The 72,089-nt window shown below is 38.7% G+C and overlaps 1 protein-coding gene across 1 annotated transcript; it reads right to left on the minus strand.

Annotated features, from left to right (window-relative positions):
- Window positions 1-1,031: 1,031 nt before the first annotated feature.
- LOC139120317 (polycystin-1-like protein 2) lies at window positions 1,032-36,884 on the minus strand. Its single transcript, XM_070684646.1, has 29 exons — window positions 36,640-36,884; window positions 34,826-34,978; window positions 34,425-34,563; window positions 32,920-32,996; window positions 29,906-30,529; window positions 28,223-28,951; window positions 22,253-22,444; window positions 21,387-21,607; window positions 20,372-20,540; window positions 19,964-20,088; window positions 17,417-17,507; window positions 16,464-16,813; window positions 15,283-15,391; window positions 14,529-14,656; window positions 13,954-14,176; window positions 13,390-13,481; window positions 12,649-12,882; window positions 11,887-12,063; window positions 11,169-11,329; window positions 10,507-10,808; window positions 9,578-10,182; window positions 8,805-9,128; window positions 8,121-8,298; window positions 7,287-7,517; window positions 6,194-6,317; window positions 5,005-5,227; window positions 4,353-4,446; window positions 3,061-3,591; window positions 1,032-2,569 (listed from the first exon to the last, which is right to left on the minus strand). The coding sequence occupies exons 1-29, from the start codon at window positions 36,752-36,754 to the stop codon at window positions 2,439-2,441; spliced, it is 6,852 nt and encodes a 2,283-aa protein (XP_070540747.1). The 5' UTR covers window positions 36,755-36,884; the 3' UTR covers window positions 1,032-2,438.
- Window positions 36,885-72,089: the final 35,205 nt, after the last annotated feature.

Raw genomic sequence — 72,089 nt, forward strand, 5'->3', positions numbered from 1 at the left:
TTCATGCAGATAAAATGAATATGCAAATCGTCACTTTCGTTCAGCCAATCAAGAAAAAGAATGTGAACGAAAGGAACGAAAACTCTGTCGTCGTTTTCGTTCAGCCAATCAGAACAAAGGATTGCATACGAAAAGAACGAACATTGCAGCGTCTAGCCAATCATAGGGGTGTATCGTTCCTTTCGTTTTGTTTCGTCCGTGCATTCAGCAAGTTCGCTAATACCAGACCGGAAAGATTGCACGGTTTGTCTCGTCTAAGTATGCTAATACATGGAGAGTTTGAGATATTAATTTGCACCAATTTTAGTTATGACGACGTGTTGAACTACGGTTCATCCACAAATGCAGAGACCGCAGTTCAACGCACTAAATGAAATCCCGGCATGATGACAGTGAGAATCATCGGTATTTATTGCTAGTAATTTTTCGCACAGTTTACTGTCATCTTCCACTTATGCGGGCAAAATTATCACGGTTCATCCCATTAGCTTTCCTTTATCAGTAATTACTGCAGAGTAGATTTGCATACACTTCATCGACACACTTCCTCTCTTGTACTTGTTCAGTATGTGCAAGTACCGGCCAATCTCGCCGTTTCATCGACGTTTAAGTTACACGCCCTTGGTACAGCTTAGGCGTGCTAATGTCTATACCTTTCCTTGTGTACTTTTCCCAGCGTCTTGAAGTAGCAATTAGGTGTCAATGATGCAAATTCACTGTTTCCAACCTCGGAAATTAATTATCAGTGACACAAACACACTCAATGTCCCTGACTACGAAGTTTTTCCCAAGATGAAGGAAAATTATTAACGTTCAATAACCTTCATTCGTACCATGGGATTACAAGTTAATATTTAAGGCAAAGGAAGATTTTGGTCTGTAACACCGCAAAGAAACCGTGCTGGCTGAAGCAATTTGAATATGTCGTTATAGTGTCTTGTATTTGCTTTATAGTCATGTATAAGTTTTGGTTTTGACTGAATTTACAAACCATCAGTAACACTTGTACTATACATACAAAACATTCTTCAAAGCCCCAGGAACTGTCGCTTTCGATGCTTTTCTTCCACGACTGTAGCTTCATATTCTTGTCCACTAAAGCGTTCAAAAACAAGCACTATTCGACCAATCGACATAGTGGCAGGAGAGGTGCATTATTATTGATGTAAGTTAAATTAAGTTGAAAGAAAATTACGTTTGGAATGGCGTTTAATTACCGAACGCAATCTCGAAACCGCAAAACTTACGTTTGGAATGTAATGGCGTTTAATTATCGAACGCAATCTCGAAATGTTAAACGAAGAAACTTTATACAAACATGATGTATTTTCAATTTTGCCTTCAAAGATAACCAATATTACAGGTTCTTTAAATGGGTTTAACACTCAAGCTCGTCTAATAGTAGAATAAGCAAGCTCCATGAGAAATTAAATTGTTGGGTGTGTGACATCTTTCCTCATGTTTTATGTGAAAATATGGATCGAAAATAAAGTGCAAAGGAAAGTGAGTCGCTACCTTATATAGGATAGTATGCGCCTCGTAAGTGAAACACAAACTTTTGCTGAAACTTTCCCTCGGTGAACCTTCCAACTACTCTCTTTCAAAATTAACAATAAAAATCGGGCGTCAACGTGCAAATTTGACCCAAGATTCATACCGATACTTGAAATAAAAAATGACCGCCATCCCTGTGTTAACTCTATAGAGAAAAATAAAATTTCGAAAACTCGCACAGTGAATTTTTTTTCTTACACTATAAGGGCTTTAAAATGAACACCCACAAATGGTAGATCAGAAAAGAATTGTAAAAGTTTGAGAGTTTGAATACATGTATCTTCCCCGAGACGCATTCTACAGTAAATGTTCGTGTCAGATCGTTTGTAATACTGTTGCCAATTTTTAATAATTACCATCAACACAAACCATCAACGCAAAAACACTCCCTGAGCAGTTACGCTGTAAATGCTGTACAATGTTAAAAAGTACTCGTGAACGTACAATGCGTTCAAGTTAAATCAAGTTAAAATCGATCACAATCTTGTTCACACACGTGACCAAATTCGTTTATTATGTTTTAATCACATCCTCAGAAACCAAAATATATAATAAATTATTACATTAGAAAATCGCTTTCATTTCCATTTGTAGGATGTTTGCTAACATATATAGATTCATTAACATATATCTAAGCAAAGTGTAGCTTAGCCGCAAAACAATTTAAAACATCGACTTGAAAATAATGACATAGTCAACATTCGAAGCGAACAGGTAGCAACAAAATGTGCACTGTAGGCTGATATATATATATATATATATATATATATATATATATATATATATATATATATATATAATGCGGCCATTGATAAGAGTCAATAATGAACATTGAAGTTGAACGGCATCGGCGGAAATTTTGGATTCGTTGATTTCTTTAAGATCTATAAACTTTTGGCCAATTCTAGTATTCGATCTAACTTAATATCAATATCTTCAAGAAGATCACAGTACACCATGTCACTGTCGACGTTTTGATCTTTCCCTCTTCTGTCGGTGGCTACGTCTTCGGTATCTGCAAATTGACAAACCATCAACACACCATTTATCAGATGACGGAATGATCTAGCACAATAACGACGGCAACAAATCAATCGTGACCGGAATTACGGAGACACCTTCACAAAACAATACTATTTCATGTTAACAACAAATCAAATTATTTCTCCAAAGACATGAAATATTTCAAAAATATAACTCGTACATATGGACATTACAAAACAATATAAATTATAACGTACCCTGATACAGTATGATGAGCCTGATGAGAAATCGACGAATACATACATACATACATACATACATACATACATACATACACACCACACACACACACACACACACACACACACACACACACACATACATACATACATACATACATACATACATACATACATACATACATACATACATACATACATACTTGCATGCATACATACTTGCAACAAACTTGCAGTGAAGACATCACTTAATGAAGGTTGTTGTCGTGGTAACCTGACTTACCTGAACCGAATCCTAAAAGACGTTTAACATAAGACCATGTTAACTGTAAAAGGGCATATTCACTCGTCTTTTCGGGCATACTTTCCTCTGCTTCAGTGAATGAAGTTATTATGACAGACACGAAAACATTGATGGCCAAAGTGTACATGCTGATGAAGAAGGAGAAGAAGAACAGCGCCCCCAGCACCGGGTGGTCAGTAAGCACAAAATCCGCATAGTTCTTGTTATCGAGCCACAGCTTCAGTAATTTGTAAAGGAGTTCCAAAATGTCGGAGCAGATAAGTGACGTCAGACCAATGCTAGCGTAGATCAAAGCTGCGTGTGCAAACAGGGTAATGGCGAAGAAGATCGCAAAGTGGACGAGATTAGCAGCGCTGCGGAGAATGGTGGCGGTGAGCATCGACATCCTATGATGGAATTTGAACAAGTCAAGGAACTGTATCATAGCTATGAATACTGCTAAGCCGACTACCCTCCGATATGATTGGTTGATGTCAAGAAGATGAGATAACTGGACCATGTTTACAGAACCTGAAAGTCAATAGAAAAGGCAACAGCCAACTGTATCAAACTAATGAAGGTTACATGCACTCAAAGGCACAGCATCGAGTCTTGTAATAATATCAGTCTTCAGACAGACAGACAGACAGACAGACAGACAGACAGACAGAACATATCCTTAGGACGCTCTACACTCTCATTTGCATGGTTGGGACGTACCATTAAGTTGTGTCTTTCGGTGGCGTCGAAATTTGAAAAAAAAATTCTTTTGTTGGCCACATTTTGAAACAAACACAGCGCGTTTGTTTAACAACAGATTTATCAGCATCGATAATGTATACCTGTTCTGATATATACAAAGATTCCATCCCTTGCTTATGTTAGAGTAACTCGATGCTTTGTCAATGTATAATCGACCATGATATGTCAAAGACCTCAGAGAGAGAGAGAGAGAGAGAGAGAGAGAGAGAGAGAGAGAGAGAGAGGGAAGAGAGAGAGAGATTTGCACGAGTCAATAACTTTCGTAAAATTGTGTCTAAGCATTGTATCCTACCCTCTTTATCCCTCACTGTACAAGAAATGCTCAAACGCCTTTTCGTGTATCGTGTGTAAATTATCCTTTGGTTCGCCATGTTTACGTCTTAGCGCGCGATTGATTGGTTTTAACAATAAACAATAAATCAATTTACTCAAACTAATCTATTTAAGTGTGAAAGCTGGCGACATTTGCAACTCTTCATTTTTACCTCATTTACGAACCACTTCACACAGCAAGACACGGAATTTCATACCTAACTTGGTCACCTCGTCACTGACACTTCTCATCTTGAAAAATCGATACGTGTAAAATCCAGCACCAGACAAGCAGAGGGAAATTTTGATCGTCTGCGATATAGAATAAGCAAAAACAGATATATGAAAAATATTAGCATATTCTTCATACGTATGTATGGTATGTATGTATGTATGTATGTATGTATGTATGTATGTATGTATGTATGTATGTATGTATGTATGTATGTATGTATGTATGTATCGCCGTATGTATTGCCTTATGTATCGCCTTATGTCCCACCCGGGACGAAGAGGACTGAATGATGTATGTATGTATGTATGTATGTATGTATGTATGTATGTATGTATGTATGTATGTATGTATGTATCTATCTATCTATCTATCTATCTATCTATCTATCTATCTATCTATCTATCTATCTATCTATCTATCTATCTATGTGTGTGTGTCGTCAAATAGGTAGATTTTATCGTCTGAAATGTGCATCAAGCGCTAACATGTAAGTATCATGTTAAGTCAAACTATTTGTGGTGGTGGGTTGGATTGAAATTTGACATATGTATACATAGTACATATACACAATTATACAATGTTGTTACTTAAAGTTTAACTATTTAAAGGCTCAAAAATGGAAATGGACGACTTACCTCCATCCAGTTCCAAAATAAAGAGAAATGTTTCAATCTTTCTCGATAAATCATCTTGACCTTTTTAATAATATAATAGACCAGGAAACCGAGGAAAACAAGTTGTAAAGTGGCGAGGAATATCCAGTAGCTTCCAACATAATCATCAAAACGAAATATTTCTACCCTAGGCTTCACCCAAATTCCACTCGTGGTTGGAAATTCAAACGGCACGACAATAAGCCTAAAATAAAAGACATTCAAAGTGAAAAGTTACTGACATACGTGTAAAAAATGTTAGTTTCCTGTATATTCTTTTCAGTTTGTGGCCTAGAGTAATGATCCTTAGAATCTGCAAACTAAAATCCCGGTGTGTTGATTGGGTTGTACTAAATATTGGAACTTGGCTTTATATTTGACTGGACAGAGGTACATTCGGTGTTATTCCTATTGGCATCGAGTTATATCATTAATATGGAAAAATAAAAATAAAAACTATCCTAAAACTAACGAAACTTGTTCTCGTTATCATAAATTTCTTATTGAAGCTTTAAAAAATCACTTATCAAAGACAATCTACAAACAGCAGTCAATTGTTTTGCACATTGTGTGGTTTTCGTTATTTTTATTCTATAATTGTGGTCTTTCGTAAAGATAAGATTAGCTCTTGTCTTGCACCATCAATAAGTTTGACTTTTCAATTTGATTCTCTCTTTTTTTCCCCTCAAAGTCAAACCAGATCAATATATGTTCGAACACTGCGGTTTATGTTTAGTTTGTGTATTAGTCTGTCTTTTAGGTTATGTTTTTCAGGGTTTTTTAATCTCTTTTTAATAGATTCACAATATGCAACATACAATTTTGGACCAAATACTACCTTTTCCTGTTTGCTATTCGTATGCATTTTTTAAAATTATATTTGAAAGAATAATCGTTTCTTACACAAACGCTTGATACTTTTGCAACATATGGTAAGCCATTCAGTTCTCCACTGGGAAAATTCAATTTTCGACTTATGTGGAAACAAAACAGAGGCTTAAGTGAAAACATCACTGACTCAATATGTGCAAAATGAGTACACGCAAGCATTAGACTAGAAAAGTGTGCAAACGTTCACTGAATGTCGGAAATTGAGGAACTGTCTCCGAGGTACAGTCTACCTTATCTGGAAAAGATCGACAAGAACCAGAAGGAAAAGCACGGTACGTACCCATAGAGATTCAGATTGGCACAGTAAACAAGCCAATCGATGACGACTGCCCTGGTGGACCGATCCAACCACAGGTGCCTCCAGAGAGATTGCATTGTACTAACAGCATCGCCAAAATCTTCACCTGTCATAGAAAATCAATGTATTGTATTCGCAATGGGTTTGATGGTAGGAGGGCATTTATTTTGTTCTATCAGAGGGTGGGGAAGAGGGCTCTTCTTTAAAGTCAGAGGCGGGGAAATTTTATTTTAAACACTTTAAGTTGGATGGACAAAATCATGTGGTGCTCTTTGGGTTGATGGGCATTTTGTTGTAGAGCACTTAAGATTTCATGTGGTTGGGAGATGAGCTCTTGGGAGTTTTGAAAGCGGGAACGGAAGAGGGTAACATTTAGGGTAGGAGGGGAAGCTTTTCAAACCGTAATGGGAGGACAGTTGCAAAACGCGTTTCTCTTCCCTATCAAACCAATTATGTCGAAAATTCTATGAAATTCTATATTTACTCTTAAAACACTGTAAACAATTTTGGTTGCAAATTTCTTAAGTAGGCTTTTTGGCTGATCCTGAATAATTGAACATCGGGGTGTTAATCATGTATTGCCCTGCCAGTTGCAAGGGTTCAGCGGGTATAATTTTCTTATTCAGACTTTAATTAAAAAATTGGTCACTCAATATTTCAACTATTAAAACAAAACAATAAATAACGCTTTTTAAAACATTGTCTGTGATCTAAAGCCTTGGCAAAATATCCTGCAAGCATCATAGGCAGGCGATCAAGAAGTTCGAATACATGATATCTACAGTATACAGAATACATATATCTTGTAAATACCTTGACTGACTGAAAATAAATAACTTGACTAATTCCAAAGGATTCATTTGAAGATTATATTTTGATTAAAAAAGTGAACGAGCATCATGATTTATGAAAAGGTATCGTGTCAACATTAAAAGATAACAAACCAGTCATCTATAGCCTTTTGTAAAAATTGAGAAAAGTTTCTGTTTCTTTCGAATCCATTGATTTGATTGCATTATGAAGAAATACGGGTACTTCTGGAAAGATATGAATTTAATCTTATTTTCGCACTTACCCAGGTGTACGGTATAACCTCCATCGCCATACTGCGAAAATATCGTATCGTATCCCGTTAGCATTGAAGGAATATCACCTGCATATGTCCATGGCGACAGCTCGGGAATCTGTTCAGTTGTATTGACTCCCAGCCATCCAACGTCATACACCCCACGATCAGCCGAGCTCTCTGAGTATTCCACGCTACAGGCCACGGAGCCGTTGAAAATGGGAGGTGATTTGCAGAGATCTGTTGGTGAGAATGAATGCATCTCTCTGTACGTCATCATGAAGTTTTCTCGAATAGCAGTTTTGATAAATGATAAAGCTAATCATCGGATTATCTAGCGCCGAACCTATTGTTGAGTTCAAACATTGCCCGAAAAGATAACTTCCTGAGTTACATGTAACTGATGGAAACGCTAGGACTCGTGGAAAGCAACCTCCAGTGTGACGGTGACGGGTAATACGAAAATGAGCTTTAAAAGGATGAAAAATGACCATAACTTGAACATTACTAGCCTTCAATGATGATTATATTAAAATGCCATGTTTCTACACTGATTTCTCCGGCAATAAGGAGGAACGTGGTCAGCGTCCTAGATGCAGTTTGTTTCATTTCATAGAATTTAAGATCATTACGTCCCTAAAGATTGCATTGTGGATTGCGTTTATGATTTACAGTCTGCGGTTGGTCTAGCACAGCGCGAGTGACAAAAACAATATGAAATAAATGAAGCAAACTAGCAAACATACATGCCTTGTCATTGTGGTGGTTTGTTACATGAAACTAGCGTCTATAAAAAAACTTGGGAAACGAACAACTATAGAATTTACAAATAATGAAACTTACCCGGACGCACTCTGTACTGAAGAAGGCGAGGTGGCGAAACCCTAAACGAAGTCAAGTCAGCCGTTAGAGCAGACAGCTCGTTTGGTAGTGGCATTCCGTTGTAGAGATACGCAGGGTATATTGATGGCAAGAGAATGTCAAAAATCCATTCCCAAAATATAGTCGTCTCTCCGGTAATCTAAATAATTAAAATGAGTAGTAGCCCATTGATAAATATGGATTTTAAGGAAAAGAAGTTTTCTTTCATCAGTGCCGATCGAAACGTTGTTTTAAAGCTCCATAAGCTGTATCTTTAGGCTATGTTTTCAGGACTTATGTTTCGTGGTTTCCCTACACTTTCTGCATCGAATCCTTAAACTGTAATTTAATGCCAAGTATTTAGCATATCAAGACAGCCTATATGAGTATAATCCACATTGTTATTGTTGAAAATTGTATTCAAGTCAGGACTAGAATTTATTTGTAAACATTAAACAATGATCACTACACACACACAAGCTGTGTCGACGAAAAAAGTACTCAAAATTTCAGCATGACAAACGAATTAAGGTCTCGGACACGGTAGTTGATATACAGAAACAGAATACTGAAAAACTTGCCACATGTTACTGCTTATGTCCCTTTAAATTTACCTATGTAACCTTACTTTTTTGGGATAATATCATAAGAATGCAAAACACTTACCCTTTTGAAAATGCGATTGTTGAAATATAAGTTTTCAAGGGACGTCCTCATGTTGTAAGAATTAATGTCCCTGTCATTGTAGGCAATGATGAGCAGGCAGGACACAAACACAAAATAGAGAACTATTTCTCTCACAGCGCCTCCAATTACTGCTGTCTTCTCAATTTCTTCTCCATCGTTTTCAAGACTTCTTGTTGTTACGTCGTCGCTAGAGTACACGCCAGCCGGGGGCATAGCTTTTACATTGTCCATTTCTTCATGGTCTCTCGATTTTCTTCGTCTTATCAAGGAGACAAGTACTAAAATTACTGCAAATCCAATAACCTGGGGGGAGTGCCAAAAGTAGTTTTCAATTCAGAGCACAGTTGCAACTATTTAGATTCAGATTCAGATTCAAATTTAGAACACTACTGTGTCATATTCCTCTGACATATTGTGAACGAATGAACGTTATTTTCATCGGAATATCATAAGCCGACATTAAGTGCACTGGATGGGGAGAGAGCGACATGATTCTGTGAATTGTTAGTTTTAGTTTCTTATTAGACACCTGTATTATTTTTTTCCAAAAGGAAGGAAACATGATTTATCAGAATATTAAAGCGTTTGCCGAAATCTGCAATATTAGAGTTATAATAATTACACAAATTTGAAACCAACAACTATTCAATTAATATTGTGATTTAGGATCGTATTTCTTTTATTAATAATATGTTTGTCTCTATAGGACTACATATCTTGCTGATATCATTAGAAACTACAAAAGTAAATACCTTAACCGGCTGTAAAATTAGTATATCCTCTACCAAGGACACTGAAAGCGACTTCAAGAATGCAATGGACTTGTAGTTTCCCCATTGCATACTGTACAAGATGGTGAAGAACGCTGACACTATCGACACAGAAAACACGAGGAACCAAGCAACGTAAATAAAAGGATAGGGTAAGGTCAACTCCTTGTCGAACACACTCGTTTTCCTCGGCGTCTTCTCCTTCTTCTCCTTGGCAACCATGGTTTGGTGTTTCGCTTGTGTATTTACGAATCGGTCTTCCCGAACCCTGCCGACTTCGATGACGTGTCTCTCACGTTGTGAGGAGCGGTAATACGTGTCCGTCGCAGTTTCAAGCACGCTGTACTCCGACGACACGGTTGAACTGATGTAGATGCCTTCGCGTTGGTAACTTTGATGTTCTTTATCGGGCGATTTCTTAAAAAGGTGCCGCAGTTTCTGACACATAGTGTCGTTACTTCTCCGACCCGAATTCCGCCGCTTTTTTGATCTTCTAAAAAGTTCCACAACGAAGAAGTTGATAGGTGCAACGAGTAAGCCACTCATAATGCCGACAAATATCTGATGCCAGGTGAAAGTTAATGGACCTGTGGGAAAACATCCAAATATTACTGAATTTAGAAGTAAATGGAGCGAATATGTGTACATATTTATATGGACAGACAGACAGACAGACAGACGGAAAGACAGTCGAACAGATCAACACTATGGATCCTTTGAAGAATATACATGAAATGGAGTTCTACAAAGGCGGGAAATTCACGAGATTATTGCTGAAAACCTTTCCAATTTGTGGCGGAAAGATTCAAACAAAGTTAAAATTGTTTGAGTAAAGCGAGTACCAATGAAATGAAAACCGGCGCTAGATTTAAAGCACCTAAAATTCTATAACTTTGGATGAGAGTTTATACCGAGTCGTATGGTCTTTATTTTGGTGTCGTCATAGTCAGACCTGTACCACATACAGCTTACGACCATCGATGTCAGTAACAACATCAGACAACAAGATACACGCTGTACTCGGGTAAAATGTGTCCCATAAGGCTTTGCGATGACTGACACCCATAGGTGTTCATCGGTCAAGTCGCCCTTGGCCTTCCCGATCAAGGTCTCGCCTGGCTTCGGCCCCTGGCCATCCCATGGTGTCAGCACACGTTGAGTTTTACCGTCACCGTGGTCTCTTGAAAGCCACTGGAAACACGGGAAATCGTATCTATAGAGGAGAAAAATGAGTCATGTACGTCACTTCCTTTTGCCTTGTTCTGACTTTCTGTTAAAATGTTTCGTTCTCCGTCGCAAAAGTCTACATATATATAGTTTTAAGGTTGTAATGGAAGACAGCTATCCGAAAAGTAACGTTGACACAAGAAATCCGGTACTTGAACTTGAACTAGGAAATACGACGACGATGACAATAAATCAAACAAACAGTAATTAATATAGTGAGAAAATTCTTGTCTTTAATTGTTCGATAGAAGCATAATATTACCATTATAACACACAACGTTTAAAAAGGAAAAACTGGGATAATACTCAATGCTAATGCATTTTCCCCTGTGCAATTCATCCATACCTTTTCTGCGTCTTCAAGTCCTTGATAATTATCTCCGACAGAAACCAGGAAGCCTTTTTGCCTTGTCCGGAGTTGTCGTGTCGCACATGGAGGTACTTGATGTCTCCAAGAAACGACAGTGAAGTGAGTAAGAACGTGTGCTTGCTTCCCCGTTGAAACAACTGAAATGTATTGGGGCAATAAGAGGAAATCCATGATAACCTAACCATTGTATTATTGGTAGAATCAACTTTCAAGGAGGTTCGGGGAGGGATTTTCATTTTGCATAAGTCGTAGCGCCCTAACAGTGAATGATTGAGACAGATCAGAATCGGAGAAAATATGCACATTAATTGATTTTAATGTTGTAATTTTTCACATTTATTGGAATAGTTCTAACTAGCTATAAGGAAAATTATAGCGAGAAGTTCAACCCTTTATGTCGTTAAGTCTTACTTCTGTGTAAAAGGTATTGATGCCACTTACTCAAGACTATTGCTTTCAAAATATCGAGTTGTACCTCGAGCTCACGTAGCTTTGGTTACAGCAAGGTAACGACATTTTCAGGATGATTTTGCATGGTGTTAACATAGCTTCACACAAGAGCTACAGAAATATACACTGGATTTAGTTGAAATGTTTTCAAAACATACTGCAATGCCTTTTGTTTTGATTGCATCACTGACCTGGGATTCAATGTATATTAATGTTTAAAATAAAATATCACTTCTTCACCTACCTGACAGTCGCTACAAGTACTGTGTATTCGAGTTGCCCTGGTTCTGCTGGCGGTACCGTACAACTTTATGTACACACTGGATGTCGTTCCCGACCCTCTTTCCCGCCCCGTCATAATGCTGACTTCGTATGCATATCTATCATTCGGGCCGTTGCTTGGTAATGGTAAACCGTTAAACTGGATGCAAAAAAAGTTAACAGGTTTGGATGTGATGAAATACCGCTGGCAAATAACGGCTAAAATGTGTTAAAGGTACATGCCGAAAGATAAATCGCTATCTATTGATCCGAGATTCTGACTCAGTGTTTCATTACAAATTGTGTAATCTGCCATTTCGGTAATCATGCTAATAGAATTGGAATTCGCTATCTCAGTTTTTTAAAGTATCAAAGTCAAGTACAATATAATGAAGTAAGCGATTAACTGTACACCTAAAACGCTGTGTACTGAGCATGAAATTATCTGTCCTATTGTCATGACACCAACACCGACAACAGCATTCCTATTGTAATGCAACCCTGGAAGCTATGTAGATAGACCTCGAAAATAATATGCTACGATACACTGTTGAGCAAACCGTAAGTGAAGAATTTAGAAAAACAAAATAAAGTTCAACAAATGTTCACAAGCCAGAAGTATGACGCCATCGTAAGACGAATGGTATGAAGTTTCAAGACTTGTTTTTAAAACGTCTTTTAGATTAAAAAAACAAAAACAACATTCACAAAAAAGTGTGTAAACAACTATTGTTGCATGACTCACCACAACCTTTTCTCTTCTGTCTTTGCGTCTAGCCCAGATAACGATCAGCAAATACAATGCAAATATCACGATGACTGTGGAAAATACGGAAGGGTTGCTGTCCAGGTGAGCGAACTTGTCAAACACAGTGTCAAAATCGATTGGATTGGGTGGAACAACGTAAAAGGCTGCTCCAAATGACGTCAAGTGATTGCACAAACACACGGTGGTGTCCCTGTTTGACTCCAAAGAAACCTGAAAAGGAAAATTGAAGCGACTGTCATCAGTGTTATCATATTCTCAAACCTCGAGTGGTAATGCACTGATTTCACTTTGCTGTGATCTGAGTCTATATACATCGCTGTATGTTTCCTCAATGAATGCTGCCATCGTCTCCAGCCGGTGAAACTCATTAACACCCATGTACAAGTCCAGTAACAGACATACTATAGCAACTTTTATCTAACAGAGCTTGAACCGTCATTCATAGAACAAAAGGAAAATGCATCTCAAACTACAAGACCACAAGGGGGCGTTAGATGTTACGAAAGATAGTGGACATGTAGCAAATACTTACATGCCAACAGAAAAATAGCATTGACGCCACATGGGCCCTCCTTTCTGTCCTTTCTTTGTTGTTGAAGCCCCTTCAATTCCATGGTGACCAACGCCTCTTCCCCTGACAAATGTTTTGTTATCATTCATAACACGACACGGTTAATTTAAGCGTAAGAGGATGATGCAACAACATTATTGACTTACCATGCATCCGTCTCTTTTCCAGATTTCGTTGTCTTCATCCCAGTATCTGCATCCATGTTGGGTTACTGACATGGTTAAATTAAACATATCCACTGACAGAAAGAAACAAATGAAACCGTCAATACAGAATCTGGTCAAAGTACCATGACATTGTTTAAGAATTAAAATTAGACTTTTACGCATAGGTCAATGGCAAACATAACCTGAAAACTGTAGACCTCTTTCTCTAACAGGTATATTTCGTTTGGTGTAAAGTTTCACGATCTGTCCTTAAGGTTAGGCTTAATAACATACCCCTCTGCAGTTCGACACACTAAGGCTGTTACCATTCATTTTGTGAAATATTCATAGATTTACAAGCCAGGTAAGTGTGTTCAAGTTTCATTTCTTCTCCCATGGCAGGAGTTGGACGGTGAAAAGGTTCCTCAAAGCAAACGTTTTGAATATCAAGACATTTGTAGGGCATACTTAAGTGTCTGATCTAACTTCACACGACAATATTTCTCGCCTGCCATGGGTGATAGAAAGCATTTTTATTTGCGGGAGTATGAAAAACGGTTATACCTGTTGGGAGGAAAAGAGAAAATACGTAATTTCCGGCTTCTCCGACTTCGGTATCCGGGATGAAGATTTTCAAGACTCCCTCCGTTACAGTGATGTTAGCGTGGAAGTCAAAGCTGTTCCAAGTAGGGGTGTTGTTGTAAGACATGTAGACACGAACAGAGTTATTTAAGCTGATATCGCTAACGTTGACCTTCATTTGAAATGCCATGAAAGTGTCGACAGCCTAGGGAAGGAGAGCAAACAGTGTTAATTTGAAAAATGGATTAGTGGCTATTGTTTAAAAGACATACGATCGATAATATACGGAGTGTTACCGTTCTCTTTATTATGTTTTTGATTCTGTAACTTCACTAAAATTGAAGTTTCAATATCAATATTCAAAATAAATATGAGAGGGTATCGTTATTATCAACCGCACTGGGGGTCACTTCCGTGCTTGTTTTAAACCAGTAAACGATGACTGTCCACTTTTAAACAAATACAAATTGACAAATTATTTTCAGCCTCATTATTTTCACTTTGGAAATAACTTTGGAAGAATTAAATCTTGAAACTTTACTATATCTTGTCATTACCTCAAGACTCCAGGAATATCTAGATTCTCCTGTGTCTTCATAGATTGTCGGCAGTAACGTCGCTTCGTCCAAAAATTCAATGAGAGGGTTACTCAGCGAAAGGCTTATGTAAGATGTTATGCCATCCACTTGAAAGATAAGAGGATCAAATAAGATCAAGTTCATAAAGTTATCATGATTATTTAATTTAAAGTACGCTTCGTAATCCATGGTGTGTTATATCAAATTAATTCTTGAACTATGTGGGTACGATATTTCAAAGCTATCTTCATGATAAAATTGAAATACTAATTTTTTTTGAAGTCACGTTTCAGCACATTTCACTGTTAATGCCGAGTAAACGGAATTCTCGCCATTCGTATTTAAAGCCCACACTTATCGGATGGGTCTGAGGTACATAAGTACATGTATGGTTACGCGAAAAACGCGAAAACGCGAAAAAGAAACATTGGATCTATTCTCCTGAAAAGACGTTAGTGAGTTCATATCATCAGCAAGCTCTACGTTTCCATAACTGTTAGGTTCATAAGTTGCACACACGTTTCACCAAAATTTACGGGCTTTTCACATTTTCAACTCATCTGAATGCACTATTATTGCATAAGCGGCAGACCTGAATTTTAAACAATTGCAACCCCTCAGACCACATTTCCGTTTGGACATACCCTCAGATATGCTGATCCTTGTGTTAGGCCAACTGTCGAGCAAAAACGTGTATTGGCAAATTCTTTGAAGACATTAAAGATTTACTTACCACCTATCTTATCGCCTTCGGAATCTTCAAAGTAGAGCGTCATCATATCTGAACCTATGGTGTGTGAATTTTCTCCCCACGAAAACAAGTTTCCTTTTGTGCGAAAGGACTATCGAAACAAGAGAAAATGCTTTTAACTGCGAATCTGACTGAGATGGTGTATTAAAAATTTCAGACAGTTTGAATGTCATGATCTATTGGACCCACGTGACTGTTCGCTTACACAATTGTATACACTACTACTTGATATCTTGAAAATGGAGCCAGTTATTTTAATCAATTTCAATGGTTTTAGTGAAGTGGAGTTGGCAGTATCTAGGTGGTATATTGGCTGCTTGTACAAATGAAGACACAACTCTAGTGGACAAATTTTAATATAACCTAGTGTAATATTCACACACACCGAAAGTGAACAAACCTTGCTGTTCTTGTATATACATGTTTAACGTTTGTTTTTTCCGTGTTCTTGGGTATGTTTTGTCTATGTTCTTGGGTAAGCCGATCGATCTCTGGCACACAGTGACACGCTGACTGTTAACCTTCATTAATGGGCAAGAGCGAGAGGAAAGCCAAAAATCAACTGACGGGGCGGCGCGGAGCCGAGCAAGTGAAATTGGCTTTATGCTCTCGTCCGGTCATGTCGACCGCAACTCTCGAAATCAAATTGTATTTAAAACAAAATATATGTCTCCGTGGATCGAGATAACACGTATTAAGTTCAAAGGTGACAGCAAGATCCGTTTGCAGAGTCACTGTGTATCGTCGTTCGGTGCTCTTTGGAAAACACCCGTCGATTTTCAGTTATCCAACTGTAGTTCAGTTTATAAAGTTCAGTTGTGTGACATGTCGTCAGAGTGAAAGATTAAATTAATCCAAATTAGTGCTTCAGGTAGTATTTTGCAAGTTCAAATGCGTCCAATTTCATGAATTTATCAAGTATGACATGCACGGGGCTCTTATTGTTCGCTTGAATAATGCAGTCCCAAAATTGTTACCAGCCTTGCATGCTATCATACCAAAGGTATGGTTGGTGAATTGGTAATGATAGTTTTGCAATACATTCAATGAAGATACGGAATCACATTATCTTGTTTGAGAATTTGTTTAAATAATGCAAACAGCAAAATAGTTTTTTAGTAAAATCAACGATAAATGTTTAATAATAATTTTATCCAACCTACCGTGAGGAAAATCGAATCATTTAGATTTTGTTCGGGCAGTAAATCTGCCATGGACGGCAGCTTGACCCCAAATGAACTTTCGAATACAGCTGAGGTCTTTTCGAAATTGTCAGCAGACGTCGCTTCAAAGTAAACCGAGACAGTTGGTAGGTGTTGAATGACAGCCTCGTCCCCAGGTTCCAGAGCATCCGACATCATGCCTGATAGAGTGTCCATCGTACTTAGTAGGGTATTTGTGACTTGTCTCTCTTCTTCCATGGACGAGGCTGTCACGTTTGGCAACATCGATTCATTCTTCACGGCGTCGTGTAGCACCACAGACATGATCTGGTCGACGAAAAACGTGATTTCTGTCGAAAATTGAAAAATAAAGATTTAAATCTTGGACCAGCCATTCTGGATGTGACCAAAGAGGCTCTACCTTTTTCAAATCGTTTTTATGTACCGGCCTTGTAATTACAAATTATTTATTATAATTGATCATTCTGCAACGCAGAGTTTTATCAAAACTATTGAACTCGTGCATGCCATGTAATTGGAAAAGTGTCGTACAGTGATCCGTGAGAACTGGTCAACGCAACGATAGAGTTCCTTGTTTTGCAAGGTCACTTCAAATAAGGTTTTCAGGAAATCGTTGTTAGATTTTGACAGTCCTGTACTGAATATGAGACTATTACGCTTCTTCTGTTGTCTTTCAACTCGACAGAGGGGGCGAAGAACTTATCCAATCGTTCTGAACCTTGGTTACTTTTACTACATCCGGGAGCTACGTGTATAAGCATGAATTCTCAGGTACAGTCTCCGCTCTCTGCACCTCTGCCAGTATCTGTTTTCTACATTTCTTGCAAATATCACTGGGACACCACAGTGAACACAAAAGATAATTGTCAGATCGCAATTTTCTGGATGACATCAATTCTGGTCACAGACTGGAGCAGGACGTCGAAACTCACCTCCGACCATCGCTATAGTTTCATTGACACTCAAATCAAGCTTAGCAAGTCTGCCTGTGATATTTTGCAGGCCTTCGGCGACGTCTATCAACTGTAAATAGAACAAAGTCATTACTAAGGGAGCTGTCATTATTTACGGCCTGGGGTCGAAGGAATTTCATCGGAAACTCCAAAATTTCGAGTAACACCCCCCCCCTTCCAACCATAATGAATATGAGTAACCCCCTCTCTAACTCGGAAATTCTTACAGACCTCCCCCTGCTTAGAAAAGTTAAATACCAATACATGTATTTGTAAAATTTACAAAGATACAGCAATAGTAAAGACCTTTCAAATCCTGATGTACCTTGCTAGGTTATCATCATGACAGTTAAAAAGGGTGAAACTAACAAAATGAAATTCAAAGGGACAACAAAATACAGATATAAAAGCTCACGCTATAACAAGTATCAAACCATATTATATTGCTTAATTTTGATGGGTATTATGACAAGGTTTTCACTAGGATATCTGACTGGACAGAATTTGAAAGTACAGGGGCGAGAACAAGCGACAGGCTGAGGGTGAAAACGCCATAGGGGCTGTCCATATCTTGCATGGAAATCTTAACTAAGTAAAACTGTCAGAACACCCCAAGAGGGAGAGCATGAGAGGAGGGGTCATCTCTCTCGTATTAAAAATTTTGATAAATTGATGTGTGTAATGGTGCAATCTTTAAAATTATTTTACACTCGGTAAAAGTATTTAAAATTGACATTGAACACTGATATTTTTATTACATTTTTTGCATGATCAGTGTTTGAGTCACAATAGTCAACAACCAAACAATGACAATACATTTTGTGACAAACAGTTCTCAGTTTGCCAGAGATGTAGACCAAAGAATATGCAGGAATGGAAAATCAGTGACCTTGTATCATTTCTCCAGCTGCCAGCTTCTAATGAAAAGCCTGAATCCAGTATGGTTAGTTGTCCAAACGGTAATGAAAGTGAAGTCAATGAAAATATGTTTCGGTGATAATAAAGGATGAATTTACTACAGTTCAATTTTGTCCTAGATCCTGTGAAAAATTTGAGAAATTGATGTGTGCAATAGTGCAGTCTGGTGCAATCTGGGAGGTGTTTTCAATTTGTCTTTTACTAGTAATACTATTAGAACACCTCAACGGGGAGAGCACGAGAGGAGGGTGTGCCCCCTCGTATCGAAAATCTTGAGAAACTGATGAGTGCAATGATGAAATCTGAGAGGTGTCTCAATTTATTTTGCAAGAAACGTTGAGTAACCTCCTCCTTCTTCCTCTCCACATTTTGAGCAACCCGAACAACTTGAAGTTTTCAATTTTTGAGTGACCCCCTCACATTCTTCCGACCCCCAGGTCGTAAATAATGATGGTTCCCTAAGACTATCTGTGTTTCTATTACATAATTCTATATTATACAGTATAATCTGAACATTAACTGTAGGGCCACTGCCACAGCTCGACCCTTGAACTCGGTAAGATGCAGACATGAACAGCCGTGCCCTTCGAGTAACGGGTTTCCAGGGAAAAGGCAGGTGCGGCCAACTAATCTGTTCGTGCAAAAAGGTGTTCGTGCGCAGTTTTTCAGCAGGCGGGCAAATTTCAAAACTAATCAGTGGGCGGGAAAAAGTCGATCTTTACTGTGGGCGGGGAAGAAATTTCATTATTTTTAGTGGGCGAGGAGAAAATGTTTGACTGTGGGTACCGGAAAATACGTAGAGGGAGGGGAAAGCCGTGGTTGACAATAGAACTTGAGGGGAGATTAAGCGCTTAACTTGGAGGGGAGCAATGTTCCAAGGTATACTGCTTACTGCTGGCACGGTTTATGTTGATCTTGGTTGCCTAGTGGGCATCTAGTTGGCAATGGTGAATTTCAGTAGTGGGCAGAGGGCAGTTGGGAGCTTGAATTGTTGTGGGAAGAGGGGAGCTGGCAGGGCATAGATACTAGAGGGCAGTGGGCATCAAAATTCAGTGGGAGGGCACATTTTCGTGTATGCCAGACGAAGGGCAGTTATGTACAGACCTACTTGCCCCTCCAAATTTTAGGTTAAGGTCCAAAATAAGTAAAATTGGTATATCACCCTTCAAAACATGTTTTCTGATGATTTTGCGAAATTGATGAAATTTACCAGTTTGCGTTGCCTGAAGAGGGATTCATGTTAACAAATTACCCTTGGAGGCGGCTTTTCTACAAGTCAAACGTTATCAGCGCAGATACACGCAAAAAGAATTTCTTAACACGATCGCACTACAAGACAAGTTATCATAAAAATGAAAGCAGAAGTCTAAAAATACTCTACCTTCAAACCAATCTTAAAATTAAAATCACATTCACTTGAAGCGTCACTTTTGCCTAGACTGGGAATCATTTTATTGTCAGCAAATGCACAATTCTGCATCCTGCTATAGGTGTTGAAAGCTGACCTTCTTTTACTTTCAATAGTTACAAGTTTGAGAGCTTTGACGTCACATGACCACTTCAAAATTTCAAAAGCTTAGGTTAGAGCACTGGGTTAGCGAAGCTTACCATTATATCAGAATTGGACGAGTTTGCCGTGGAGTTGCTAACAGATGGTATAAAATCAGATAAATCCTCAGCGACGTCGACCAGTACAGATTCGGTGGGAACCGGCATTGGCGTGGGAAGAGTACCTGGAATAATATCACCAAAGTTATCATGTTTTGCTGATTGGCTAAAATATTAAGTAGCGCCTAAAAGGAAAGCAGATTTTAAATTGACTTTTGCCCTTCTTCGTTTGTTTTCCGTATTTCTTTGTGCCATCTTAAGCTTATGTTCGATCTTCGATCTTCTATTATTGTCTGTTTTGGTAAATACCAACACCATGATGAATTCGAAGCATTTATTACGCTCACTTGACAGCTTGTATCGCGTTTACATGGTAGGTTATCTCGTTAAAAACATTGACTTCCTCACCGTTCATCTCGCAAGTGTACCTCGCAAGATTTTCACAATTCTCGGTGTACCATTTCCCATTGGTAGCTGAGATCGAGACGCACTCCGGCGGGTTCAAAGGTTGTCCTTGTGCCCAATCCGTGTATTCCGCTTCGTTTCCACTTATCCATCGGTATCCGTTGTTTGCAGACTATTAACATCAGAGTGAAAAATGAAGCCCGTGTTAATAACAACTTTTCTCCAAAACTTAAAACACTGAGTGAGAAGACTGTAACAGTTATTGAAAGGTGTGATACATTAAAATCTGAAATTCTGAGATTTATCTTTTCAAAATAATTGTACATCATTCATTAGCTGTAGAACTCATATACAGACGATAATATAATGTGACCTAATCGGTAAAAAGGGTGGATATTCCCTTTAGTTTTTTACTTTGTGAATAGATCCTACTGGTAATTGTGAATCTTCCATGTGCAAACCATAACTTTCGGCAGTATAACAAGTCTGTTAGTTACAAGAATTAGGCTACATGATTAAAATGAAATCCACAAAGCGTTTAAAATTCACAGAATACTGTTACTGATACAACCAGAACTGATAATCTTGACAATGTGTATGTATGGCAGCCTATGTCTGTGACATGTACATGTAATTAAGGTAGTAGGCGCCTCGAAAATGAAAGACTCAAGCTTTTGCTCAAACTTTCCTCCAGGAATCTTTCAACCATTCTCTTTTTCAAAATCAAGAATAATAATCGGGCGTCACAATGCTAATTTTGGTATAAGAGAAACAAATTACCAAACATTTACCGAAATTAAAAATGGTCGCCATCCCTGTGTTAATTCTATGGGAGAAAAAATAACATCTTCGATTTTTGAAGACGGTCACGGTGACAAGTTTTCCTACACAAAAAGCTTTAAATGAACCTCTACAAGTAGTAGATCAGAAAATAGTTGTAAAAGTTTGAGAGTCCGAATATCTGTCGCCGCGGCACATTCTACCTGACGAAATTTTGACCAGACGTCATATGGATTACCTGGAGTCCTATCCACGAATTACAGCTTGAGGGCGGTACACATGATTCAGTCCTTAACATCGTCTGTTCTTCCAGAAAGTTTTGCTCACTGGCAGTTTCGATGATGACTAGATAACCTCCTATCAACTGGCAGGCGTCTTTGGCATCTTGCCAAGTTTTCAAATTGGAGCTGAAGTGGTAACAAGAGCCACCATCGGAACGCCAACCAGGAGAACAGCTGCCTGTGTGTTCAAATATTATTATATGTTGAGTGCATTTCACGTACCGTCACTAAGCAAGATTCAGTAAGATCCTTCTCTAATCAATGTATGAACAACTTGTATCTGTCTATCGAAGAATATATTCCAGTAGCGATGTACGCGAATTTGTAGAGTAAATCAAAATTACAACAGATTTAGACCACATGCAAAGTGAATATGCGACTTAGATGGTATGACAGTGGAATGTTTCAAAAATAACTTGACTCAAAAAAATACCAGAAACGTATTGGGAGGGATGGAAAATTCCACGGACAGCTGGAGTGGCACTGAGAAAAATAGATCACTCCACTAAAGAAGTTTAAAGCTGTTTATGTCTATGATTCGATCTGATATCATATGCTATGGTACGGTATGGCACGATGGGATAACAATCTCACCGATTTACTCCTGCTCTTTTTCCTCACTGACTCTCAGACGAAAAACTTTAGTTTCTTTCATCATTTATCTCGGAAACCTCCAAAGTCACTGTCATTAACAATTCCGCCGATGAGAAATCTACTCAAACTCAAGTCCATCCTTCCACTCATCCACTGACAATTCCAACATCTACAAACTCCTCGCAGTTCTTTTTTTGTGTGTGAAGTTCACTCTCACTTACTCACTTACCAAACAGCGATCTGTAATCTGAGCAAGAGGTACAAGAGCAATAGCTGGCACCCACACCGCACCAATCATAGGATGAGCAACAATGGCCGTTGTCTCCATCTGGATTGCAGATGCTAGGTTTGCCATTTGGCATCGGATATAAGAAACCACATCTGGATCCATCATGCCAAAGTTTTGGTCCAAAATAGTTACCTGGTGTTAGAAAGAAACAGAGTTGATAATAGTGTGACTACTATTAAATAATACAAAATGTATATAGCGTGCAGGAAAGATTTACAGCCTGGCAACTAATGATATAACAGGTATAACCCTTTCACCACCGTAGTTTGAACCATCCCATTGTTTTCTACGGTAAAGTCGGACTTCTGGAGAGGGAATTGGATGAAAGGGTTAACCCGAGAGCAAGCGCAGCGTACCATATTGACGAGAAAGATAATCATGTGTTTAAATATAGCGTATTAGAGCAGCATTTGTCGAGTTTCGGGACGTTTTTCCAAGATACCGTGAGTTGTCTGCACTGGTCCTGAGCAAAGGATACAATAACTGTTGTTTTATGCCGCCAAACAACGTGAATTTAAGGGGTTTACACGTTTCAATGGCTGAATTACTTTTACATAAGTCTGAGTTCATCCGAGGACATCAAGAAATCTGGGGAATTTTGTTTCTTTAGCCGCCATCTCTGTTGGGCTTCTGCTTAAGTTAGTTCGAGATCTGTTAATTCATGCGTGAGTTGGGGTGTGTTTCAAGATGGCAATCATATCTGGAGTAACCGATTTCTGCTGCTTAAAGAGTTTTAATATATATATATATATATATATATATATATATATATATATATATATATATATACATCCATAAGGAGATTTGCCAAACGTGGAAAACTAGTCAAATTGGCGGTGCCCAAGTATACTACCGCAAGTACAAAAGTATACAACCGGGAGTACCCAAGTAAACAACCGGAATTGCACTCTCTTCAAGTTCTTTGATATACAGAGATTGCATATCACACTCTCCTAATTATACGCGTTATCTGTTGAGCTTGTCTTGCAAGTGGTTCGATCGCTTTCTATTGTTATATTATTGCATCTAGAATACAATACCTAGTTGCCTCGACAAGTTTATTACTAAATGTTTGTTTGGTTTCCTGGCATGTCTTGCTCAAAATATGTCTAGAAAGCACAATTGTACAACGATGGATCAAATAGAAGTGTGCAGAAAAAGTCCCATTCTCCATATAGTTAAAGTGATTTGTGTTTTAGTTATACTATCCTTTACGTCAATGAAAACAAAAATAATGTTGCTGCACGAAACAGAAGGACACAAAGAGTCCAAATGACGCCAAAATTTTGTCCTGGCCAAACTTTTGATGCCATGAACCCTGGTTTAGGAATATACAGTGTTCAATGAAAAAAGGTGAACTTGTAGGCAGACCATGGCGGAAGGTGTCTCTTTTATCTCAAATTAATAAATGTCTGCATACATGCAAAACTGCTTAAATGGCACAGATTTCAGAGAAAATGGCACATAAAGGCTGTTATTAAAACCTGCTATACTTTATGCCTACTCACTGCAGTATAAGATGCATGATCTTTTCTCTGAAGCATCGTGTAAATGACACTTTCAATAATAAAAAATTCATTTAAACAAGTCATCGTTGATGAAACTGTCCCCACTTTTAATGGGTACTTTAATTACAAGTCCTCGGAGAGAATAGAATCCTGTTCATTAATTAGGTCTGTGATTAAAAATACTGCGATACAGATGGAGCTTTATGGCCGAGAATGATCGAGTTCTATGGTGGTGAAAACATAAAACCAATGTAGGCCGCCATCCTAATTACAAAAGGTCATTAAATGAGGCATTTAGTAATTAATCGACAGGATGTTGCAAAAATTTTTGCATTCTATCATAACACTGACAGATTATCGCCGGTACCATAGTTCATAAAGTTTGATTCAGTGCTTCTTGACATTCAGCCTAAAAACAAAAATTCATCATTTAAATGCAAATTAGCAATTAATTGAAACGATACTGCTGAGTGTCATTGAGATCAACATCTATACCAAGTTTCATCAAATTTGATGCAGTATTTGTGGACATATCACTCTAATTAAGAAAATTAATAATACATATGCAATTACAAATTAATTACCGTGACACTGATAAATGTCTTTATTCACTGTTAAAGCAATGTGACCCTAACATCTGTACCAAGTTTCATGAAATTTGATGCAGTATTTCTTGACATATCAGCCTAATTACGAACATTCAATGATTGACATGATACGATTATATGTCATGAAACAAATTGATGTGCATATGTATGACGTTTGTCAATGTCCTTGTACCAACTTTTAATTATATTGGTGGAAATATGTCTGAGTTATGGCTCTGTACATGAAAAAACGTAACTTAATGGCCACCATGCACCAACATTGCATCGGATTGTGAAACCAATTGACATGCATATCTATTACCTAATATGACAACACGTCAACGTCCTTGTATCAACTTTGAATAAAATAAGTTGATACATGTCTGAATTTTGGCTGTGGACATAAAAACTCGTAACATAATGGCCGCCACGCAGCTATCGTATTTGATCTCACGGTAAAAAAATTGAAGTGCATATATATGACATAAGTCAATGTCCTTGTACCACTTTGAATAAAATTGGTTGATATGTGCCTGAGTTATGGCTCTGGACATGAAAAAAACGATAAAACTGGCCGCCACACAGCCATATTTAATCATATTGTGAAACAAATTCACGTGCATATGTATGACATAGATCAATGTCCTTGTACCAACTTTGAATAAAATCGATTGAGACGTACCTGAGTTATGGTTCTTGACAAAATAGCCGCCATGCGGCCATATTGGATCATATCATAAAACGAATTGACTTACATATGTATGATAATAGTCAATGTCCTTGTACCAACTTTGAATAAAATCGGTTGATACATGTCTGAGTTATGGTTCGTGACAAGAAAAAATCATAACAAAATGGACACCACGCAACCTTATCGTAAAACAAATCGACATGCATATATATGTATGACACAGGTCAATGTCCTTGTACCAACTTTGAATAATATCAGTTGAGACGTGCCTAGGTTATAGCTCAGGACATGAAAAAATTGTAACAAAATAGCCGCCATGTGGCCATATTGGATCGTATCGTGAAACAAATTGATGTGCATATGTATGACGTTGGTCAATGTCCTTGTACCAACTTTGAATAAAATTGGTTGATACATGTCTAAGTTACAGTTCGGGACATGAAAAAATCGTAACAAAATGGCCGCCACGCAGCCATATTGAATCGTATTGTGAAACAAATTGACGTGCATCAGTATGACAAAGGTTGATGTCCTTGTACCAACTTACAATAAAATCGGTTGAGATGTGCCTGAGTTATGGCTCCGTACATGAAACCAGATATGCACTGAATGTGCTCACGTGTTGATATCCAGTGAATAGACTAGAAAATTTTAGCATTTACTCAACAGAACAACGTGTGCCAATGTGACCCGTGAATTGAAAGAATGACGTGTGATATGAATGACTTGTACAGATTTTGAGTTTGATAAAATTACATACTTAGTTATCATGCATTGAAATTGACTGCTGATGACACGACATGCATTGACATTTATCAGACGCTAATGGACGCATGAAATAATACAGTATGACACGAATTACTGCATACTTTTTGACTGTTATGAAGTTGTGTAAATAATTGTACCTTTGACCTGTCCCAAACGATGACGAGCAAAAACAATTGTACCTTTGACCTGTCTCAAACGACGACGAGCAAGGAGATGTAATGCAACATTTGCAGACCTGAGATTAATCACTAACCAAAACACAAAAACAAATAAGACAGACATTGTATATTCTGACAGCAGTTCAATTGAGCACACCACGCAGAGTGGAAGACAGACTCCTGATAAGACTATACGTGTATACGGTCTACTGCCAGAATAACTATTTCTGACGAGGATTTATTGTATGATGTTTTTCAATATTTCTGTCAATAAACCTAATTCATACCAATATAATCGACACCCGTGTGAGGCGTGTAATAAGAACAATCAGATATCTGTTATATCATTATATGTAGCAGGTTTCATCAACTTTCGCACAGTACTCTCAGAGTTAAATCACTAATTACAAAACTTTATTTATTATGTAAATGAGCTAATTATTAAATTGACACGCCCAATGCTGCTCAGTACAATTAAATATTTATCAGATCAATATCTGTAGCAAGTTTCATCAAATTTAATGCCGTAATTTTGGAGTAATATCACTAATTGCAAAGTTCGTTAAATATGCAAATGAACCCTTAATTAACTCCACACAACTAAATGCCTTACACCACAATTAGATATCTGTCGGATTAGTATCTGCAGCAGATTTCATCAAATTTGGTGCACTTATTTTGGAGTAATATGACTAATAACAAAACTTCATAAAATATGCAAATGAGCTATTTTGTTAACTTGACACTGCCAAATGCTTGTCAGTACAATTAGATATTTATCAGATCAATATCTGTACAAGATTTCACTGACTTGGGTGCCGTAATTTCAGAGTTATATACCTAATTACAAACTTCATTAAATATGTAAATGAACCCTTAATTAACTTGACACTACCAAGTGCTTTACACTACAGTTAGATAGCAGTCAGATCAGTATCTGCAGCAGAATTCATCAAATTTAGTGCAGTTATATCAGAGTTATATGACTAATTATAAAACTTCATAAAATATGCAAATGAGCTATTTAATAACTTGACACTGCCCAATGCTTCTAAGTATCATGAGATATATATCAGATCAATATTTGTTGCACGTATCATCAAGTTTGATGATTGTCACTAATAACAAAAGTTCATTAAATATGCAAATGAGCAGATAATTGACATGACACTCACAGTATCATCATTACGTTCTGAGATTGTCATCTGTGAAAAGTTTCATGAAATTTTGTGCAGTATTTCTTGTTATATGTCTATACTGTCATTACCGTCTCCATACGGAAACTATTGTATGGAAAAAAATGATATTGCATAACTTCATTAATATGCAAGCAACACTAACCAAAATCTAATCAGTCCTTGCAAGTAGCATATGGTACCCGTGTACCAAATATGACTTGAATCTGTTCAGGCGTTTTTGAGTTATCGTGTAAATAGACAGACAGACAGACAGACACACACACACACACGGACAGACAGACAGACATCGCTATGACATTAGCCCACTTGTGAATACGTGAGCTAAAAATCGTAACAAACTGGCTGCCACGCGGCCATGTTGAATCGTATCACAAAATAAATTGACGTGCATATGTATGGCATAGGGGGTAATCCTTGTGCAAAGTTTGGATGAAATTGCTCCAGGCATCTCTGAGATATCTGCGTGAACGGACGCACGTACGCACATGACCAAACTTATAAGTCCCCTGGACAGTGTCCGTGGGGACTAAAAAGGGTAGAGATAAAAAGCGTGCACTACCAGTGTCAATAGGCCAGTCTTTCTCCAGTTGACTACACAATGCAGATTTGTACATTGAAAAACATACGTTGGCAGCATCTTGGCTAGCGGGTTTAATGTAGCAACATCTAACTGACATTATTAGACAAGCTCATTTAATTTCTATCAAGAGAGTATGTATTCTTGCTCTAGTTATCATATCTAGCAGCAATTTTAGACTGCCGGGCCTCCCCTGAACTACAGTTTTGGATTATGAAGGAATTTGTGATTAGAGCTCTCCCACACCTATTGTGTAACAATGGCACACAGTTTTTGCAACTTTGAGCTGACAGTGAGCGAAACAAAGCGTATCCAGGTGCTGGTGACGCAATGAGTTTTATTTGTCATGCGCAGCCCCATAGCCATTCGAATGCAATCTTGTAAGACATAAAACGGATACGAAAATTGTGCCTTTTACTTACGATTTGTATACGCGGCGTATTTCGAGGAAATCTTTTCAGCACTCAGCTCCGAAAAGTAGATCTTGAGGTCGCTAAAAGAACCCGAGATGTAGTGTTTGTCATCCGCCAAATCGTCATTCTTAGTTCCGAGAACCAGAAGAGAACTGTTGTCACCATGAACTATCGATATTTGCTTTAGTGTATCATGGGCAATCTGGTCACCATTGGCGTATATCTTAACACCATTTTCCTCTTTGAAGGTGAACACACTGAAGAACCAGTGATCATCGTACGGAAGGTTTACCCGTGTCCTCCATCTTTTGACACCATTGCGTACATCGAAGTACAGTTGACACGATCCGCTACCGCTGCGGCCTAACCAGATCGTCATACCGCGCGTCTGGTCAGTGTCCCCTCCTGACGAAAGAATATGCCCTTTACAGTCACTTTCGGTGACGCTTACTCGCATCCAAATTGAAACGGTTATCCCGAGGGTACAGAGTCCTATATCGGACACACAGGTGCCGGAATAGTTGCCAAAGTTGATGAAGTTTTTCTGAAGATTGATGGCGCAGCTGGGATACGGTGCGATGGGGGAGTCTGTTAGGCTGGCTGCTGAATACAGTACGCCATCATTGCCGTTCAGGTTAGAAAGAATCTTGTCATCAGTGCATGAGTCAATCTGTACACATTCATCGGAGGGCGTTGTGAAGTCACAGCTTCCACTCAGATCCCAGTGGTCCACTGGTTCTGAAGTAAACATTAAAAATTAGAGAGTGCGATTAAAATATGAGAAATGAAATAATTAATAAGGTATTAAGGTAGAACGCGCGTCGGGGACAGCTACATGTTTGCAGACTCAAACTTCTACGATTCTTTTCTGATCTACCACTTGTAGTGGGCTCATTGCAAAGCCCCTAAGGTAAGAAACATTTTGACTGGCTTAGTTTTTCGAGCATAAGCATGTTATTTTTCTCCATACAGTCATCCAACGATTGGGGCCATTTTGAATTTCTAATATCAGTAAATCTGGAGTAATTTGTTTCTCTAGAACCAAAACATGCACAGTGACACCCCCCCCCGCCCCAATCGATGTTTATTATTGATTTTTAAAGAGAATGGTTGAAAGATTCCTTGAGGAAAGTTTGAGCAAAAGTTTAAGTCTTTCACTTTCAAAGCGCGTGCTACCTGAAAACACAAGTGCGGCTGAGACTTGACGGGACACATGATGCCATCCGGGTGACTGTGTCTCAATGACACAGTGCAGTCCAGCTTCTCTTTGGGCTCGAATGATAAAACATAAGGCAGGATTTTTTACTCATGATTTCGTAGATATGTATCCATGTAGAAACTAGGTATATGTTTCTGGGATTTTCTTGATGTTCCAATGGTTACAGAACTGTTATCAACTATCATATCTGATGATTCAAACCAAATCAATATTAATTGATGATTTCTCTCGGGTGAGTACGATTTTTCCTTCCACAGTATTCTGATGATGTTCTGCGTTGGGATCGACTTATTCATGCGATTCTACCGTCTCAACTAAAAGTATAGTATTTGCAGGATTTCTTTCTCACGTTTTCTGTTAGTATCGTAAGTAGGAGTTTATTTCAGTTAAGCATCAGAATGTCTTCATCCTCGTTATATTTTTCAAAATAAACTTAGTATAATTATATTGAACTATGAGAATTCTATTCTTACCTGAGGGCACGGGACAACGGCTGTGAGCTGTTTGTATTTCACTTTGCGACAAAGCTTGATCGTACACCTGGAGACATGTCACATAGCCCTGGAAAGCAGCGCCCCCAGCGGTGGCACTGTAACCTATATACAGTGCATCAGTGATGTTCAGTTCGGTCTGCCCAATGTTGAGACAATCGACCAATCCGCCGTCGTGCCATAGTTTGAGCTCGCCGCTGTCGTAATCATAGGATATCGCCAGTGAATTCCAGTCATTGCTGGTGAGCGAGGTCATTGACATGGAATATCTGGTCCCCGAATAGCTGACGACACTGGCGGTAACTGTGTTCGAACTTTCCTGAAAAATGCTACAGCCGTGATTATTCCCGCCATCGAGAATTGACCCACTGCTGGATGTTGGGTACACCTCCAGCATTATCGTCACAGAGAAACTCAGTATACTTTCATCGTTGATGGGAAATTTGAGATAGGAATCAGATTGACCAGGGAGAAAGTACGATTCGACGGCGTCTGCCTGTGCTGCAGTGACAGAACCCCGATGTATGACGTCATTTCCGTTACCAGTAGCATCTGTCAAGTTGTACTCCTTATTCAGAGGCCACAACACAACAGGTCGTCGTGGAACTGGATTGGAAAAGAAAAGGAAACAATGATTAATGGAAACTCGCGAAAGGTGTAGAAAAATGACTAGAAATTGAAATAAAGGGGAATTTGGCTTATTCTCTCGTGGACCCCATCTTTATGTACTTTCGGTATGCGCCTCGAAAGTGGAAGACTTAAATTTTTGCTCAAACTTTCCTGAATGAAACTTTCACCCATTCTCGTAACAAATCAACAGCAAACAATCGGGGGGGGTCACCGTGCAAAGTTTGGAACTGGCGAAACAAATTACCCAACATTTGCGATATTTAAAATTCAATATGGCCAATATGGGGGAAAATTAAATTTTCAATTTTAGAAAAATTAAGACGGTGAAAGTTTTTCTTTCTCCCAGAGCTTTAAAATGAGCCCAAACAGGTGGTAAATCAGAAAAGAATTATAGAAATTTGACAGTGCAACTATCCGTCCCCGAGGCGCGTTCTACCTTAAAAACTCATTGTAGTGTTTTAACGCCGAAATATGACATTACTTCCTTTTACGACAGATCAATATTCCAATACAGACAGTGAAGTGGAGAACAAAAATGCGTAAAAATTTAAAGTTTCAAACAGTCGGACAGAAAATGTTCCTATTTGTGGCTTTTTTATTTACAACAATAGATTTTGAATCCTTTGATACGGGGCGAGTAAGTTAAAATTGTTTGAAGGTTGTATTTCAATAATAATCATGTCTTTAAGGTCTTAGCAACTTACAAGCTTCATTGATGACTTTGAATTCTCCAAACTCAAAATCAGATTAACCTAATATGCAATATCCGAAATCTCGCAAAATAATGTATTGATATGTCATTGCCAAATACAATGTGTAATTAGATCTGAGTCTCAATTTGGACATTGTGATCACATACTTCACTTTGCAACCCATTACACGGTTGGAGGTATACTGTTAATTTGACAGCCAGTTTAAATTCAAAGCACTCGCAACACAAACTACACAACATTTTTATCAGTTGCACTCCATTTATTTATTTTTTTTTATTTTTTTTTTTGATCGGTTACTTCAAAGAAATTGTCGGCGAAAAACAGTAACTTGGACCACGCCTAAAATCAACAGCGGCAAAACAGAAGAGATATCAAGATTTACTTTCCACTTGTCGTTTCAACCATTTTGTCTAGTCACGCATACATTGAAACATTGAAATATTGAAATGAATTTGAAAAATTCCAAGTAATTAAAATAGAAGTTAGCATTATTGTGAAACTTGTATTTGACATTGATGTGATTTCAATATCTTCATGGAAGTTTTCACACTCCCGGCCGCACAAAGTACTTAACAAGATTTTAAATAATAGTATGTTGTCCGTCCATGGTTCTAAATGGACGACATATTCAGAAGGACGTTTGAAAATCACGCCACACTCCTTTACTACCCCAGCCTGTTGTTATTTGTTTCCTTGGGCTAATTACAAAGAAACGCGAAGTGGGCCTATACAGGCTTATGTCCTATTTGGTTCAAGGCGCCCCAATAAGAATAGTAAAAAATGCAAGGCTTTACTTTAATTTCGAGCCGCTTTTCGTCTCGAACAATTCATCCACTCTTTGGCGTAGATCAACAGAGTAAACCCGTGCAATTGTTGTCTTTTTTATCGTTTCAAATTAAAATATATCAAGAATTTCATTGCAAATATGGAATGACTATCATTGCGGGATAAGACTTTTAACATATTCATCTCCCCTACCACCCCCCCCCCCACAAATCAATTTTGAAGCAGGGGCAACAAATTCGTGCGATTTGTCATAAACTGAACAAAAATATTGCACAAGTATTACTCTCTGTAGCTATTCGTACATATACGAAATTTATAGAAACGAAGCTGTTTTTTTTTAAATGACAACATTATTGCAATGTGACTCGAGGATATCTAACATGCGTACATCGTGGAGATGACATCACTAGCCATGATCGATGGCGAACGATGTCACACTTCTCTTGCCTCAGTCAGAGGGACAACTTGCTATTTGGCCTAAATTCCCCGTAAAAAGGTCCAAACTCGCAAAGATGACAATCGGTTCAGCCAAACCACGGACTGAAGAGGTTTAAGGGCATAAGTCCTCTGTTACCCCATTTTTCGGTTCACAAACTTTCTCTGCATCTTCAACTATAGGCATCGACTTTTTCAACATTTCAACATACCTCGCTCTCACCGACCTGAAGTCGCGATATGCAGAATTTGTATGCCAGACCCTTTCCCTGACTAGGGTTTATTTTTAAAAGAGCAAGTCCATGTGTTAGCCACGTCAGGATTTAACACAAGGTAGCGATTTACAGAATCCCCGACTTAAAATTCATTACATTTACCCCTCCCCTCCTTCACTCGGTCAATGTCAAATGAGTTTGTAGATTTACAACTTACCGATCGGTACGTCGTCATACTGACATACGTAATTTATTTCATCCAAGCAAGACCTGTCGTTCCAGGTGAAACCGGCACTAAATGGAGAAAAGAATGCGTATTACAGGAAGCTCGTATCTTAAAAAGTCACGCTCCAAGAAGACAGAGAGAATTCGAGAAATTAAACGTACAAAATACCAAGTTAAAAAACATTTTGCCGAGTACATACCATTTCAGGCAAAACTTGTGAACCTATTTTTCTGAGGTAAGTGCATCTCGATTGTAATTCGGTCGTAGGAGGCAATGCATGTCATTGGAACGGCAAATGTCTGTCATAAAATTGTCTATTTCTTTACTCGTGTCCGACCCAATGTAAGAGTGTACCCAAGATATGTGCAGCATGTTTCCGAAAGAGTTGAAGACATGCCATAATTATTTCATTTACTTCACCTGCCAGACTGACTGATAATGTGACGATACCAACATTCATGCAGTTTTGCTGCGCTTATTTACAACTGGCAAAGGCATGATAGTATTTCCCAGAGCGACACCGTGCCATCGCTGAAGGTGTGGTGCCAGGTTACACATCAGAATCGAGTCCATAACATATTTACAGCGCAGCCAAAAGTCCCCATGAAGTGAACCTGGGCTATTAATTAGTTCAATAGAGCTGAGTCGTAATGAGGACAGAGTTCCATTATTTGGCCGAGAGTTGACGAGACTTTCGGAAATTTTAGAATACGGGAATGTTGGTGAATTTTGTAGTTTGATATCACCGATGCTCTAATTGAAACTGTGAAAACCGCATGTAAGATTATATCTGACAAGTTTGTGGTGATAAAAGACATTTGCACAAAAACAAACTTTCTGAATTTCTGTTTGGAGAATCAAATCTGGCGTAAGTGAACTTTGATATTTTAGTGACGACAATCATGAATCGTATTCTGTGTTATGCCCTTGTTAACCAAATAAATGTGAATAATGTTCAAGAAGCAAATAAAGGTGAAGAATGTTCATCTCCGGAGTTCCAAGCTGCAAAGATTTTTTTTCTGAAATCAAAGTTCGATAGAACGGAAGGATTCGTGTGGGGCGATTGGGTCTGATGACCTGCAGTAGTTTTGATATAATGTACTGAATATAGTATTGTCAGTTTGCGTGAATTCAACACGAGCTAATGGCTTATGAACAGAGTTGAGTGTGTCTCAGTCCTGCGGGGTTGTTATTATTTTTGATTTTGAGAGTATTTAAGAGGACAGTGTCTATATGTGACGCTTGTGCTATGCTCAAATACAGTCGACAAATAACACTGAAGTCGAATGTGGAAAAGCATTGCTGGAACATGTTATATGACTGTAAAAATGTATCCTGGAACGATAGAAAATTATAATAGTGTGTATATATCTAACAACATAGTATACCCTACAGTACGGGTCTATGACACAACCGCACAATTACTTACACGCATGCGTGCTTTTATATACATGCAAACAGAATATTGTGAGTACGCAACAAAACTAGAAGAATACCTTTTACGCAATAAGTGCACACATCTCTCATCGGCTGAGTTCGGCTCTCCGGATTTCCAGTTTGTATAAGATGATTGTGGGCAGTTATCAGGATAAAACTGGGTTTCTTCGTCAGCGAGTCCAAACCAAACTAATTTGCCTGAAAGAGAAAGATGGACCGGTAACATGTACAGAGTGTTTTTACATTCATCGAGATTAAATTCAAGAGCGAAGAATAATCCTCCATTTGAGAGAAGATGCGTTTGTTTTTTATTATAAAATATTCCTGGACATTCCATCAGTACTGTATGACACCAGCGAGGTAGTCCGTTCAGTTGCTGGTAAATTTTGCCAGGCTTGTTCGAAGAAAGTGTTACTCAAATTGCGAGCCTTCTAGCTAAAAAGTGCATATTGATTTGTACCCGACAGGCCGGCAGCTGTGATAAGATATCCCAGAGTGTCCAGTGTATTTTGGTTCAGGATCTTGGCCAACATCCCACCCTGTGCCTGGCAGTCAGACGAAGCATCTGTCCAGTTCTTTGGTACGGTACTGATTTCATATCGGTAACTCACCGCTGAAAATATAAACGCAAAAAGAAATAATTAAAACAAAAATTTGCAAACTAGAGATAACCCTTAACGAAACTTTTCACTATTCTCTGAAAGAGCAAAAATAAAAAGCAGGGGTTAGCGCGCAAATCTCGATACAAGAGAAACAAACTACCTAACACCTAACGATATTTGAAATTCAAGGTAGCCGCCATTGGGAAAATTTAAGCTTTGAGTTCTCCACAAAGATAGTGCAAACTTTACTCACTCCACGAACTTCAAAATGAGTTCCCAAAAGTGAAAGACCAGATAACAATTAAAAAAATTATGAGTCCAAAAAGTCAGTCCTTGAAGTACATTCTAACTTAATTTTGGCCTGTGAAATCTCGTCATCCAACCGTCCGATCTCTCTGTGTGCACACTGTATGCCGTGTGTACCCGCATTATGCACATGTATTGCTACAGCACAACAGTTACACAATGTAATTGGTATGGCGACCTTTCAATGGGTCGCTTTATTGTCGTCTCGTCCGGGTTAGAACGAATGAAAGCCATCATTTTGCCGAAGAAAGTATCAAGGGGTTAGGTATTCGATTTTCCAAACGATTTACTTTCAGACTGGTGTACAGGTTTACGCTATTCGATATGTCACCAAATAGTGCGACGACTTTCTCGTCGCTTTGGAGCATCGCAGTTTAAAGCGTTCCTTGCAGCATCCCAAATCATTCACATCTTACAATGCTGAACAGGAATAAAAGATATGTGCATCTTTGCACCACGGAATATAAGTCTATGCGCAGGACTATTTCGTTCATGCACCAAAAATGACGCCCAAGGAAACCCCATGATGCAACACAACGAGGAAATATTGTCACTATTTATTTGTATATCCACATTAAGAAAGTGGTTCAGTTTAAATAAATACTTGAGCGACTTTGTGCCTTTAAATGTTAGTCATAAAAATAAGGGCTTATGTGAACGACATACATGAAATATGGTGTATTTGAATTCTAATAGGAGACAAGTGAAAAATGAGATTGAGATTTCGATAATACGATTTTCCTTTTTCTGTTTTCTGTTAAGACTGTATATTTTTGATATTGTTATATGACCCTAATATTACAGCCTGTTTACATTCTTACTGATATGACGACCGTGTAAGTAAATAAACATAATGAGTACAGTAGTGCGTTGAGCTACTTTGAAATCAACCTAGCTGCGACAGAATCACCAACAGTTGAACAATATTTAAACCGGCTAATGTACTTTGGGTTTCGCTCATTAGGTTTCGCTGAGTCATTTAACATTTTGATTAAAAACAAAAAATTATGTAAAAATGCTTTAATGGTATATTTGCTTGACTTACTGGTTGGCGTAACGTGCTACAATATCTTCTCTACTAGTCGAATTTTGACTGTGATGACTCAGCAAAAACTAAATGAGCGAAACCCAAAATACACGAGTGGGTATTATTTGCTTAAAATTGTCTTGACAACAATTTTTAAAACCATGTGACTGATTTTGATTCTGTAGAAAAATACAAGAAATTGCCAATAACTAATGTCTGGATGAGATCAGCTGTCGTTTCAAAATTTGCGAGAATGTTCCGCATGTTAGCGTTTGTTGTCTGGCTAGTTCCATTGTTTTTAGTCCCCCAAAAATGCTTGACTTTAAAATGCGTACTCACCGCGTACTTGAACGACAACTGTTGCCATGATGACTATCGTAAGATAAGTCGGAGTGTACATTGCCATCGTGTCGCCGGCAATGGCCTGCTGGCTCAAGTAAATTCTACATGACATGAAAAAATGTAAACGTGCAATTAACAGGACACAGCCAACCCCGGTGAGGCGGCGACGCGGGACCTCATCTGTATACGTAAGATCTCACAAAACACGGAGTGAGGTACCACCATCATTGATACACTAATACGGTTTCGCAAGGAGAAATTAATTATTTAAATGTGATTCGCTGTTAATGTCTATTCAATTAGTCGCGAGGTTGGCATATATTAAAGCAAAGCGATAAACATTGCAAATACATTGTCTGTGTTTGTATGTGTCAGTGTGACGTACATGTAGCTATAGACCCGTAGGAGGTGTCAATGAGCATTTGGGACTGGAATAAGCAAAAGTTATTCTTCAACGCAACATGGAACCTCGCAACCATGATCTACTAATTAGAACTTTCGAGCTTTTTTTTGCATTTTCTTTTTTTTTTCTTAATTGTAGATGAATTCCCATAATGATGAACAATCGAGTCTGTTTAAATTTAATTATTGTATGCAAAGCAATAACAGGTTATCTCTGCATATGATTTATCGTCATTTTATGAGTCATTCATGAAAAATAGTATTTGCAGAAGGGAAGAAAAATGAAATTTTCGATTTTCAAAAAAAACGAAGACGATGAAAAATTTTCTCACACAAAGAGCTTTAAAATGAACCCCCACAAGTGGTAGCTGAGGAAAACGTTGTAAAAGTTAGAGCCAAAATATCTGTCCCCGAGAATTCAGGCGGAAAAACTGTGAGGCATGTGTAGTGATCGTTTGCAGAATATATATTGACGCAAAAATTAATAACGTCATCAAGAACATGGCCTAACGTGGCCTAAATTCAAGTGACCCAGTAACTCATCTTTCTCGTATGCGTATTCTGTCTGCCTCCTACGTGATTTTTCGTGGCGCCAGCATTGTGCAGTCCAAATCGAGCGCAATTGGGCGGGGTTTATCGCGTCCAAGTATGCTAATGTATGGAGAGTGCGAGATATTAATTTTTGCACCAATTTTTGAGGATTATGACGACGTGTTCAACTACGGTCCCTCCACAAATGGAGGGACCGTTGTTCAACGCACTAAACGAAACCCCAGTATGATGACAGTGAGAATCAGCGCTATTTATTGCTAGTAATTTTCACGGTTTACTGTCATCTTCCACTTATGCAGAAAAAAATATCACGGTTCATCCCATTAGCTTTCCTTTATCAGTATTTACTGCAGAGTACATTTGCAGGACTTGTCAAGTATGCTGCCACAGAAGTACCAAGCGGACTATACTATTATTTTTAGGGGTGTCCGAAAGGATATGAGGGGCTGAATATGCGTGATAATGGAAGGGGGTGGCAGTCGTGCTCTTGTGGCAGTATATCTCTATAGAACGGCTTGTTTCTTCCCATTTACTGCAAGTAACCACCTATTGAGAAATTTGCCATATTTATTTCTGAAGATGTGAAAAGCATATTCAATCCATGCAAATTTCATTGTCCTGTGATGTCGTTGGCCATTTGGCACCCCACTTCACACATTCTACAACAACCTTTTCAGTCGAGCAAAACCCCTTTTTGCCAATTCATTTTGGCACCTTTCTTCACACATTCTATTACAGCAGCACTTATTGATGTACTTGAACTTTAGTTGAGTCATGGAGCTTAGTACACCACATTAAGTAGTAAAACTTAGGCAAACACATTTATTGAAACAGACTTTTTTGAACTCAGTGAAGAGCGTTGAGAAGACAAAACATATGACTTTAATATTGAACTAGTACATAGTTTAACTTTGGCAAACGTGCTGTCTGTCGGCTATATTCAGCCCTTTACACCCGTCGGAAACCCCTAAAAATAATGGTACAGTCCGCTAGGTACTTCCGTGGCAGCATACTTGACAAGGTCCCAAGAAAGTCCAAACGACTTTGAATTGTTGAACTTAGTTGAGAGCGTTGTCACATGAACCAGGCAAATGCGTTGTCTGACGGCTGTATTCAGTCCCTTACACCCTTTCGGGCACCCCTAAAAAATAATGGTACAGTCCGCTAGGTACTTCCGTGGCAGCATACTTGACAAGGTCTGATTTGCATAAACTTTATCGACACGCTTTCTCTCTTGTAGAGATTCAGTACGTGCAAGTACCGGTCAATTTCGCCGTTTCATCGACGTCTATTAAAGTTACACGCCTTTGTTGTCACTGGTAGAGCTAAGGCGTAGCAATGTCTAGGGTAAATCCGTGTTTTCTTTTGCCATTCGTTGAGAAATCTATCAATCCAAGGCAGCACTTCCATTGATTTACTTATTTCCCATTGTCTAAAGCTGACAATGGAAGTTCAAGTAACGCACCCCTATGCTCTCTAGTTGTGCACTGCTTGACCGTAAAGGTTCCTACCTCCATAGCTAAGCATTGTCAACATTTGGAATTCTCACGTGTCTCCAAAGGTCAGACTTTCGACAACTTTCTCAACTCTAAGATTTGCTCAGAGAGGAGTGTGGTTTTCATATATATTTTTTCTTCTGAAACAAGACTCTGCATTATGTATTTGAAGTACCTTTCTAGTGGTAAAAAGCAACGGCTACGCTTACTCTGTATTCATTCCAACTCCAGAAAGTTGCAGAGTCACTGTGCCAGTGTGCCGCCAGGACGCGCCCTTGCGACAATGTCCCCTAAACGAGACCCGTTGCCCCGCATTCTTGCCTCCTGCGGGTCACCTCGGGCGCACTTTTGAGCCACTGTGTGACGGTGTCGTCTGCAAGTAATATCTGACACTGACGGCGACCTTTATTTTGCATGTTTCTTTTGAGGCTTTATTTACGTACTTTCAGAGCTAATTAAAACCGTCACTTGATATTACAATTTGCTTTGATTTGTAGTCCGACAGAGCGCTGATTGGCGGCAGATACCGCATACTGCTACAACTACTTCCGCAAAATTCAATAGTAGTCCGTTTTTTTGTTTTGTAAAACAAATAAGTCGCAAAATGATACAAAGTTGATTGACGACTGATGCATTTTCTTTTCGTTCGCGGAAAATTCCATTCTATTGCCATGCATCGACAGTTGAACGGCATTTCGGTAGGCAAGTTCAATATGGCAGGAAGTCAAAAGCGAATTACATCATTTTTCACGAGTCCAACTCGGAGTTTGTCAACCGATCGCGATCGCAATGACGATCAAACACCGTCTGTTGCCCTGGGTGATGACTCACACTCGACGCGATCTGATTGTAACACATGACACAGTGCGATCCACCAGATTCGAAGAAAAAGAAAACCACGGAACGAAAGTTTCAACAGAGTTGGAGGAAAAATGAAAAGTATTCTAACTGGTTGGAATACAACAGTGAAAAGAAACATATACATTGCAAGATTTGTCGTGAAACTGGCAAGCAAAATACGTTTACTGAACAGTCTGGATATGAAAATTTCCGTACATTAACATAGACCGCCATATGCGCTGTGTAGTGATCACTTGCAAGCAATTGAAGAAGTCGCCTTGCGTAGAGGTTTCGACACCGCCGTCAATCGAGCTCTGTCAGAAAACGATCAAGAGATTATATCGGCAATGCAGTCGGTTTATTGGTTGGCAAAGGAGGACATTGCCACACGAAAATATGAATCACTTCTTGAAATTCCTGAAATTGCAAGGCGTTCAAACCGTGGATAAGTTGCGGATCGGACAGAATGCAAGTTACACCTCCCGACAAACTGCCCAAGAGGTGCAGGATGCCATCGGAAAAGTGATTGCTAATGTTTATGTTGTCCCCAAAATATACAAAATGTCCCCAAAAATAGACAGTAGCGGGACACAGTGTCCCCTGGTTTAAAAATCCTGGCTGCAACACTGCTGTGCCTTTCTGAATGAATTGAAAAACTAGACGACGAACATTGTTCTTACACCTAGAGCTTTAAAAAGTGTGCAAACTCTGTCTCCCACCATAACCTGTTCACACCTAATTCTCTGTAAACCGGTCCAAAGTCGCCACTGATAACAATAGCTTAGGGCCAGACCATACTGGTGAAAGGGTTAAAGAGAGGGAATCTCTCTTTTGAGCATGCGTAAAAATTTAGTTTGAATGGGGCTTTAGGCCTATAACATGGCATTTACTGGCATTACGCATGTGGCGGTGTTGTTATAAACTGTGCCCTTACGTCTAGTAATATTTTTAAACCCGATGTATCGATTACAAAGGATTAACTCAAGCGTTGTCCTTGCGTATATGAATGTTAACTTTGTCTGATCAATTTGGGCGGGAATATTACAACATATCTGGACAGAGTTCTAAAAAAACGCTCTTTCAGTTCATTAATTTCTTTAGAGTTGCAAATGAAGTGAACAGTTTATTTATTTGTTTGTTGGGTTTTTTTTAATATATGCTGAGGCTAACAACTGAAGACGGTTAGAAAAGAATTGAAAATATGTCTACGATCGCAAGCTCTTTTTATAGCATACAAGAATTTCATACAATTATGCAGTTACGGTGGGTATTCGTGCTCGTATAGTTCTCGTTAACATATTTGTCCTTATATCGACGCCTGTCAGTACAAATACTAGACTTTTCCCTTTTTATTGCGATCTCGGTCATTTTTGTGAACGTTTCGTGTAATTGGTATTGTAAGATCAAAAGTTATCATTTATGCATGCATGACATTGTTTTTACCACATACCCTTATATGTATGTTTGTATGCAAATATGGCGTTACATAGCTTCATTTTACTGACCACCATGTTATACCCGCAACCTGTTGAGTCAACGCTAATGAACGTATATACACTGTATGTGAGCTGTATGTAAAGTGTGTATGGCTGGGCTGGTAAGGAATAGCGACAAAAGGTCTCCTTTCACGTTTTTTTTCCGACAATCCGGTGACACCGGAAAATGTATCATAAATTACTTTTAAGCATATTTGTATTTAATATGTCTTCATTTGCATGTTATTTGTGTGAAAGTAAATTGTGTATTAAAAATTATCCACCATTGGTTATGTTTAAAAGCTTACATTGACTGCAATCTTGTAATCACTCCAAATCGTAAAATGTTCTTTCTTATGCGGAAATTGTCGATATAAGATTAGGATGTACAATTTTCGCAGGATTTTGTTTTGCTTATGCATTGCCTTGACACGCAGAAAAACGCAGGTCATTTGTTGGCCTAAGTCGCGTCGATTCGGGTGGTATATTGCGTAACGCGAACGAATATGTATGACGATGTCAAACCGCTTTAATTAAGCGAGTCGGGATGGAATAATCATTGTGTAGGCTACTGTCTGCATTCTTCCTGAGGGGACTGGAAGTGGCACCAACCAAAACTGTGGAATCCAGTTGAAAAATTCCAATTCCTTTGTTTTCACTTTCTCGTGCAGGATTTATGTCGTGGCAAACGTCGGTTGGCGGTAAATGCTTTTATGACCAACGGTAAGATCATAAAATTTAAGAGGCGCGATAAAAACGGCGCGTTAGGCATTAAGGTAGATAAATACCTTTTAAAACACTTTCAGATGTTATTTTTTTTTCTCAATTGAAGAAGTCCCAAACCCCAATAAAGTATACATTTTCTGAAAGCCCTAATATAGAGCTATCCGACGAAGCACAGTACACGGTCATTATTTGCATAAGAGTCACGTGAAAAGCGTTGTGCTGAACCTTCCAAAAGGCGGTTTTCCCTCCCTTTAGCGAGCACGCTGCGAGATTTCCAATTGAAATTTCTTCATTGACAAGCCTAGACAATATCCTTCAAATCAGTGTCTGCGATATTTTCACGGTGTTCCCATTCAAATTATATGGCGTGACAATTACAATTCCTTGAAAAGGGTGGAGGGACGGTGGTCTGGGATTTCCTTTATATGCTTTTGTTTTTTGTTATGCGCTCTTGAAGGTGTTAGACTAAAGTGCTTTTCAAGGAATTGTAATTGTCACGCCATGGAAACATAATGAACTCAGAAACAGATTTTGAGTTCATTATGTTCCCAATGGACTGTGTGAATTGCAAGCAGCTGATAATTGTGAGCGCGAATTGACGAAGTGCCAAAGAAGGCTACCTCATTCACAAGAAAAACGCAAAAAAAACCTGTTTTGTTCCTTCGACGCCATGGCATTTATTAATTAAACGTGCATTAACCTAAATGCTGGCATATTTTGTTACCTAGTGATAATGTCGATCGGGAATGACAGTTGTTCACAGAAAACTTCCGAGGAAAATAAAATAAATCGCAGAAAACTACCGATTTTGTGGAGGGACCGTAATTTTGACAAGTAGCACAGCAACTTTATCGTTCCCAACAAACAGCTTATTATAAATCTCTATTAACATGTATATTTAAATTATGTAGCGATAGCTGTCCCAGCTACACGATCTAACTTTTCAGCCGTGTAATTTCCAGGCTGTAGACAGGCCAAAAATTTGTCTCACCAGAGGTGTCATTTATTCATGCATGTAAATCTCTACGCACCTTCGCATCAAAGAAAAGCTTGTGACCCACTTTTTCGAAGGGTCACATCTCCAAACCACTTTCAAGCAAACAGTCTGAACTTAATGGTGCCGTTAAAAAACGAGTCTGGCTTTGTAAGTGTGTTCTGAGCCAGACAACGATCACTGACCGTGGCCTTGTCTGGAGCGGCAGGATGAAAGCCATTTTGTTGTGTGGCTCGCGTAAATTTATTTATCTGTCTGTTTTTGGCTCGTACATGTAACATTTATTCGCCGACATTTCGCATTTGGTCAAACAACAATCTGATCACGAGTCTCGGAAAGTTACGAAGGCAACTTTTCTGAAAGTTGATTGGGAATCTGTGACCACAGGGATATTAACAGAATGCGTATTCTTAAACACCCACAACGTTAGTTTTTGTACAGATAATGAAATACGGGTCGTGTACTTCGATTAACACTAAATAAAATATCGCCTTCTTTGACATATTAAAACAAAAAATGGCAACGTTCGTTCGTGACTGCTGCCCGCTGCGTTGAGGTACGGAATAACGAGAGCAGTGGATAAGCCAGCGTCACTTCTCAGCGTGGTTGAGATCATCTACGCGATAAACCAGTTGTCGATTCGAAATGGCAAGTTCGGCGATGATGCTTCGAGTTAATGTAATTATTTTTGTATTTTTGTTGTGGTTTATGTTACTATAAAAGTCTTGCCAAAATTTAAAATTGCGCCAAACAAAATTTTGAAATATTTAAAAAGGTCATATGGACACGAATTTGTACTGTAAATTATTGCATACTTGTGTTACCCTGGCAACGTTTGCCGATCTGGTCCGAGGAGAGGTCGGCATATTTTTCGCGTCCAATTCGGGTGAATTCAAAAGAGTTCGTGGGGGATGTCGCCTGATATACTGTCAAATTGTATGACATTGCAACCATTTCCAAAATAAAACGACACTGAAACCCTTGGTGAGGTACTTGGATGTAATCTTTATTCACTGTGATTACGTTCAGATGCATTGAGGAAGGTGCATGATAAGCTCACAACGCGAACTTTACCGAGTTTGTACCATGGCTGACCGATGCATAAAACACAATCACTGCATCAGAAAAAAGATGTTCGGTTTTTTCGGCTCCAATTAGTTCAGAGGTGGTACAATTTTGGATGTCGGACTTTAGCAGGTATGCAAAATATAATCAGAAACGGACACAATAATTTGGTGTTCAGCATCATAGGTTGGGATTCTGGGAACAGTTTTTGAATGTCAGACATTGTATTGACCGACATTATATACCAGAAAAGTCGTGGTTTTTGGTTGTTTTTTTCGGCCCTAATTTCATTCAGAACAGGAAGAATTTGAGTGTGGAACTTTGTGACGTGACGACTCACATGTAAAATGTTAACAGAATTGGACGTATTTTTGGGGGTTTGAGGTCGTAATAGTAAGTTGGATGGAGAACAGTTTTGATTGTCTTACTTCTATCGGGTATGGATAAGCTTAGACGTGAAACATACTGGTAAAACACATAGGTTTTGGCCGCAATGCGTTTTGAGCGGAAACACTTCTGTATGTCGAAAACTGACTTATTGGACTAGGCTTCAACAAACATTATTGTTACGGTTTATTGTTGACAGGCGGGAGTAATCCTGGTTTTTGGAGAAGCCCAACAACGTCACTATGTAAATTACGCAACGCTGTGTCACTCAAGGGGAATTATGCAAATAGCAATGCAAATGTGTCCACAATGTTTACAAAAGCTCCCCGATTTGACCGGGATAGCCACGTGCATTTGTTTTGATTTTTAAAAATCGTGAATTACACGGAAACCATTACTTATTATGAATTAGCGACACATCTCAATGATGGGCCTGATTTCAAGGCGTATTCTCAGAGAATTTTGAAAATTTGACAGAAAAATGACCAATTTGGTATTTATCTACCTTAAGCTTTTATAGGTCACACTCTTCTTATTCATCTCAGATAAAGCAGATTGATGAGATTTTGATTTCAGATTTCTCACCTCGTCAACTGTTTGTTCTGTTTTTGTATCTTCTATATTTCATGTACAATGCGCAATCATTCCTTTCCAGGACCATCGAATGGTCAATCAAGCATAGAGGGCGCTGTCATGAAGAGCCCAGATTTTTGCAACTATGTTTGTTGGTAAAACTGCCATCCTAACATATTATCTGAAGCACGCATACGTAGTCTTTTGCAAACAAGGGTAAAAAGCATGACGAACGATGAAGGTGTTGTGATATTCAAATACTGTAAGGAAAGTCTATCAACCCGTTAAGCAGCACCTTAACTTTCGGTAAAGTTTTCATTATTTTTGTTGAATGGAACATAATTCTTCCTCCTCTTCCGAAGATACATCGAGGTGTAAATAATTTGTCTTGCGAACAGCACATTCTGCACAGTATGCAATGTTGTTGTAGACGAATGAGTAACAGTCTGAACAAAAATCCTGGAAAATGATCGGGAGTTACAACAAACAAATTGTGAACAAATATAGAACACACAGTATTTTGATCAATATAGTTTTGGTAGTGGAAGAATAAACTACATACATGAAGTACAGATCAGTGAAGAGAGCAGCGCCCTCTTTATATTCAAAGTTCATCGGAAGAGGTCGCACATTCAAAGTACCTGGCTTAAAAGCGCATCGTCGGCAAACTGTTGAGGAAACCTACACACCTAGTATCGTGTTAAACCTCAAAGTGAGCTGACTAGTGTGAATTGAGAAATATGTAATTACGGGTACCAAGTTTTTTTTCCCTCGATGCACGCTAATTCACGTTTAGGATGCAAGGCGACGCAAGTGTGCTTCATAAAAAAAGGACAGAGATTTTAGCAATGATTTATTGATTTATCTTGTCGGTGTATAGATGATACTGCAAGAATGAGCAGGGGGCTACGAAAGGGGGAGGTCGATCAGTAAAATGGGAGTATGAGGTTAATTAAAAAGAGTAATGTATCTGTGATAATTGTAGGCCTCGGGGAAAGCTCTTACTGGCGGCAGTGACGTCTTGAGACAGTTCCAAGAATCATTGCTTGAAGGTACGACGGCTCTTAAAAAAGCGCTGTTAATATGAGAATTGATGTCCTTAAAAAGACGGGTTCAAATAACGAGCATCATGCTACCAAGACGTCTTCGATTACCACCGATGATTACTCTTTTTAAGGTGGCGATCGGAGTTATCATCCAAGACTTGACGTCACCGGTAATCTTGGTTTGGGGAAAACACAGAGAACGCTTTTGCTGAAATTGATTCTACGGGGTTCATTACCGCCATCTCCTGGGTGTCGTCTCCAACCGAACAGCTCTAATCTATTTCATTCGACGAAAGTCGAGCGCTATCTCCGAGGATGCATTAGACTGATCTCGGCTTTACAAACAAGTTGATTGATACAGTCCTGATTTGTGGAAATTGACTTAATACGAGGCATCAAGGCTCTATCTTATCACGCGTCTTTCCTTTCATTGGCTATCCGTGACATATCGGAGGAGAACTAATCGTACCTCTGTGCCTTTTGAAAACTTAAAGGTAATAAATTTTCGGCGAGGAAGTTATCGGCAGTCTAGTCAGGGATTTTTTTTTTACTTCCTTAAGTTGTTCCGTTTCTGGCAAAGAGTGTCAATTATTGCTTCAGTCAGATAGATCATACGGAATGCACAGCCACGAGGACTGAGAGATTAAAAGCTTTCTTCAGTGGAGCGTGGAGTTGGAAGCGACAAATGGTTTCTTAAACACCTTGGTCTGTCTCGAAATTAAAAACAAAAGGTGCTAAGTAAGTTGCTGCATACCCAACTCAAGAAGTGATCGGGCTGATCAGAACGAGCCAACTTTACACAGAACAATCTGAGAGCGTGACCGTTGATAGCAAAATATTGTGATTTAAACTCGGAGATGTCAGTGATGTGCTGCTCGCTGAAACATAATAACATGATGGGTCGCGTCGCGCCACAAGGGGGCGCTCTCTGCAGAAGCACTGCCTGCTGCTTGACAGGCCACTCTGAATTATATGGGCCTGAAATGCCATCTGTTATTATCTTTTAAAGCTCCATTCGCTGTCACCTCAGTATTTTTGTTCTGTCCGTAAAATGCAGTTTCTTGTTCGTACTCCCAAGATAAGTCGAAATATCTAGCATTCAACTTGTTAACATGGCTGGCCCGTTTTCTTTTTTTTCCTTTACATTTTGTACATTATAAAAATGCTTTTATTTTCCGTACATTACAGCCTGTAATAACCAATCTTAAGCTTATTGTCGACACCTGAATTTAAGTCCGGAATAGAATTCATTTATCAACAGTGACATCTCATATCGTACACAATTCATTGTGTTTGCGAGGATAATGCAATGTATTGCAACATATACAGAAGTCGCAGATATTCAACATCATGCACTCTTTGTGTTCAATGGGAAATGATTAGCAAAGATAAGTTGCAAATTTACCAACAAAGTCCATCGTGTCTTTCGATTCACGACCATATAGGCTATTCTCTAACGGTGATTTTTTTCCACAAATAAAAACAGCCTCTGTGTGACCGTCATACATTTGAACATTATGATAGCAGAACCCGAATTGCATTATATTTACATACAATGGAAAGTTTTAGTTTTACCTGACTGTATGACTCTCTTTTCGTCAAGGATACGGAGCAAATGTCATTGGGTTTTATTCTGCATTGCATGAAAAGATCATTTGTGTTCCTACAATCAAAAATGAACTAAAATGCAAATCGATAAGCTTATATGATGAGTTTGGCTAAGGTTCAAGTTCAAGTTTAGAGTGATTAGCCCATCAACATGCCTTTCTGATAAGTACTTGAAATCCTGTCATCGCGTGTTTAAAACTTATATCTCAAGGCATATTTCGTGGACTTCTCTTTACCATGATTTTCAGATGCCAGTAATTGAGATAGATCTGTAAAAGAATCAGACAAAAGTGACGCAACCGATGACTAATGACACCGACTGCATCCTCTTAAAGCTCCTCACGACTTTTGATGTATTTTCCAGTAGTTTTGCTCTGGCTTCAAAGCAATGTCTCTTGTTCTACTCCAAATATCTTATCGAAATGCTCCGTTCCAAAACGCAGTCTGTATGTGTGATAAGAATAAGAGATTGTATTTGTTACGTGGAGCAAAAGTTATTAAAATGTTATCAACGGTAAATTTGTAAGCATCACCCGCATAAAATTGGTTTCTGTAACAGATTATCACTACGTGTCTTCACGATATGAAATTGTGGATGGCAAATACATCACCTTAAACCAGAGACTGTCATCGAAGTGAAATAAATAAAATTATTTTCCTCGACTATATTTTCACCGCTGAAAATTCTGAGAAACGGTTTTGGGGAGTCTGACGTCGATCGAGAATATTTGAACACAGTTTATTTTCGGACATGCTTTCGCGGAAAGCTTCTCTTAATCGTTGGCGATAGTAACAGGATGTTGCGACGTGAGGCGTTGCGGATTTGACAGAGTACGAGCGCGCCGTAGACCCGTCGATCACGACAGCAATGTTTCTCGCTGTCTCCGTGAGCTTGCCCATCTGATCGACAATACAATCATCTTGAAAGAAATTCGCCATGTTTGCTTTATGATATGTTGTAATAAAAGATTGATGGCGGCGTTGAATTCGTTTAGTCAGCTTTTCGCTCAATCCGTTTTGCATCGTTTCATCCCGTCGTTGTTTCAGAGAAATTAATTTAAGTTATGACACGCGCCCGGGGCGGACTTGAGATAGCGTCTAAATTTTAAAGCAACTGCCCTTGGCCCGAATTCGCATTCCTTAATTCCTGCTTTCCGAAAGTTCAAAGGTGGGATATGCAGCACTAAAACCACCGCTTTCCGAGTCTTGCCACTTGAAGAGATCGGGCAGACATATCGCTGCGTTCTTCCCTCGGTACGCGCTGGCGGTGAACTTTAAACTTTAAAATGGCGACCAGCAGCTGTGGCAAATTTCGTGATTAATTTTGAATTGGCCGTTCCTCATTCCGGCTTCAGACAGTCTGAAATTTTCCACTGCAACATATCACGCCATCAAAAATAATTTACTCTCGTCTGCTATTATACTCATAAAGGTAATATACTTTAATAGTTTAGTTAATAACAACATTAGGCGGACGCAGAGACGGTTCGTCTAGGGTATTGACTTAACAAAACGACGGCAAACAGTTAATATTTTTAGGGTCAGAAATATCACCTGAGGGCTTTCAGCCGATGAGTATTTACAGATCGAGTCAACCTCATAAAATGATTTAATAATCATCGGTCTCTCGTCCTCGGCGCGCAGTTGTCAATCGCTTGTACACATTTTACCAGAAACGCACAAACGGGACGTGTTCGCGCATTGTCCGGAAGTTGTCACGTGACCGGCCGTGTTTGCGACATGTCGGCGTTGTTTGTTATTGTTGTCGATGGACATCGTCAATTAAGAAGTTTTTTAATAAAAAGTTTGGTGATTTCGCGAGCAATACGTGTCCAGTTTGCAGCTGGAGCTAACCATACAAACTGCAACACGAAACAGCACTTCGCGACTGGAAACGTATTGCCTAAAAATGTGATGTGACATTTTAGCTCTACGATGCCTTGGTCACTGCACCGCAAAGTCGAGCACTATATTAACACAACATGGTTAAATCAACATATGTACAGAACAATTGTCTGTGCGTATATGCATGCAGTGCCAGCGACACCTATCTAAATTCTCGTCACGATGAAAAATAATACAACGCAAAATTTGTGCTCTCCGGCATCAGTCTGTTCGAGCTGTCTTCTCAACTTACGATATTGAGTGTAACAGAATGCGCATCATGGTCGATTTCAAGATTATTTTGTTTTCAATGTTGATTGATGGAACATGCGACAAGACTGCCACGGCTTGTATTCTATCGTCGTTATCCTACTTGACATCACGCGTGTCACTCTCAGGCATTAAAATTGAAATTGAATTTCAGACTTGCTTTATCGTCAGGTCACGACATTACTAAAGGTTTCTGGATAAGTTGTGCGTCATCTATTGCAATGTTACGCTATCATCGCTACCGGCTCATTGTTTACATGTTTTTTGTCGCAAACGTGTGGTCAAATTTACTCCAAGCCTCTGGCGCCATTCAAACTTTAAACACGTCGTTCGATCACACTGTCATATAATCCAATGCATTACAAAATACCGGCATTCAGGTTTTGAACACCACATTTGGAATCTCCGATCCCCAGTCGAAGGGGAAGCCCATCTGTTGTAGAGGTAGACTTTCAAATACAGGCTCGAGGTGAGCGACATAAAAGAACACAATTAAAGTTCATCCTTCTCAGCGCAATACTTTTCTAAGCCGATATGATAGAACTAATCATCCGGCGAACAGCTTTCCCCAATCATACAATCACATAATTGGCCTGGCATTTTTGGAAACAGGCTGTATTATTCGAAAGAGGTTTTTCCGAACTTGGTAGTAATTTCTGAACACCTCTTGCGACTCTTCGGTGAGTATATGCGTACCTTTCTCAAGACGATGCACGTCGCAACGTCACAAAATATAGTTCAAAGTAAATGACATTCTTGACGATTAATCGGGCGCTGTCATCACAATGAAATGCAAGATCTATATGAGATAAAACACTTTTGCGCTAATTCAGCTCAGAAGTATCGTGTTTTCATACGAAATGAGAAATAAATATCAAGAAAGTTTTCGACACTATTATTATGAAATCGATTCGTCAATTGTTGAGTTTGGATCAAGTATAAGGTGCAGTATGATTGTTCAGATTCTTTTCAAAATAAACGTTCCCGTCCGACAACGCTAGTGTAGACGATAAACCCCACTTTTAGATCATGCTTTTGTCATGGCAGCACTGATGGTGACGATTCCACCTCGAACTCCCCCTACGGGTGGGGGCGGACATGAAATCAGTTTAGCGATGAAATTGCGATGTAAACGGTAGCAGAATAGCCTTAGTGATAACACTGCTGCAGTCGGATTAGAGTTGCACGCCGTCCAAAAGTCATCACGGCGCGCACAAAGTAGTGTCTCGGTAAACTACTCCCAATCACAACAATTTGAGTCTGATCACATTTTAATACCCGCCGTTTTCCACTCATGGTCGTGTTTTCTTTAACGATATAAGCACCTCCTGATGACGCCTGTGATACGGAAATAAAGACGAAATCCGCTATCAGAAAGAACTGGCGCGTTCTTCGGCTTTGTGATTGGCAATTTTATTAGCCAGAGAGAGAGAGAGAGAGAGTGAGTAACGCCATGGAAAGTCTGCTTCACCCTACAGACATTGCAAAGACACGTAATAACGCTTTTCAATGAAGCTTTTAGTGGAAGCAGCTTATAATCAATCCTACATAGTGGCCATTATCTATTAAGTACCTCCATTTGACTGGTGTCCTTAAATTCGCGATGACAAAACCTTGCGAAAATTAGCTTCCTAAAAACTTCATGATTCCCTCTTCAAAGAGAGTTCATATCCCGTATTAACCTCAAACATTACTGGTAATTGTTTTGAAGAAAGCCTTGACAATCCCCCGTGTATAAGTATTTATTTTGCCAAATAAAGCCACCAGTCGCAATGCTAACTGTATAAGTTGTATTACCAGCAAGAATGGCCGTGGTGTTATACAATTATTAAATCATCAAAAATTTAGAACCATTTTAGCATCAAAAGAGTCCCGTCTCTAGCCGTCTTTATGACGTGACTTAATCCGTTCGGGAGTCACGGCAGTGTTAATATTTGCCGTGATCCCTCAGTACTAAAGCCATTAACAGCCACATTCAAATTGTTATGATTTGCAGTGACCCGTTTGTGCCTCCTAGACAAATCATTCCCAAAGCCTCTGCCTTTCCCCTTATCGCCGAGATGATTGTCTCCGAATTAAACTCTAGTGTTCTAGCCCCGTCTCCCGCCGCCATATACTTGTTCGAGCGACATGGTATTAAAAGCTAATAAGTTAAGGTAGGCCCCACCTTTAGTTTGGAGGCAATTATTTAATTTGCATGTTAAACAAAGCAGCGTTGTCCCTTTTTTGGCAGCCGGTTACCATGGAGAATGGGAGAGACGCAGAGGTGCAGAGAGCACGAACTTTGAGTAAACGACGATGGCATTCCGATGTGAAATTAAAAATTAGAAATGTAATCTTGTCCACTTTCATTCCATTAACGAAATGCTGACCTTCTTGCTACCAAAAGTTAAACAGAACATCGAGATCAAATGTCCTATAAACATTTAAACGATTATCTGACATTTCGCCAAAATAAATATTGTAATTATTCTTCGTCAAATGACACTTCTGTTTTGAAAGAATGATTCGATTTCTGCTTCAAAAAATAAAGTGAAACAAGTATCTTTGCAAACATGGAACTGGTGGACAGTTGAAGGTGGTAAACGATAATTTTTGGACGGCGAAAAAAGGCGGGAAAAGAATCTACATCAGGGGTTTGCTGAGGAAATGGAAAAAGCCACAGTGTTTGCGCGGTATTCGGAACTGTGTCGTTGCGATTACAAAACCAGCTTCCAGTAGGTGATGGTAATTGGCGGGCTCTGGGCGGCTAATCGTCATTTTATGCCTATCCCAGTGTGGTGGAAAAGCCTAATCGCGAGACTGTATTTCGGAAGACTCAAAGTTCACACACAAAAAAAAACAAAATCTGCGCAGTAATAGTTGTGCAAGGATGGGTTCAAAGGTCGCGATTGAATAATTGAGAACGCTTGGAGGTATTGCCTTAATTTTCGAAGATTAGACCTAACAGTCTATCCCTTTTCAAATCCTGAAAGAAATCACAGTTATGACGTCACTGCTTTGATCTCTTTTTTCTCCCAGTCTTTGTATATGCACCATTTTTTCTTTACTTTTTTATCATAATTTCTCGCTTATATTTTGTATCATTTTCACTGCCACTTCCTGTATGATGCATAAAAATGTTTGTCTTTATCACACAGTTCTTCCTATATATAAAAAACACAAGATTATTTTGCTGTGCATTGTATAAAAATATGTGACTGTCCAACTTCGACGCAACGGTAAACCGAACAGTGATCGAGACAATTTGAAGGCTCGAATTGCCACCCAAATTTATTTTCTTGTTGTCAATTAGATAATTAACTTCCGTTGCGGTCATTTTAGGACGAACGCTAATTTGAACATCAAGACAGAAACATCGAGACAAACAGACTCCGCACTCCCGCCAAAAATGTCATATATGTCTGTCGATAGACTGTGATATTTTTAAACACGGCACTACAAATGATACCTTTTTCAATCATGAGGTTGGCAGTTCGACTGTTGTCTTCAACGCGAACATTTGAAAGTTTTCGGCCTTTTGCTGTGGTTTTCCGGTAGCCTAGCCGCCCCCACTTTGGCCAAGCAATAATAAGATATCAGAATTGAATCGAGATATTGAAAAGCGCGCTTGCATGGCAACATTAATTTTGTTCCGGCAAACGAAACCTAATTTCAAAGGGACAGATCACATGGACAGACGTAAGCCCATCCATATATCTGATGTATTTGATTTGATATTTCCACAATTAGCGAGAGAGAGGTAAATTAACTCAGGCCTAGCTTTCAGATGAATGCTTTCATATGTCTTGCAAGCAAAAATCACACAAAACGAGATGCTATGGGCCACTGGAAAGATTATTTGTTTTGAATTTGACTCGATCGTAGCATGTCTGCGCATGTCCGGAAGTTCCTAACATCTCGAACTCTAACGTCATCGTTTCGAAAAGTTACGATGGAGAGTGGCTCTTGTCATACAATAAGGCTTTTAACAGTCACGGTGCATCTATAAATTTTATAAACCAAGTAATCAACTCCTCATATATGCTAGTTCGACAGGTTAATTAAATTGGAATTTAAAGGAATGGTCTCGCCAAGGATATTCTGTGCAGCCAACGGGACGATGTATTTATCTTGATTGTTACTTATGCCGATCAAGCAACAATTTGAATATTTACATCCCAAGGACCAAAGTCAACACAGGTGATTCTGATGTAATGTTAACATTTTAGAGCTATTAAGGAAAGCTGCAATCTGGTATATATTTAGTGACATTTGTACTATGCCTTGATTCTCTTTTTTCAGTTTGTTGTTTGAGTTGAGTTTTCGTTCTGAATCAGATATATCAATTCTCTACACTATCTTTATCTTTGAGCTGTCGATTTTATCATTTGTTTCAATGTATTTATATTTACCAAATTTCATTTAGTTTCAAAGTTACACTAGCAATACTTTTTACAGTTACGTATCTTACTGCAAATACAAAGACATGAAATATAAATTTATTTCAAGTATAGAGTGATCATGAAATGCGCATGCGCCACACTGTCTTTTTATTGCATGGTAAGACTGACGTAAGCACAGATACTTGCCGCCGAAATCCAATGTGAATATCTATAGAAGTAAGACTGAATGGTAAATGGAAGTAACATTAAAAGTTTAGTATTTGCAAGCCCGAAGGGAGCCAGAAATCTGGGGTGTAGAAGTGTAACGCGTTCAATACAATGGGCTACACTCTGTGAGATTTCTCTGTTGGGGGGGGGGGGGGTTGACGACGTCCTATTTGGTTGGAGAGATTTCTTCTTAGACATTTATATTGTACGCCTGCCAAAATTTTAGAAGGCCATTATATATTTCCCATGCTGCTATTCTCGAAGAAATTCGACGGAAAGCGCGAGCTACACTTTATTACTGGATGTTATTCCTCGTGTAGTAGTGGACCTTTATAAGAGGGTTTCAAACAGTTTCGGAAAGGTCTCGCAAGACATCCTTTATCTTTCAAAACTTTTCATCAAAAATTCGTCCATTCCTTGAAGTAAAGTGCTGGTGGTGTGTGATCAACGCTGCTGCAAGGAAAATCTGATTATATTAATTTTAAATCCCCGAAATAGTCTTTCTCCGATATACAGTCATACAGTCCTTAAATATTATTTATATATATATATATATATATATATATATATTATATATATATATATATATATATATATATATATATGTATACATCATACATACATACATACATACATACATACATACATACATACATACATACATACATACATACATACATACATACATACATACATACATACATACATACATACATACATACATACATACATATAAGTTTACGGGTGTCCTTGTGGGAATTACATTGCTCGATGCTAAAAGCAAAGCAGAGCTTTATAAATAATAACACAAAACAAATTACTTCAGGTACAAAGTTATTATATCTGTTATTTAAGTTTCATGCATCTAGCAATATATAATATTTTGTTATGAGAATTATTTCGAAATGTGAGTTCTTATAAATATGTGAATCAATGGACTGTTTTCAAATCTTTGAACATGCATTAATTTGCAATTGCCGGCAAAGACAAACACGATAGAAAATTTGGTAAAATGCATTGTTATAACGTCAACACATGGACTCTACAAGTATCGTTAAACAAGAAGAGGCTCAGGGTAAGCTAAACAGTGCCACGAACTCAGCAAGGCGTTTGAGGACGATTTTTACTCGACGTCAGCTAAACATGCAGTATGCGAACGCTGTCAGACACGCAGTAAAGTGCGCTCTAGGATTTCATCATCCAGGTATGCAGTCAAGTGCTGATTTGTACACGCACTTCGTACAAGCTTAGAGCACAGAAAGTAGATGCGAGCAATGCACGCAGTTATAACTAGATTCACTATTCAGAAGATGTCTGCAGCACGATCATGAACATAACAAGCGTGTACAATATATATATGAGTCACCGTCTGGTCTACGAGTGAAATCTCTCCATAGCTTTATTTTACCAGCATGTGGTCAAAAAGGGATCGAGTGACTCGACATATCACATCAAATCACGGCGACTGGGAAAAAAAAGACAAATGCATATTAAACATGCAAATCTGCACGATAACGAAACAGATATCCAATGGAAGTTAATAGGTAGCCGTAACATTTCCGTAAAGGAGTCTACTTTGATTAACCGTACTCCGTTTATCGAGTCTCCCGTTTGTACTTTCAATACACTGAATTAGCGGTTTCCGACAAGCGCCTTCCTCTCTCCGACCGCCTCATACATCCATGATAGGGTAGACATCGAATATTTTGCCGGCGGATTCTCTTGTCGATGGTGCATTATATATGAGTGTGAAATTAGGCCGACAAAGGCTGTCCTTTTTTATCCTGATTTCTACTTATTTTCTTTCCACCAAAAACCAATGAAATGGCATTCCTTCCAACCAACAATAGAATGGAAATTATCTTGATAACAAAGCATATTGCTTTAATAAAACGATGCTATTGTTGTTTCATTCATGTTGATACTGTCAGAACTATCAATGATTAAAAATATTTGTTTGATTTCAAGTTTATTATAATGTGCTAGTTGAGACGGGAAGAAATTTACCGTATCGTCGAAATTTTTTTGAGTGAATAGTTATTTTATATTCGATTATTTTAGCATCTACTGCATTCGTTTGTGATTTTTTCTTGTCTCTGTAATTATTCCATTTTATTGTCCATGTGGTTTATTCTTCTTGTCATATGAACTAACACCTGTCACGTGTGTAATCTCCATAACTCAGCCATTGGAACAAAACATTTTTTTCAGTTAAAAAATGTTAGTAGTCGTGACGTAAAGCGCCATTAGCAGTGACGTCTTACCTGTTTTCAGAAATATTGAAGTAGAGTTTATTCACTTTTATCCGAAATCATGTGTACAGGCCTCGTTTTCAGCGTTTTCGTGCAGCCTGTACGTTTGAAACATCTAACGTTGTTAATGTTGATTTGCTGAGTTGTAGTCCGGACAAGAATTCATTTTAACATTGACATTGCATGTTATACCTGATGTATAGTGTTTGCAAGGCAAATATTGGATATTTCCGCGCCCTTTAGGCAGAATTGTTATCTGAAACAAATCATGAACCCAACACTGTTGCCTATATATTCATCATAGTGGTAATGCTGTTTCTTCATTTACCTGTTAAACAAAAAGTCGCCTTTGTCAAATCGTTACGACATGACATCTCCCTTCGACGTATCAGTACAGTAAATAATAGCATCCATCGGGTATGTCACAATCATCTGATACTGTCAATCAAAGATGACAAATTTCAAAACTGCTATGACTTCATCTTCTCATCCTGATGGTCTCTCATTTTATTTGTTGGTGAATACAAGTTTTTATTACTCTTAGTTTGTAATTACTTGTTTGTGTTTGTGTTGTTTGTTTGTTTGTTTGTTTTTTGTTTATTTTTATGTAGTGAGTGCACACTTGATGTCCCGTTTCATCGAAGATGTACACTGTCGGTTCTGTTGAGGGGGCGCACTGCAATATGTGATTTGTACACTAAAATTCACCGATACCTTTTTTCATACAGGTGTTCGAGCAAAGAGGTTAAGATCTCTCGGTGAAAACAAGAACATATAAAAACCTTTTGTGATAAACTGCAATCCTACAATAATATAAAAATCAGCTAATTATAATATCAAAATAATAATATGAAAATTGCTAATAAAAATTTAAAAAAGCATGAAAATTTACATTTGATGAAAAGTAGACACATTTACCTTACGATACCCAGTTGACAGAAATATTTGGATTGTACAATAACTGTTCTTATAAATATAATTTTATAACCGAAAGCTGGTCTTAGATATTTTTCAATGTGGTTTACATTACTTAAGTTTTCTTTAGCATACTTAAGATATAGCTTATATGACGTAGAGATTCAATATTGGATTTGTGCTCACCCTAAACATCTTATTTATTTCATTATTAAAGTGATCAAAAAAACAAATATCATTGCGGAACAATGTATCAAACAATGCATACTGTTTTTGAACACATAGAATTTTGTCACAGAGGAGGGATTATTGATTTTTCAACCGTAAAACCGTGAAAACGGTTCAAGTCGTGAGGTAACTTAACATGTGATGACAAGTAAGTAATTAAATTGTGAATTTCATGACCCAAGTTGTTGATTTCGTCTCCCATAGTTCGGCTCGCTTAATATCTGCACGGTAGCTCATCGTATATTTCATATAAAAGGTGCAAATGACCTTAGACATGTGTTTCTAACGTCAACACGATAAGAATATCTCGCCTCAGAGACAGTAAGAGACATAGATATTCGCGCTCCCAATTTGTTTCGGCGCTTTTCTGGTCTACCACTTGCATGGTCTCATTTTAAGGCTCTTTTGTAAGATAAACTTTCACCGCCTTAGCGTTTCGAAAATTGAGAGTTTTATTTTTCTCCACAAAGTTAACCTAGGGATGGCGGCCATTTTGAATTTCAAGTATTGGTAAATGTTGAGTAGTCTGTTTCTCTAGTACTAACCTTTGAACTCTGATTTTCATTATCAATCTGGTAAGAGAATCGTGGTTGAAAGTTTCATCGAGGAAAGTTTGAGCAAAAGTTAAAGTCTTTCGTTTCTATTTCGTGACGTATACTACATTGCAGGTCCTTTCACGTTTCTGTACCCCTATGTGATTGTATTTAACAGAATTTTAAAGTCATAATAAATAGTTCAGAGCCGTTTATAAAAACCTAGTATGTGGCTTATTTTGAAAATTTTTGTTACCAAATGTATGGGAAAAAGATAATATTTGCAACATTTATTTCTTGATAAAAAAATATCTACTTGTACTACCACTTCAAATTTTAATAACTGCACATTTCATCTTTAAGAAATGTTTGCTTGTTGGATGATGGTTTCCTAGCAATATGCCCACTTTTGACGAAAGATATCGCAAATTGCAGTAAAAGTCTGCAGAAGTTTGTAATACCCTTCCTTGTTCATATGTTTTGTTGGTTTTTTTGTTTTTGTGGTCTTTTGTTTTTGTTCTTGTTTGTTTTGGGGGTTGCACTCTTTAAGTTTACAACACTTCTTTTCGTAGCTGCGTCACTGACATTGAACATATCCTTATGTAATGACAAGTTATTGAAAATTTAACTGACAATAGTAATATCATCCGTAAGCCATTGCTACTAAAGCGACATTTACGCAGCCATGTTTCCGGACACCAGCGTCTCGAAAGCCAATCTATATCTGAATGGCTACAGATACATATCTTCTTCGCGACATCTTCAGATGGAATCGCGGAAGAAAGTTCCCCGAGCTAATATTTCAGTATGCAGAACTTTCAAGTGCAACTTTCTAAAACAGTGGTCTGGTTTACTGCAGAAGCTGAACCACAACTGCTACGATTAGGACTTGAACGATGCCGTGTAGATTTTAGCTGTCAAAGATGACAGCGACGTGATTGCAACTATCGGTACCTTGTGTCATGGTAACGACGTGACGACTAGCCATTCCTGAAAAGAGAAGTTTACAGTTATCATGTGATATTTCTTGGCAAGACTACATGTACATTTCTTTTTATAGGGAACTAACATCTTCATTTCTGACATGAGGTTGCAGACTACGCGCGATTTATTCTAGCCTGAGTTCTCGTCAATTGATATGACATAAGAAATTCAACAACTATCACACTTTTCTAGTATTACTCTTTTGCGATAACAATCATCGGCTTGGATTTGTTATCCCTGATATGAAATCCGTCGCGACAGGATCGCATTCTTTCTTATCAAAAGCACAAAAAAAACCGCAAATGATCTCTTTTAGAATCATTTTTTCCGGCCGAGCTGCATATGCATGGCGGAACTGGTTGCAGGCTGTCATGTTCTGAAGAATACATGTTATGCATGCCGTATCGTGTCATAAAACATCACTAGTTCGAGGTCAATATGAAATCGGCATAACTCAAGATCTACATTATGTCATTTGTCACTTCTGGGTTCGCTGGCAATATGGCCGTCTAGTGGAATACAAAGAGCTGCGTAAACCCTGTCTTTTAGATATATCGGAAATACTTAGAGCCTGAGCCGACGAGAATGAAGTCGCGATGGTTTTTAAAAGGAATGACCGGAAAAATAAGTGATGAATATTTTAACCAACTTTTTATCCTAAAAGGAATGGCTCATAAACGAAAGCTATAAACTCGCAGAACCCCCATTTGGCGCGATTCAAATGAGTCTGACCTTTGACCCGGCCAATAGCTTTTCACTCCTTTTTATCTGCCCTGGTGTCTCCTAGTCTACGTAATGCGACTTAAAGCCCATGTCTGTTATCAGCAACAGAGAAAAAAAGGATAGTGAGCACTTTCCAATAATTGCTGTAAAAGACCTTAAAGAAAAGACCTGGAATTATAAAGTAGCTCATTCCAGTGTCTGGCAGAAGAGACATGGCGGAGATGGAATCAGACGAGATACATTAACTAGCGAGTGTTAATAAAAAGACTTCGCTCATCCGAAAACAGTTTAACAAGGTAATTCTATGGGGCATCTACGAAAACGGTTACAGCCGGCCTACTCTCATTGCGATTTTTTGATCCAGACATGAACACAGTATGACTATCGCATTAATGAACTTTAATAGTTGATGAGCGTTATTGGCTATTATAGGGTCGTTTATGTCGACCCTTAAGGCGGACAATTATCTTCCACTATCGTGTTTGATAACTCTCTAGTCTCGGGGATTTCTGCCAAATTATTAGCTAGCTAGATGGCTTTGGCGCCGCCTGTCCACTGGGCTATTTAGGCAAACGTTGAGTCGCCGCGTTGAGCACCGAAACTCCGCGATGGATAAGGACGAGCGCTGCACCGCTATTTTCCTAGTTTTCCCGAGACGCAGGTGCTGCTGCGAAGTCACACTTCATAGGAGGCGCAATCATTCAGTAAAACTGTCAGTTCGGGAATGGCCTGGACGGCTGTAGGACATTAAAAAACTATAGCGATTTTTATGATTGATTGCCAAAATAAGAGGAAGCTGTTACAGCGCTGCCTTTTCGGTTTTTCCGATTCGTAAGGCGACTGTATACTACCCACAGACTCTCCATCGATTCTTTATCAGCAAAAATGCCTGCTGAAACCTACTATGCTATAGGTAGGTTTCGTGCGACTCGGAGAGGTTTTGTCGGAAGATTTAATTTAGCAAATGTGTGCCGCGCCAAGAACACCGAAACTCTCCAAGGATACGGTGGTATAATGACGCGATGCATAATCATTATCAGCAAAGCATGCATCATAATCAATTCATTGTAAACATTAATCAATAAATTCCGGCTGGTCATTTCGCCGAAGATCACAGAAAAGAGACAAAATGAGGGCCTCGGCAAATTCAGCTGTGGCCAAATGTCTACAGAGAGACAACGTTCTGTGCGCTAATTTAAATTATATCACGGCAATTTGCCGCAACATCTGCTCAAGTTTTTGCCCACTTGACGTTTGAATTTCAATTCTTGTGTGAAGGTCCCGATAGTGTACCTAAGGTTAGTTATTGATAACAATAGAAGCGAGCAAAGGTCTTCCTTTGAAATTCTCGCGTGATCAGACAGTGTACCTGAATGTCTGTTTATGTGTAAATATTCGACATGCCAGAGAGAGAGAGAGAGAGAGAGAGAGAGAGAGAGAGGAGAGAGAGAGAGAGAGAGACCAGTGTCTGAGATTGCGGTTTCGTTTACGGGAAGCGAACAGCCACTAGATTTCTGTTCGATTCATAAAATATTCATGTTTTTCTCTGTACCCGGACCGTCCGTATCTATGTTCACGGAAAATTACCACTCTACTCGTGACGGTGCGTTACAGTGTACATGGTGATGGTGTCTGTCCATCAGCGCCGTAGTCATCAGTAACATTTCGCTTGATGCATCTTATCGGAACGTGTACGGAATGCCCAAAACTAATTACTTTCTCTGTAAAATTTAAAGCCCTTATAATTCCATTCAATTTTCATCCTTTCCAATTTCGCCAACGCTACAAGATAAGATCCAGCGCCAGTTAAATGAAGTTTTTTCTCTCTCTCCAGAACATGCCCTAGATAAACCTGGTCAATTTGCAAGGCAATCGTTCGGCCGGATTCATTGATCGTTTCACATGTTCAAAAGAAAGGGGCAATTAATATGCATTGTGAGATGAAATAAAATGTGAATGGCAACAGTTATGTCAATTTCAAATAGGTTTCCATCTCAGGTTTATGTTCATTGGTGTTTTGTTTCCTATTCATGACTGCTGTGACGATTTGCTCCGTCGTCGTTTCGCTCATTTTTTACGGCATTACTGACAATTGGAGATTCGTGCTTGGCAATTCCCTGTGTGCTTTGCGAGAGTCACCTGCACTCGATACTTTCCATTAACGATTTACTATCCAAGCAGGCAATTTACCCGAGTTGGAGAGGCAATTGCCCCAATATTGCAATGGCATTGTGTTAAACTAAACACTCCTGAGGTCGTTCAGCGTGTTGCAAACTGCATTTAATGTTTATTGGATACAGTACCCGGGTCAATTGCGAGCGAATTTGTTGTGATACGTACACGAACCGGGTGTTGTCAATTACAGGATGTGTGTTCAGATTATTTAAGACCCCACGATGTCTCCTTAGCTTGGCGAGGTCGCGTCAAATCAGTCAGCATACTCGGAGTTTATCGTATTTTGTCAGCTTTGGCTGCAAATACGTGCATTTTTATGGTTTGAAATGATATTACCATATTGAGAGGGAGCCGTGCCGAGAACAACCGGTGGACAGACAGACAGCTAGACTCACCAAGAGACTCACAGGCAGACAGACAGCAAGACACCTCAATGAATGTAATTAGATGAGCTTTTAGAAAGCAAGCAATTACTGACATCACAGGGATAATGTTTACACGTCTAGTTTGAAAATGAAGTTTTAAATGGCGTCCGGTCTGAGCAAATGAAAGCATTGCAAGGGCGATGAAACTAAAAGATCTCAGTGACTTAAACGCATAAACTTAGGTTATTCAAAGCGCCTTTACTCGTCTTGTTTTCGTTTGTTTTTTTATTTTTATTTTTTTCTGTCTTTTGTTGAAATGACTTTAAATCACCAATATCACCTGTCAAGTTTACAGGCAAGATTACTATACCGCCTATTACCTTCTACCGTGTCTTCTATAAAGGTTTTACCCAAACGTTGTTGCTTTTTATATATCTTTGAAATCTACACAAGAGTCACATACAATGTCTTGAGACAGTGAGACTCTGCAAGGATCTGTCCGCGTTATCACTAGCCGGCCTCAAGGTGGAATGCGCCTTGGGGACAGCTTTTCGAACTCTTTAAATTTTACAATACGCTGTATAGCTTTCTGATGGTGTGGATTCATTTGAATCCTGTTGGCCAAATGTCCCTAGACGTCTATGTCAGCAATTTCTAGTTTCCTGTCTCTGCTGTATTCTTTATCGATGCCGTAGACTTCTAAAATATATATGTTTCTACTGATGTCTTGAGCCTGCCAATGATGTCTGACTTTGCTGAATGTTTTTGGGGGGCGGTGTTGTTTGGGTTTGTTTTGTTTTTGTTTTGTTTTGTTTTGGTTTTTTTTGTTATTACATGTTAGTGAGTAGTGCTTCATTCAAACATGAATGAAATATTTTCAATATGAAAACTGTTTACGTCCAGTGATATTGGCTTTCCTTTTGACATTCAAAGATTTGCTTGCCATTCTCTAAATTCAATCAATGAAATTCAGATTAATTGAAGCTTGTAATTCGTAGCCTACAGCATATACCTGTATGAAACTTACCTTCCAGGTACGTCGTGCACTCGGCAACTTCTATAGGTACCGTAAATAGTCAGTTATGGGACATTAATTTTTGGAGAATGTTTCGATATGAAAGCGACTATCAAAAATAGGATTCCATCTTGTGGTTGATAGGCAGCTTTATAGATATGACGGTGCAATTATGTGGCATATCTTTTGTTATGTTATTATCACAACATAAACTATTAAATGTATGCTTTCTGTGGCAGTGTTTGAGCACGTGTCGAGTCTCCCACAATGATTCGGCACAAGCTTTAGACGCGTTCGAAAGTAACACTGCTTTCTCTCTGTAGCATTTCAACTTAAACTGCACACAATGATATACTTGACCGTGACTCTGTATTGGAGATCAGAAAACTGACGCCATAAACGCACCAAGCTACTCAAATACCGATTTCTAGCGACCACTTCGGTAGAATGTCCGATAGGCATGTCGATAGAAAGCATGTTATATAGTCTTCACTAGCATTTCTAACGTCAGTGACTGTCCAGGACATAGGTGAACAGGCACCGTCACAGGCTTGCTTACGTTATCTTGCTAAATATAAGCTACTCTCAAAACGCGAAGATCGCTTTGAAAGTCAAACTCATCGATATCATTCTCTCGCTTTCATCGCCCTCTCTCGTGCTAGAATAATCAAACTAATACCCATTCTTCCTGTTCATTAACATATGGTCATTGTTTTCTATGTTCCTTACTTTTTGGAGGAAGATCGGTGACGAGATAAAATTTCTTGACTTTGAAAGGATATGTTGGCATTTTCTCTGTCAAGTCTGATGTTATCTATTTATTATTAATTAACTTATGTTTTATTTATTTATTTATTTATTTATTTATTTATTTATTTATTTCCTATATTTTGTTTTGTTTTGTCTTTTCTTTCTTTTCTTCCTTATTACTGCTGCTACCTTTCGCCATTTTATATTGTCATCGTAACCAGCTCCTTTTTTTTTCTAGTTTGGTGTATTTTTGCCACCGTTCCACGAAACTGTTTTAGTATCTCGGAGAAGCTTGTCATCGACTTCGCTTTATGGTGATGACAAACATCGAATGCTTGCGAAGTTTGTTGAAATTGAATTTGAAGGGAGTGAGCAATTTTTAAGCCAGTTTCTGTCACAAAAAAATGTTTGTAATGTTCATTTTTGAACCGTGATGAATAATCATGACATGTTTTGGAAGAAGCCATTTGACTTCGAAGCTCTGAGAACGTACACCTATGACAGGAACGACTTATGACAGGAACGACTGTTTTATACTTATGTTTGACTCCAAGTGCTTTATCGTGCTTCCTTGTTAGTTCTTTTTTTAACATGATGTCTTATTATCAAAGGGAAACGATATAATAACAGTACAGTTCCATGTTCAAAGAACCGACCCGCTCGGTATTGTAACGTTTCCAGTGAAGTTCAAGTAAACAGCAAGTTCTTATTCTGTAGCGCGAATTTCCATCGATAGTGCATTCATTCGCAACCGCTGACTTGCATGATAATTTTGATTATGCGGGGCGTGGCACAAATATGAAACTGTTTAACCCTTTCACCACTATGGTTTGTCCCAAATCCATTGTTTTCTATGGTAAAGTTGGACCTGTACACAGGGAACTGGGGGTGAAAGGGTTAACTGAGAGAAAGCAAAAGTGGATTTCACGACCCTTTGTTTTTTGGTGATGTCTGGCATTATCAAGGGATTAAGACCTCGATACCGTATGCGTATAATGACAGATGTTTAGACGCATGCTGGCATGAGTTACGTTTCTGGTTGTTTTTACTGAGTTAATGGAAGGCTCGGCCTCACTTAATTTGCTGCTTTACGTAACACAAAGCATTTTAAACGCAATTTCTCCTTTCGGGCTCCCTACTATTTTAACACGTCGCAAAACTACAAGATTTTGTCACAGCCAAACTGTATTTTCAATCGTTAGGTTGCACATATCTTTACAGAATTTAGAAATAAAATTATTTTTGAAATTTGTATTTTTTGCAAAATGGCAGAATCGTCCTTTACATCATTGATATTATTAGTTATTTAATGCGATCCTCCCAACACAGATATACACAGACACAGACACACAGACACAGACACAGACACAGACATACACGTATATATATATGTATATATATATATATATATATATATATATATATATATATATATATATATATATGTATACACACACACACACACACCACAACACACATATTTTAAGTAATTATATTATACTTCGTACTTGATGTAATTTGTGTTGTTATTATTTATAACGTTCTGCTTTTCGCATCGAGCACTGTAAAATCCTACAAGGACATCTGTAATAAATATATATACATATATATATATATATATATATATATATATATATATATATATATATATATATATATATATATATATAATGTCCCTTCAAGCTTGAATTCTTTTTAATGGTTCTGTTCAAGTTGTTCAGGTTTTATATATTATTAGGACTTTTCTTGATGACTTTAAGTAGTTAACGTAAGCCACTCAGACTTGTATCTCAGCGTCTATGTATTATTATTTGTTTGTTATTACTGGCAAACCGATGACCATAATCACCCTAGGTCGTTTTGGCTGATTACTTCAGTCCATTTCATCTGGCAGGAACGATCGTATGAAATGTCCACCATTAGCTGGGCTACGAACATGCAGTGTGTTTCAGTTCGCAAAGCCTTCACCCATTAGTACGTTATTGGAACAACGCTTACAAAAAGAAAGCTGTGTCGACTTTATTTTTTGCCCTTTTTCAGATAAAAACCATCGCGAATCTCGCGTGTTTTTCTATGTCATGTTCTCACAATGTAAGTGTCAAATCCAATCGCCCTTCTCGTTAGTAATCCCCAGATGTCAGCGACCCCACGGTTGATTCAATTTACATCCTTCGACACTTTTATTTTCATAAATTTGATCGAAAATTGTTATTAGAATTGGATAGATCCGGTGTAGATCACAACCGCGTCCTTAAACACTGGAGCCGATTATGAGATTTTCTCAGTAAGCTGAGGTAATGACAAAATGGTAGCTTTGAAGAAAGAAAGACGTACACGCTGTATATTGCAGACGGCGATTGTTCAGATCATACAGTGAACTTTGATATACTGAGTAGGGATCAACGATGGGTCAAAATACTTTTATGAAGGAATCATCCCCGAGAAAAAGTATGTCTCCACCACTAGCTAGCTCGTTCGTTTTCCAAGGATGACTCGCCTTCGGGAAGCCGCAAAAGTCCTCAAAAGCTAACAAAAGTCCTAAAAATCTGTCATCTTACAATTCTGTGCTGTCAAGATATTGGAAAATATGGACTCGTATAATTGCGTGAGCTGTCAACGTTTGAATTCCAAGTATACAAACGTTCGCTCTATCTGACGGCATTTTATAAAACTAAAACTCATAAATTTACCGAAGTGTTTCACGTAAACCACAATACTATTGTGTATATGAACGTCGAAAAGCATTGGCTGTAGTTATGTGCGTCACAGAGGAGCACCTACATATTGTCTCAAGTAGCGTCACACATTAAATAAATTGATGGACTACGTATATATGTGTGTGTCACGAACTAGACACACTAATATCTTCATTGGTGTTACAGATCAGATACATTTATCACTAAATGCGCATGTTAATTTGTCGCAAATGGATGTCTCTCGTCTGTCACGTGCTGAACCGCATCCACCGCGTCTCGGTCAGTCACAAACATACTTTGTCGAAGTCAGTGTGATGATTAGCGTGCAACTGAAAAAGTCACGAAATAAACTGCCTTCTCAAAGCGTAATTTCAAATAAAAAAGAAAGAATTGTATACCTTTGTGTCAGGGGTTGAAACACCACAACTGCACATTCAATTTCGTGTTACGAGTTTTCTCAACAACACCGCGGCTTGCATTTCCTTAGTGAATGACTCTCCTGTCACAACGTATTTATCACGTCTGTCGTGAGGTAAGACTGTCACATACATTCTTATAAACAAATTTGCTTCAGAATCATTCTACAGCTGTGACCGATCTATGAGGGACACGTGATCCAACGTGTCTACAATGACATAAAACGGCACAAAAAACTTGACCACTTATAGACCACGTGACGATAACACATCAGATGTGAAGCATTGAGTGCCATACAAACGCCACAAAATTCTAATGCCTGCCCATTGCACTTTTGTGACAAAACATAACTGCCTATCTTCTGTGTGGACGAATGTCAGTCATCTAACACAATCTGTCACAGGGAAGATACATTAACTTAATGCGTACCCTTCCGACCTCACAAATAATGTTTACCCAGATAGCTCGGACCGGGCACGCCTACTTCCAGGGCAAAGCAGGATCAACTCAACAGATCTATCTTGGAGGAAAGAATGACAATCTTTCTGGGACGCTAATATACATACCAGTTTTCTCTCTGTACTGAAGTGAGCGTCATTACTCACTATCCTGCCAATGGGGTCAAAGGTCATTACTTCACCGCTGAACTCTAGTTTGGAACGGCATCACCTTCCAACACGTCTCTCTATCAAGAATTCTGATAGCTTCCTAACGTTTATGGAAAAACCACGACTTGCATGACAAAATACCTTACAAATAGAATCTTGGCCTGTCCTTCTTCAGAAATAAAGCTTAGAGTGGCCCCGCTCAACGATTATTGAATCGTTTAGACTTTGAAATCACATAAAACAACATCACATAAAGCCGAGGTTATTTCACTTTTTCCACGCTTTTTACGATGTCCCCGAGAGCGAAAACTGTCCTTGCGAGTTCGGACAAGAGATTTTATCAATGTGAGAACGAAAGGGGAGGTATAACCAAAACAAAATTGAAATGGGTGAGCAAAAAAAGGAAATCACCCAAACAATAACAACTTTTTCTGATGCGAAATGATTGATTTAAAAATATCTGTTCCACGGCATCTTCTGTTCAATCTGCTATTTATTTATTTATTTATTTATTTATTTATTTATTTATTTATTTATTTATTTATTTATTATTTATTTATTTACTATTTACTATTTACTAATTTATTTATTATTTATTTATTTATTTATTTATTTATTTATTTATTTATTTATTCAAGATAACTTCAGGGAAATAATGATATGAATTTCCGGCAAATTTTGTTGGAACTTCTACTTCTGTTCCTTTGTACCAAACCTCATCACGACGAATTAAAATTTCAGCCTGTCACTCTTTCATAAACTCGGCAGACTATCCATACACACATATCTCCGTAATTTTACTCCGCCACCGTGTGGGTTGCAATCTCGATTGTTTGAGTGTCTCTCCAGCTACTTGTTACTGTTCGGCCGTGATGATTTATTCGTAGAATCACCGTCACTCTGACCTTGGTAGAATCGAGAAGGACACACTGACAGGTCGTATATTTCATATCGGGGTCAATGTATTGTGTCCTTGTTAATTTTAGATTGGTGCTTTAAGTCTACGCTTTGTCCGGTCATCTGTAGCGCTTCGTTAATGAAATTAAGCGAAAAAGATTCTGGGAAACGTCATAAGGATTAATAATGTAAATATTCATTTACTTTTGAGAGTACTCCCCGCCAGCCATCCTCCTTAATCCCGAGAACGGTTTCGGGGAAAGGCAATCCAATTTTTGAAATTCTGTTCGGTGAAAGGCTGTGAGGGTTTTTTAAGCCGATGTTTACCAGCAGTCGCTCTTTCCCATATGCGGCTGGTCTCACGGAATACTTTCCAGTATTTGCGATGCTGGACTTGTTGAACAGCCCTTCAGTTGTTCGGCGATTCGTCCGCTCTACACAGTGGCGAATTCTCATTGTTTAATCTGATTGCCGACTTTCAGAGCAGCCTCGTTTTGACCAAGCTCTGGTCATTCAGGGAAAAAAGTCTCAAGTTGATGCCATTATACAACTTAAAAACCAAACTGACGTCTGCTGAAACGGAAACAAATATTTTCAGTGGTAGTCTTGATTCAAGATGACCTTCTCCCATCATAGCCTGATAGATGAATGAATGATAATAAGGTAAATAAAGATGTCTAAATACAACTTCATTTCGTCGAAATCATCATCTCAATTACCATCGTAATCTCTATTGTAATCATCATCGTATTCATTGTCATTATCGTTGACGTCATCATTTCCATAATTTTTGTTGTTATTGTCTTACTGCTATTAGTAGTAATATGTATTTACTAGTTTGTGTTTTACCTGACTACCTTTCCACCGACTTTGTAGCTTATCTTCCTATTAATAAAATCTGCATTCTGATTGGAAGAATCGAAAGAAAGGAATAGACTCACATAGCTATTTTTCCTTACTTACTTACTTACTCACTCGGTCACTCACTTACCTACTTGCTTACTGAATATTTACATGTATCAAAATTTTAATTCGCCCACTAGCTCATTCATTTATTTATTTACTGATTCTTACCTATTTGCTACTTACATCCACTTACTCACTCATTCACTCACTCACTTACCTACCTACCTACCTATTTACCTACCTACCTACTACCTACCTATTTACATACTCACTCACTTTGCTAACTCACTTACTTACTTACTTACTTACTTACTTACTTACTTACTTACTTACTTACTTACTTACTTACTTACTTACTTACTTACTTACTTGTTTGCTTTCGTCATTTTCGGCCAGCAGTAGACCCCGACACAATTCCTTGACGAAGTAAAAACATTCTGCCTGAGTGATTTTTCAAAATCTCAGGATGGATTTGAAAATGTCCTTGCAGCATCAATCGATGAGATTGTATTTGCCGAATGACGACCCGTTGCCTGGACTTACCGAAAATGGAACGGAATACTGTATGGCCTAAACAAATCGGCTTGCTGCCTACCGGTGCTTTCGAATGTGACCACAGGCGTGCTGTTTTCTGGGTAGTTTCTCTAAGTGTAATTTATTCTACGTTTCGACGTTCTCTTCCGTAACCTAATCACCAAGGTAAGAAACAGAATTATCCGGCCTGCCAAGAAAACTGCACGTTCTAGTCGAAAATAAACACAAATCCTTCATTGAGTTACCTAGTTAGATGCGGAAGGACCTCGGCTGTCCAAAAAACACACTCATGTCACGATAAAATGAAAACTTTCGAAGAAATCTGCCGCGTTTTGACAACATCGGCGTTTCTGATGGCCACCGTTGTAATAACGCAACTCATTAACATAATGGACGGTGTCTGCACATAGAAAGTGGTGCATCTCAGTCTGATGCCGTTGATGGCGTTGCTCACGGACCAATCAGCGATGCGGACGGCGTACAATTATGATAATGAGTTGCGTTATTACAACGTTGGACGCCAGAAATGCCTAGTTTGTCAAAACACGGCAGATTTCTCCTGAAGTTGTCATTTTATCGTGACATGAGTGTGTTTTCTGGACAGCCGAGATCCTTCCGCATCTAACCAGGTAACTCAATGAAGGATTTGTGCTTATTTTTCGACTAGAACGTGCAGTTTTCTTGGCAGGCCGGATAATTCTGTTTCTTACCTTGGTGATTAGGCTACGGAAGAGAACGTCGAAACGTAGAATAAACTACACTTATAGAAACTACCCAGAAAACAGCACGCCTGTGAATGTGACACTCTTCCGGGTTTAGGAGCTACGTACTCTGATTGTCACTCGACTGAAACTGATATCAATCATGCGTCTCCATGACAACGGGATGAATACAAGTCATGGTCATTGTCACAGTCAGACCCGGCGACAGCTCTGGAAGAGGAGGGGACTGGGGAATCAAGCCTTTGTCAAACTTTAATTCCTCAATTATTCCATCACTTGAGCTTGCTTCGTGATGACCTATCCAATTCCAGGCAAGAGTGAACCGGACCTTTTGCTCCATGATGCGAGACTTTTTCCACCGAAATCGGGAATGACGCGGTCTCCAAGGGAGACGTCGCGTTTTCCGATGAATGGGAATCAGCGCATTGGGAATAGTTTATCTCACAATGGAGGGGGGTCTTTTAATTCATGTATTGATCGCCCCATGAAAGTGTAGATTAAAACGAGATTTAGCTTCTGCCGCACATTACGTAGTAGAGGTAGACTCATTCTGCCTGTAATTACAACATATCTTTTTTCCCTTTCTCTCGACTGTGAGTTGTAGCTTGTATCCGTGATACTACGGTGAACGAGGCAGAACAGGCCGCGATATGGCAACGCGACGTGTACGATAACCACGGCGAAAACAGATCCCCGGATCTTTAATAGAACTGTTAACAAAATAACGTCTTATGGCTCGTGATAGTAATTACGCGCCTTTTCTTTCCTTCAGCGGCATTGATGCCTATCACTGGGTACGCCTTGTGGGCACACTTTG

Source organism: Ptychodera flava, chromosome 20 (genome assembly GCF_041260155.1).
Source record: "Ptychodera flava strain L36383 chromosome 20, AS_Pfla_20210202, whole genome shotgun sequence".
In the NCBI taxonomy this organism is placed as follows: Eukaryota; Metazoa; Hemichordata; class Enteropneusta; family Ptychoderidae; genus Ptychodera; species Ptychodera flava.

Coding starts and splice junctions, on each gene's coding strand:
- LOC139120317 (XM_070684646.1), bottom strand. CDS start 36,754: ATGTCATGTAGAATTTACTTGAGCCAGCAGGCCATTGCCGGCGACACG. Junction 8,299..8,804: donor ACAATCGCATTTTCAAAAGG/GTAAGTGTTTTG, acceptor TTAATTATTTAG/ATTACCGGAGAGACGACTAT. Junction 7,518..8,120: donor TCAGTACAGAGTGCGTCCGG/GTAAGTTTCATT, acceptor TCTCACCAACAG/ATCTCTGCAAATCACCTCCC.